This window comes from Episyrphus balteatus, chromosome 2 (genome assembly GCF_945859705.1).
Source record: "Episyrphus balteatus chromosome 2, idEpiBalt1.1, whole genome shotgun sequence".
Taxonomy (NCBI): Eukaryota; Metazoa; Arthropoda; class Insecta; order Diptera; family Syrphidae; genus Episyrphus; species Episyrphus balteatus.
Genome location: NC_079135.1, coordinates 58,636,134 through 58,708,222, shown reverse-complemented (window position 1 = coordinate 58,708,222; position 72,089 = coordinate 58,636,134). Strand labels below are relative to the sequence as shown.

Sequence of the window (72,089 nt, the reverse complement as noted above, 5' to 3'; positions counted from 1 at the left end):
AGTAAAAAAAAAAACTGTTATAAAAATATGGGTTGACAGATGAAAAACAGGCATAACTTTTTTCAGAGACATCAGATTTTTTGGAATCAGCATTAAAAAATACCTTGAAGTCATGTATCATATGTGTATATAATACCATTGTCTATTATTGCTAATTTTGAAAATCTCCATTTCGCGCTTTGGCCTTGAAATCGCGACTTGCGGACATGAGATTTTTCTAGACTTTTGAGGTAAGTTTTAGAATGCCATAACGAAGATATTGAGCATTCATTCCGAGGTTAAACCTTTATTTGACTGGATTATTTATGATATCTACACCCAAAGGAAAGCTATCGGAAATATCTCCGTCTAATATACCGATACCGAGTAAAAAATCTTTTCACATATCAGAAATGGCACCGAAAAATCTATAGTTGATGGTTGTCTCAACCAGCACCTAAAGAATATTGTTTCAAATATAGAAAATTTAAAGGTAATCAAAAGTATTGAAATATAAGAAAATTTGAATTAAAAACTAATTCCTTTGCACCTTAATTAAAACTTTATATCTATAGTTAAGAATTGAAATTAAACAATCGTCTTTATTTAAAATACAAGAAAATAAAATTTTAATCATACTGTATTAAAAACGTAAACGAAAATGTAAGCCATATTAAAAAAGAAACATTTTTTTTTGTGTCTGGATTTAGGGTTATCGCTACCTGGCAAAGTACCTACTTGTATACAACTTCAACTAATTTGTTTCAGAAGAATGCAACTGCTAACCTTTTTTTCTGATAGAAAATAAAAAATAAAAAAATCTACTACTACTATTTTGAAGATGTTTGCGTTTTTTCGAAGTAAAATGTATGAATTACTGATAAAATTTGATCGGCAATAAGATTTCACTTCACAAAGTTTGTGGAAAAAAAATTAAAGAAATAATACCTAATATGTATCATTATTATTATATTTATGATGAATAATCACTTTCAGAAATGTTTTGTTTCATTTAAAAGAAGTATGAAAGAAAATACTTAAAGTAATAAAAAATAAAAATAATTAAAAGAAAGAAATATCATTATAATAAATTGAAACTTAATTCAGGAAAACAACTTTAATTTATAATACAAAAAAAATTAAATTTCAATAAATTTTATATTAGACTAAAAAATGTAATACAATCAGGCCCATTTGCCCATTAGGTGGAACATACCACTTATTATTTGCTTAAGGGCTCAACCCATAGAATCCGTTGCGTCCGTTCCGTCGTAGTTTTAAACTGACAGCTCGATAAAATACACACGTCCTTATGGGAAGCGACCCATAACCGACGGATCGGACGGAGACGGACGGATTCGACGGAAGAAGTAGCCCAACTTTCTACTTTTTCATCCGTCGTATCCTTTGACATTGGTTGTCAACAATAGATCAGTTCGATTTTCTGTTTCTGAGTGCACACCGGGGTATTTCAGAACTAAGAACTGAGTTCTTTTCTTCTCCGATTTTATGAATTGTGAACTTTAATTGTATATTTGTAAAGAAAATTTAATAAAAGTAACATTTAATGATATATCTAATAAATTATATCAGTTAAATACTCAAATTCTGTTGTGGAGTTCAATATTACTATGCCAAAGTCATACCCGCAACTCATAATTTGTAATAAAAAATTGTTTTTAACTGAAGAGCAGGTACCTAGAGGAAATCTAGTCGTGCATTATATTTTATTAAAAAAAAGAACAACAATAACGGCCATATTAGTGATGGGTACCTCATACATGAGGCAATACAAATGTCCCATACAACACTCAGAAATGTCCCATCACCTCAAAGCAAAAAAATGTATTACCTCACACCTCATAGTGAAAACAACAAAAAATTATCTCTTTACTCTTAAGACAAGATGCACTTAAGAGTAAAGGAGAAATCGATCTTTCCCTCTCCCTTGTTCTCATGTGCATCTTGTGCGACTACATCTTCGTGTAGAACCAGGCGTACCATTGCTTTAAATTGAAAAATAAATGAATGTGTGAGGTTTTGTGTTATGTGACATTTGAGGTACGTACGTTATTTTGAGGAGAGAAAATTAGAAGTAATGAGGACGTATAGTAATGTGACATTTGAAGTAAGTATATTTATTTTTTTTTTTTTTTTTTGAGGAAAGAAAATGAGGAGGACATACGAATATGTACTAAAATGTAACAAATAATAAAAATATGTACCTATGCGGAATTGCAGATAATCATCCAACGAAAGAGTTGAAAATTGGAGGAGGTTTGTTATTGTTATAGTTTTTTTTTTAGGATGTTTGTTGTTGTTTGAAGGAGTTTTTATCTATGTATCAATTCACTCTCATATTTTATTGGTTATAATATTATTTCTTTTTTAATTAGCTTTTTATTAAAATGTCATGCTTAGCAGAATAGAAAAATTGATTTTTTTTATTTTTTTTGTCCTATGGGACATTTGAGGTAGGACAAAGTACCACCTCATTTCGAAAAATGAGTACCTCATACAAACTCATTTTAAATTCGTGTCCTACTCATCACTAGGCCATATTATTCACTAGTTTAAAAAATACATCTGGATGTAAACAATGTCAAATGTCAAAAATAAATCCAATTTCATAATATTCACTACTTAAATCCAATCTTAAATCCAATTTTTTAAATCCAATCTCGTTAAATCCAAACAAATTTAAACTGCTCTCTGGAGGTCCGTTTAACTTTATAAATCCAGATGTAAAATTCATTTTCACAGTGTTCAGTTGTTTTGTAAAGTATTTTGTGAAGGAAAAATAAAGATAAATGCAAATTATACAAAATTTATTGAATAATCACACAATTTTTTTTTAGTGAATAATATGAACAAAAAATTAAATCCAAATCAAATTCAGATTTAAAATTAACTTTAATCCAAACTAAATCCAGAGTGAATAATATGGCCGTAATAGTTAAAAATTTCTTGCATCAGAACGTCCTTAGTGCACAATGCACATTCAGCGATAACATATCGAACACACCTTGGAATTTGAAGTGAGCAATCCGTCATACGACGTATTCTATGGGTCATCCCTTTCTGTCCCATCCTTCAACTTCAACGGATGAATTGACGGAACGGACGCAACGGATTCTATGGGTTGGGGCCTTTAGTTTTTTCTAACAATAAACTAAGCAAAACATAATGTGCTATTCTTAGAATAAACTGTGTTCCACCTAATGGGCAAATGGGCCTGAATGTATTACATTTTTAAGTTGCTAAAAAATACTTATGTTCAACTTAGCAATTAACATTAACATTAACATTAACATTAACATTAACATTAACATTAACATTAACATTAACATTAACATTAACATTAACATTAACATTAACATTAACATTAACATTAACATTAACATTAACATTAACATTAACATTAACATTAACATTAACATTAACATTAACATTAACATTAACATTAACATTAACATTAACATTAACATTAACATTAACATTAACATTAACATTAACATTAACATTAACATTAACATTAACATTAACATTAACATTAACATTAACATTAACATTAACATTAACATTAACATTAACATTAACATTAACATTAACATTAACATTAACATTAACATTAACATTAACATTAACATTAACATTAACATTAACATTAACATTAACATTAACATTAACATTAACATTAACATTAACATTAACATTAACATTAACATTAACATTAACATTAACATTAACATTAACATTAACATTAACATTAACATTAACATTAACATTAACATTAACATTAACATTAACATTAACATTAACATTAACATTAACATTAACATTAACATTAACATTAACATTAACATTAACATTAACTTTCATGTGCGAAATCGCGCTCAAATTGAATTGTCAAATCAATTCAAACGTCAGTTAATTCTAATTGTTTTTGAACAATTTACCGGTAATATTTGCTATTTTGTCTATTTTTTTTTTGCAGAAAAAGTGAGTAATAGTGAAAGCGGCAGTAAAATGGTGTTTTTGTGTATCTATGTATTTGTGTGTCATTGCGTTTGTGTGTATTGTGTGTGGGAATTTTAACAAGAATATTGTCAAAACTGTTTTGAGAATTTGTGCGGTAAATTGTACCATCTGCAAATTGTTAACACGTATTAAAATAAGTTAACCGTGCTTTTACATCCTAAAATGAAGTTTGTCCCATACAAAAACGTCATTTAAAATTTTAAAAGCCTGTTTAATGTTTATGAAATCGGCATTAGATAGATAATTGTTTTTATGTTCATTATACACCCAAAATCATTTTTTAAGGGGTGTTATCTCTTTTTTTCCAAATTAAAATAGCTTAAGTAGAATATAAAACCCTTATGATCTACTATTTCGTCCTCCTAAATTATGTTAAACTTATGTCGTTTTCGACTGGTTTCACTCAAGAATTCACTCATTCTGAAATCGAATGGAACAGGTCAAGTCGCTTCCACTATCTGGACACCTCAATCTTGGCGGTGCGGTTAGTAGAACTCAAGATACAAGCTTTTTTCAATTCAAATAAACAAACAAAAATTAAAACACAAAAGTCTCTAAAACATAATCGCATAAATGGCTTATATCTTGAGTTCTATTGGTCACATCCTCAAGGTTGGGGTGTTCAGATTTAGGAAAAATGACAGAGCATCAGTTTTTTTATTTATAATTTGAAATGTTTAAAATTTAGCTCATTCATACTAACTGGAAAACTTACGTTATTTAACCCCCCGAAAACCCTATAAAGCACAAAATTAGAGTTTTCAGACCTTTGAATTCGATATTAAAACGAACATGACTACAAAACTGCATACTTACATTTGCTTTATACCTCTACTCCCTAATAGCAAAAAACTTGCTTTTTTCTCACTTTTGACTAGTACATAGAGAATTTCGGAGTTAGATTACTTCTACAATATGATGGTTACAATAACAAATAAGGGCTCATTTTATAGATAACTATAAGTACTATAATTCATTCTTCAAGAATTACCCCAAAAAATCAAAAATTCGTCAGATATATGAAAAAATGTTATTTTTCCCCAACCTTGCTACAAAAACACGCACTTTAACCAACCATAAAATTTTATTTAATCAACTCACGAAATTGTTTTGTATATCATTTTTTAGATAATTTTATTGTTAATAAGTCTTACCTTAGTCTGTTTTTGTTAAAATGAATAACAACGGAGTTATTAAATAAATACGATACCAATCTCTTTTCCAAGATGGCGGCTGTTCCCAACCTCCAATCATCCCAACAAATTAACTTTTATAATGAGGACAAACACCCGAACACATTCCATGAAAAAAGTTTTGTTCCGATTTAATTTACTAATTTCCCTGAGCTAGAGCGTTTATGTGTAGATTGAGAGCAAAATATTCTGTGGTCCGTGTGTCGATTAAGGACATGGCTATGCGCCTTAATTTTGCAAACAAGCAAATTTTCGTTAGATTTTTGACATTCACTTTTGTTTTCTTATGCGTGTTATGTTTAAATGAAATTGATTTCAATATTAAGAGGTCAATATAAATTTATTATAAATGCTTTCAAAATAAAATTACAAGTGCAAAAAATTTGTTTGGTTGGTCTGAGCACATTCAATTTTGAATCCCATAACCCCCTCACCTCCTGCACTCAAAAATAAAGCAACAGTCAAGTTATTGTTTTGTTGGCCTTTCTCCCTCGTGGGCACATAAGACTTTCAGACCTCAAACCATACATATATGGTAGGTATAATAACCTTGTTAATTATTAAAAAAAAAAATCAAAATAGATACCCAGCTCAATCCATTGTTCGTTTTGTTCAATAAATAACTAATCGAAAATCAATTCAATTACCTGATGGCATCCTCAAATGGGTTCTGCGTCTCGTTTTAAAGGGTTGTCTGTAAGAAGAGGCGTGCCGCGTGCCTATGAATTCTCTTTGCTTCAACAGACATTGGATTCATTTTTTCATCTGATTTGTTTCTGCCCTTTCATTCTCACCACAAAAATAATTATGATGCACGTTGTACTAAATTATGCTTCATTTTGCAAAAGTATCTGACACAACAGCTTAACTGGAGTGGTCAATTCCAGACCGATTGGCGAACTTGAATATTATGTGAAATATTCGCACTCGCTTATCGCTGCACAAGTGCACATCCAAATGCCACACAAATTAATAACCGCACGTTTTATGCATTTTGATTATCGTTTAACGTCGAACGCCCTCCTTCATCCGTTTGCCTTTCGATTTTTGTATCAATTGATATGGTGCAAGCATGTAGCAAGGGTGGGGGTGAGGGGCTGGCGGAGGGGGATTTTTTCAAGGCTGAAGCTGAAGCCCCTCCTGATATTATTTTCACTGTACGAATTTCAAGAATATTTTGTCATTTTCTAAGACTTTGTAGGTATAGAAATTTAGCAATATCGGTGGAAATTTTTTAAATGGCTAAATCATTTACCTACACAGAGAAAAATATGACCCGCTAAAAACTAACAGATTGCCATATTGTTTTACCGTCCATACATTTCATAAGGAAATCTTATTAAAATCAACGATTGATAAGGTTTTTTTAAGGAGATTTCTTATTATTTTTATAGAGAAAATCTTATTAAAATTTGACTGAAAAGTTGATTTTTTTTGCAACTTAGCACTAGAACAAAAATCGCGATCAATATTTTCATGGCAGGTTGGTTCAGGTGGTAAGGTGGGCGACTAATGATTTGAAGTCTCCAGTTCGATTCCCAGCCTGGTCATCGTTTTTTTTTATTTTTTTGCAGATTTTAAAACAATAAGGAAAACCCGATTGTTTTAATAAGGTTTCCTTCTTGGATGAAAACCATAGAGAAATCTTATTGTTTTTGTTCTATTTTATGTGGTCTATTTTTCTCTGTGTAGTCCCTGATTTTGGCACGGATTATATGAATTTATTTGGATTGTTAGAAGGTATGTATTTGTTTTAAAACTACTAGCTGATGTCAGATGGAGAGACTCCCATGGCTTTTGGGGGAGATAAAATTTTGGAAACAAATATTTTTCAACTTTTGGGCAAAGATGAAAAGATTTTCGGAAACACACCTGATTCCTTTTTGAAATAAAAATGTCAGAAATTGCAAAAATCACCAGAAAATAATTTGAAAAAATAAAAGCACAAATGTTGGAATTTAGTGCCAGACAGCTATGGAAAAAGAATCGGAAAATAAAATGAATGTAGAGCCAACAAAATTATACAGAGTGATTCAAAAGCAAATTAGCTAGAGCTTGTAGGTTGGGTCAGTACAAGACCAAAATCGTTTTTAAAGGGAGGGCTATTCTCCCCCTTTGTGCGGTTTGGGCTTACTTACTTACTTAGGGTAACCAGCGCCGTAAGGCGGCTACAATCCGCTGTGGATTTCGGCCTCAACCAACAAGCTTGGCCAGCCAGCTCTATCTTTAGCTCGCTGCTTCCAGTTTCGCACGCCAAGTTGATTGAGGTCCCCTTCCACTTGGTTGCGCCACCTCAGACGAGGTCTTTCTCTTCTGCGCCGGCCCTCTGGGTTGGTATCGAAAGCTTTCCGGGCCAGAGCATTGTTGTCCATGCGCTCCACGTGACCTTGCCATCTCAGGGCTGCATCTTCACTCTCTTGGCTAGGTTAACGTCCTTGTACAACTCTTAAAATTCGGTGTTGTATCTTCTTCTCCAATCACCATTAATTCATACGGGACAAAAAATCGCACGAAGAACTCTCGTAGAAGTCCATGCTTCTGCACCATATAGCAGGACTGGGATGATAAGGGTCTTATAAAGGGACACCTTAGTTGCTTGAGAGAGGCTTTGCTGGCCAATTGCCTTATCAAACTTATAGTAGCGGTTGGCAAGAGTAATTCTCCGTTTTATTTCAGAGCTGATGTTATTGTCTGTATTTATAGCGGAGCCTAGGTAGACGAAGTACTTTGTTGAGTGTATTTTTTTAACGACAACATATACTTGGATTTTGCCCTCATTGACCTTTAAACCCATTTTTGCCACTTCCGCTTCGATGCTTACAAAAGCGCCATTGACATCACGCTGAGTTCTTCCGATTACGTCAGTATCAGCGGCATATGCAAGCAGTTGGACGGACTTTTAAAAGATGGTGCCTCTGGTGTTGACGTTTGAGTTCTGTATTATTCTTTCAAGAACGATGTAGTGCGTCACCTTGTCTAAAACCTTTTTCGACGTCAAATGCTTCGGTTAGGTCTTTAGCGACTCTGACGCATTCTCCATCTCCATCCTGCACAGCCAGACGAGCTTGGCAGGGATGCCAAAACTAGACATAGCTCTATACAGTTCATATCTATAGATACACGGCCTTAAAACCGATGAACAGGTGGTAGTCTGGTCAAATTAGACTAAAATAAGGGGGTGAGGTTACATTAATTCTCAGCAAGCTGAAAATTGGTAGGATTGTTGGAAACACCATCATAAATTAAATCTAAAAAGTCCTCATCGAACCGAGGCTCGGAAAAAAATTTAAAGGGGGTCAAAGATCACAAAAACTGTTTTTTCACGATTTTCAGCAAAACGGTAAGTCTTATCCAAAAGTTTTCGATGCAAGAATTGTAGACCAGATTATTATATATAAAAAGTGTCATGACACTTTTTTTCCTAAGACCCACCGTTTCTTAGGTATAACGATTCAAAAAGTTGAAGTTGAGTTGTAATCGTCATAATCAGGGGGGTCATTCCGTATCTCGATTATCGTCAGACGTTAACGTTTGGACGATAGAGTTGCTTCACATAAAATAGAAAACGTCTATCGTTTGAACGATCACGTTTTCGCTATAAATTTTTTGCTTCACGGAAGACGAAAATCGTCTAAACGTACATGCCAAAACGTTCACGTTTGAACGATAGCTAAATAGCTCACGTTTTCCATACGTTTATACCCTTTTTTTATTTTTTCAAGGTTTTGACCAAAGGCAATATTAGATTCGAGTTTGTTTACTATTAAATACAAAAACATCAAATGATGGTTATTTTTTTACTAAAAAAAAATTAAATGACGAGTTTGTCCTAACAAACGTAATGTAGGTATGTATGAATTATTTTAACATGTGCATATAAAAATATAAAATAGTTGTTTTTGCAAGAAGAATGCAAGTAAGAAACAAAAAAAAAAATTAAAACAAATATTTATTTTACATTTTTCTTCAATTCATACTACAACTCACCAAAAAAAATGACAGGACACAAACAAAAAAAAACAAAACAACAATGCAACTTCTTCCTCTTATTCTTAATGACAGACAGAGTCAGTATGACATTTAAAGCAGTTTGAGAATTTCTGAAACCTGTCAAACTGAGCGAAGAAAAAAACGTAGACGAAACGTATTTCGCTGAGTTGCGTGAAGCAAATTGTGGAAGTTCACGTCCACGATAAACGTTTTGACGATAAACGTTTTGAAAATTACGGAATGACCCCCCAGGCCTATTCTGAAAAAAAACTCCTAACTGAAATGTTCCTGAAATTTCATTATTTTTTTAGCTTGAATTTCGTTCTTCAATGAATATGGGGAAAGCAAAAAAAATTTTCGCCATTTTTCCGATTGGGGTCCTTCTCCCGAAACCATTTCCCTGGGAATTTTTGTTTAGAATATGTCTGAATATATGTATACAGCGTGTGCAATAGAGAATGGACAACCCTAAAACGGCTGATAGCTACACTTATGACTGATAGATAGAAAAAAGTGCTATCGCAACCAGTTCATAAAATATTTGCTTTTTTTCGTTCAGTGTATTTTAAATTTTATCATCTTATGTTTTCGTTCACTACAACCACGAATGAATGAATTTTATTTATTTCTTTTTTTTATCATTTATCATTTCTACAATAATTGTATGAGTACATAAACGCTTTAAAAGCTGCATGGCTATTGCACATTTTCGTAAAAAAAATTTTGAAATCTGTTTTTTGATGCAAAATGTAAAAAAAGTATTTTTGAGTGTCTTGTTAATATCTCGAAAATTACAAGATATTTTGGAACCCGGTTTTCTGTTTTTGTTTAAAACAAATAAGAGCATCAAATTTTAAAAACTTAATTAGTACTTAATAACATAAAATTTTGAGAAAAATTAGTTTGAAATTTTTTTTCAAAATTTTGATTTTGAAAATTAATTTTTCAAAAACCGTACCAAACAATGGCTTTATTTAAAATTTTTGTAAGAGACTAGGTTTTTGGATTTACAAAAAGGTAAAGCACGTTATTGTAGGTGTAACCGTTGATTTTTAATAATTTTTTTCCAAATTAAGTCAATTTTTTTTAAACTGCCCCTCCCCGCTAAACGAAGGGGAATAGACCCTCCCCCCTCCCATACGATTTTTTTCTTGTCTCGACCCAACCTACACGCTCCAGCTTTTTGGCACATTGCTCCTTAATCACCCTGTATAATAATCTAGTCTACAATTCTTGCATTGAAAATTCTTATCCAAAAATTTTCAATGCAAGACTTACCGTTTTGCTGAAAATCGTGAAAAACAGTTTTTGTGACCTTTGACCCCCCGTAAAATTTTTTCCAGGCACGGATCAGTGAGGACTTTTTAGATTTAATTTATGATTGTGTTTCCAACAATCCTACCAATTTTCAGCTTGCTGGGAATTAATGTAACCTGGGATGTCTAAATTGGCCGGACTATGGTGGGTATCGATTTTTTGTTCCTGGTTTTTTTCCATGATGTGCCGTAATGTGAAAATTTGTTTGGCTTGTGAGTTTGGGCAATTGACTTAATTTTTGTGAACACATTTATCAACAACTGAAGGTAAACTAAAAACTTGACATAGCTAGGGAAAAAAAAACTAAAATTCAACGGTTACACTCATACAATGAAATGCTTAGGTATGTCGTTTTAGATTGGTTTCACTCAAGGGTTAACTCAACCTGAAATCCAATAAAACAGCTTGAATCTTCCACTCAATTCCGAAATATTATATCTGTAAGGTGAATAACACTGCCTAACACAGAAAAATTTTCCAGACCGTTGCTTATCATTTCTTACTAATTTTAGGGTGCTGATTCCGAAAACAACATTAGTTTTTTTCTAGCAGCTCTAGTTTTTAAATTAGTCATACATGAAAATGCATAGAAATTCATACAATTTTTTTTGTTATAGTTTTTGAGGTTATAACCTTCTTTTGCGGCGGTGCCGGTGAGCCATGAAAATATTTTTTGACAAGTATGTCAAAGGGATTATGACGCGGTCGCCCGCCATCTCCGAGACAATTGGGCAGCAGGGCTGTCTTTTAACCTTTAGAGTTGGTAGAATGTACCTTAGTATTTAAAAATGCAGTACGTTAAAAAAACACACAACACGTTGCAAGTTGCATGTTTCATGTCGCAAGTTGCATGGGTATGTGGCATGAAATATGGTGCAAGTGCATGGAAAGTAGCACGAGGCATGTGGCATTCAATATGCAACATGTGGAAGTGTATGTGTCATGTGGCAAGTTGCATGTGGTAAACTGCCACAAAAAAAAAAACAAAAATGTAAATATACGCTCATAAATAAAAAAAAAAACAACATAGACTAAAATTAAACCTGTATTAATATAAAGGCCATCAGTCGTAGATAAAATTTAATTGTTTTTCTCAAAAAATTAGCCCCGGAAACTGGTATGAAGATTCTTAATTTCCAATTATAAAGATTTTTTTAAACATAAAGCCTGGTACGCTGCTCGCGCTAAATTTTAGCTCCCATACAAATTATCGAAAATTTTTAGCCGAGATAAAATGGATCCCATACAAGTAATCGATAACTTGTATGGGAATTTTATCTCAGCTAAAATTTAGCGCGAGCAGCGTACCAGGCTTAAGGGTCAAAATCATGGAGGTGGTAAATTTCGATGAATGAATTCTTAAAAAATCAACTTTGTTTTATGATAAAAATTTCATGCTCAAATGTTCGATTTAGCCATTATTTGTCGTTTCACGAACGGGCAGAGCAAAAAACTATTTTCCAATTTACCGCAAAACCCCAAAAATTAGTACTAGAAAAACGTTCCTCGAAATGGTGGACTTTAGGGGTCTAGAAATAGTATCTATGTGAATGATATATTATTATACTAAGATAGTAGGTCTGAAATTTTTTTTCACTTCAGATTCTTTGATGTAGTAAGCTTAGTACAAACTTTTATCACAAATAATTATATACAGATATCTCATCTTCATAGAAAAAAGTGACATATGAAACTGAAAATCACCACTTTGAAGAGCTTTTAAAAAAGCTCTTTTCAATGAAAAATTTGAGAAATTTTAAAATGCTTTTAATTTCAGATGGGATAACGAAAATTTCACTTTGACAATTAAAATATTATTTTGACATTTTTTTAAGTTTAAGTAGATAGTAAAATTTCACTTTGACAATTAAAATATCAATGTTGACTGGATTTTACGTTTTAGTTTTTTATAATGAAACCTATTTCTTTCTTTTTCTTTTTTATTATTTTTTTTATTTTAAGCATTTTCTTTCTTTTTTCAAAACATTAATGAAAGTGAATATTCTTTACAAAATAGTGGTGATATTATTTTTTCTATTCTAGGTGAAATAATTGTTTGGTTATTTTCTCCCAAACTGTGTGAAGTAAAATCCTATTGCCGATTAAATTTTCTCAGTAAATCATACATTTTACTTCGAAAAAACACAAAGCGCTTTTAAATTAGTACACATTTAGAATTTTTAATTTAATATTTTTCAATAATTTGGAATGAGAAATTGATATGAAAAAATGATAATAAAATATCAAAAAACCAAATTTTGCATGAAGATTTTAGAATCCATCATTATTAAAAATCAAATCAATCCATTACAAAAAATATATATACCTACGAAATAATGGTATTTTTTGATGGAGGGTCAAATTTTAGGATATGCACTAAAGAAGATTTTTGTTCATCTTAGGAATAAGTGCTAATAGGCTAATTTTTTCATTTTAATCTTTGTTTGGATATTCTTTAACTACCCTCAAAAATCTAAAAAAATCTCATGTCCGCAAGTCCTAATTTTCTTGGTTTGAAGATAAGGTGCAGATTTTAAAAAATTAATAAGAAAAGTTTAAATTTGTATATGTATACCAACATAAGCGACATGAGTTAAAGGTATTGTTTAACACTTATTCCAACAAAACTCACAAACAAGTCAACCTGACCATCCCTGAAAAGTAAAGCACCTTATTCATGTTGATCTGACACAAATATTTGAAGTGTAGTTTTTCAATTTTTTAAAAAGCCTATTTTTGCTACCTAATTTTGAAAATCTCCATTTCGCGATTTGACCTTGAAATCGCGACAAGCGGACATGAGATTTTTCTAGACTTTTGAGATATGTTATAGAATGGCAAAAGGAAGATATTGAGCAAAAAAAATTTCTACTAACATTCATTCCGAGGTTAAACCCTTATTTGACTGGATTAATACAGTCAAATAAGGAGAAAAAAGGGGTAAATCTCGGAATGAATGTTAGTAGAAATTTAGGATATGCACTAAAGAAGATTCATGTTCATCTTAGGAATAAGTGCTAATAGGCTAATTTTTACATTTTAATCTTTGTTTGGATATTCTTTAACTACCCTCAAAAATCTAAAAAAATCTCATGTCCGCAAGTCCTAATTTTCTTGGTTTGAAGATAAGGTGCAGATTTTAAAAAATTGATAACTACACTTCAGATATTTGTGTCAGATCAACATGAATAAGGTGCATTACTTTTCAGGGATGGTCAAGTTGACTTGTTTGTGAGTTTTGTTGGAATAAGTGTTAAAAAATACCTTTAAATCATGTCGCTTATGTTGGTATACATATAAAAATTAAAACTTTTCTTATTAATTTTTTAAAATCTGCACCTTATTTTCAAACCAAGAAAATTAGGACTTGCGGACATGAGATTTTTTTAAGATTTTTGAGGGTAGCTAAAGAATATCCAGACAAAGATTAAAATGAAAAAAATAGCCTATTAGCACTTATTCCTAAGATGAACAAGTGCATATCCTAAAATTTGCCCCTCCATCAAAAAATACCATTATTTCGTAGGTATATATATTTTTTGTAATGGATTGTTTTGATTTTTAATAATGATGGATTCTAAAATCTTCATGCAAAATTTGGTTCATCTACCATAATTTGTAAGGGTTTTTCGGCAGTAAGTTTGCAACTGTTATAATAATATGAGTTTACAGATGAAAAACAGGTATAACTTTTTCCAGAGACGTCAGATTGTCTTGATTTTAGATTTTTTGGAATCAGCATTAAAAAATACCTTAAAATCATGTATCATATGTGTATATAATACCATAGCCTATTTTTGCTAATTTTGAAAATCTCCATTTCGCGATTTGACCTTGAAATCGCGACAAGCGGACATGAGATTTTTCTAGACTTTTGAGATATGTTATAGAATGGCAAAAGGAAGATATTGTGGAAAAAAAATTTCTACTAACATTAATTCCGAGGTTAAACCCTTATTTGACTGGATTATATTGAAAAAGTAGTTCAAAGCAGCTTTGAGTACTAAAAAGTAGATAAATATTTCCAAAGGAACGCAGCTTTTATTTTGAGCTTTGTTTACTTTTTTGTACTTTTTCGACTTTTTGGGTCTTACCAATAATCAAATTTAAAGCTCAGTTAAATATTTAACTGAGCGTTAAATATTTCTCCATACCAATAACCAATTTAATAGTCAGGTTAAGGGTTAACGCCGCGTTAATTTTATAGTTGGGAAACTGAACTATAAACGCGCGGTTAAATGTAAACGCACGGTTTGTACTGTCATTTGTCAGCAAAAAAAAAAACATTTGTCAAGTCAACAAGCTGTTGAGAAAAATTAATAATATTGGCGGCAATTTATTAAATAAGTAGGTAAATGGAAAAATTTATTTGTTTATAAATATTTATCTTTTTTATTAATAATATTCATTACTTCAATATTAACATTTTTTCTTCGTTATAATATTCATTACTTTCAGAAAAGGCTGAAAAAGAAAACTAACCCCCTGAATACAATGGTGTAGCTGTGGCTGTAGCTTGTAGCGCAAGTTGAATAATTCTCAACTTTTTGATCAGCTGCTGCCAACTTTTGTTGTTGTTTCCCTCAGTAAAATTTTGGCAGTACTACAAGCTACAGCTACAACTACACCATTGTATTGAGTCAGTCTATCGTTGTACTTCACGATAGATGAACATTTTTTTTATGCACTTTTGGCCTCCTTGCTTGGGCTCCATTTTTTAACTTTTACAACCAAAATAAAAATATATATTTTTGTTCATTATTACATTACGTGCAAAAAATGTCACTTCAATTATGTCATTTTGTCAACAAATGTAATAGATTTGGTAATAGAAGCACAATTATTTAAACGCGTGTTTATTTTGATTAATAGTATACACCCAGTTTAACGCGACGGTAAAATTAAACCCGACGATACTTAAACGTGTGTTTAGCGATTCATTACACTGGTTAACAAGGGTTCTGTTGCCGGAACAAAAATATACTTTTCTGAAGGTTTTTGGTGTGCTGAACTCGAATCCGAAGTTTCTATAAGAACTATTTCCCATCTTTCGATACCTGTTTAGATCTTTTCAATATCTTATGTATTGCCCGAGATATCTTAAACTGAAGTCAGTGGGTTTGGCTTCATATATCATAAAGAAGATAATGACGTTATAAAATTTATAAAAATACCAAACAACTTAGGATATCTCGGGAAGTAAAAAAGATATCGGAGAGATTTAAACAGATTTAAAAAGGTGGTAAATAGTTCTTATAAAAACCGTTACTAAATATGCTCAAACAATTTTCCTTATATAAAAGAATAAGGTCCGAAGTGCTGCATTTTCTAACGGTAATATCTCAAAAACGGGAGCTGCTAGAATTTTTTTGACTTCGGACTCAAGTTCAGCACACCGAAAACCTTCAGAAAAGTATATTTTTGTTCTGGCAACAAAAAAAAAGTTTAATTTTGTAGACCAGTGTTATTGGTAAGGCCCTTTGTGTTTTGATGTAGTTCAGGCTTTAGACTACATTATTTATTCAGATTCTAAGAGCGTTTCCGAAAATGACGTTCCCGGAAATTACGTTTTGACCTTAATTTATCTTTATTTTTCATAAAACGAAATATTTTTGAGATTATATTATAGTGGCCTCGAATTTTTATCATAATAGCACCAAAAAAATATAATTTTAATCTAAATATATCCCAAAACAGGCGTTCCTGGAAGGACGGTTAATTGATGTACGCTACTTAAAAATGAAACTAAAGCTAGCTTCTAACATACATTTTATATATTTATCCATAAAAATAGGTGTGGAATGATAAATCTATTTAATATCAACTTTTAAAAATAACACAATTTATTTTTTTGTAAGAGATGTACCAATTTATAAAGAGTATTGTGTATATGTAGTGTTGAGAAAAGAAAAACTCAAAAATAATTAATTTGAATGTGTTTTTAAGCCATTCGATTTTCAGTTTTTAAGTTATGGACATGTCGGGGAACGCTTTTTTTGGGAATATTAAATGCAATAAAAAAGAAAAGGAAACTTTTCTAACCGAAACAAATATAATCGTAGATGGTAGCCTACACCGAAAAAAAACCAATATCAATTTAACATTTTTTAAATATCAAATTAACATTTTTTAAATATCAGCCAAAAATGCTCTATAAAATGTGTTTTATGATATTTAAAATGTTAAAACAACATTTTTTTTATCAGGATGATATTTAAATGTCACATTTTGGAAATTTTTTTTGATATTTTATTATCATTTTTTCATATCAATTTCTCATTCCAAATTATTGAAAAATATTAAATAAATAAAATGCACGACTGGGTCGCACGAACTTGCTCTTGGAGTTAAAGTTGTTTAAATTTTTAAGACTTTTTATATGTATAGAAATTTGAAAAAAAAAAAATAAAATTCGTTTAAAAAAAAAATAAAATAAAATAAAATCTGAAATTGAATTGCCCTCCAAAATAAGTATGCAGTTTTGATTGATATATTAACGTGCATTTTTAGAAAAAAAAATTTCAAAATTGTTAGAGCCGTTTTTTAAAAAAAACAATTTTTTATAAATCATTTTTTGGAAAAAAAGTTTGAAAATAAAATTGGTATGCCATTTTGTAGAAATCACTAATCAACATCTAAAAACAAAATTTCAAAAAAATTCAATGTCCCATTTTCGAAAATTTGATTTTTCAAAAAAAAAATTTCAAAATTTTTTTAAAAATCCAAAAATTATTTTTTGGAAATTTAATTTTTGGTTTATATTTAAATTATAGAAATGCTTCTTCACAAAAAGTTTCGTTGAAATCGAATAAGAAGTTTCAAAGATATTCGAATTTGAAAAAAAAAAACAGTTCTATGGCAGGTACCGTTAATAATGATTTTCAAAAAAAAATTTTTCATTGAAATATAAACCTTAGCTTGAAACTAACATTTGAATTTTTTAAACAAAATCGTTGGAGCCGTTTTCGACATATTTCAATTTAACTAAAATCGGTATATGACAAGTACAGTTATTTTTGGTCCAAAAAAATTAATTCCAAAAACCCCTCTGGAGAGTCGCCAAATAACGCTACATACCAAGTTTGACATTAATCGGTCCATCCGTTTAGGCTGTAGGTCCTTATACAGACAGACAGACAGACTGACAGACAGACAGACAGACAGACAGACAGACAGATGGACTTCCGGGACCCACTTTTTTGGCATTGTGTACCATCGTAATGTCATGGAAAAATGTTATCTCAACTTTTTTTTTTGTACGAATGCATAACTTGATATATAGTACCTATATCGCAAGTAAAAATTCTAAATGTGTACTAATTTAAAGGCGCTTTGTGTTTTTTCGAAGTAAAATGTATGATTTACTGAGAAAATTTGATCGGCAATAGGATTTTACTTCACACAGTTTGGGAGAAAATAACGAAACAATTATATCACCTATAATAATAGAAAAAATAATATCACCACTATTTTGTAAAGAATATTCACTTTCAGTAATGTTTTGAAAAAAGAAAGAAAATACTTAAAATAATTAAAATAATAAAAAAGAAAAAGAAAGAAATAGGTTTCATTATAAAAAACTAAAACGTAAAATCTAGTCAACATTGATATTTTAATTGTCTAAGTGAAATTTTCACTATCCACTTAAACTTAAAAAAATGTCAAAATAATATTTTAATTGTAAGAGTGAAATTTTCACTATCCCATCTGAAATTAAAAAATGTCAAAATGATATGATAAAATATCAAAATTGATATTTTAATTGTTGGACGACTTTTGTCACTGAAAAATGTTAATTTGATAGCTGTTATTATCAAATTTTTTTTTCGGTGTACTATTTTAATTGGTTAATGAGAAAACAATTTTAATTAAATGTTATTTTGATTAAAAAAAATGCCCGGAAGTCAAATTTTCAACCTCCATGATTTTGACCCATAACTATTTTCAGGGAAGTCAGATTGTCTTGGATTCATAAGCTGAGATTGTTAAAAAATTACTCTGTTTGATTTATTTTAATACAAATATAAAACAGAATCAAATGAAATTCATTTACATAAATACTGAGTAAGAAGCATAACTTCAGTCGCGTGTATATGTGTACTAGGGTGGGTCAAAAAAATGGAAATTCGTTTTTTTTGATTTGGTACTTCGAAAACTCGATTGCTAGACACCTCTAGAATATACTTACCAAATATGAGCTCTTAATCTTAATGGGAAGGTCCTCCGCTTTTCAATTTTCCATTTTTACATCATTACATTTACATTTTTACAAAAATATAAAAACTTTTTTTATTTTTCAAAATTTTCTAATTCATTGAAAAGTCATTACACGGTGCGACACTGAAAATACACCCGAGAAATAACATAGTGTAGGCTGTTCGTATGGTCGAATAATGCATAAAAATATTTTTGTTATATTTTTGGAACCCTCCATTTTTTTTTATTTACAAAAAACCATTTTTACAGACCTTACGATGTAATCTATCAATATTTCAGTCATTTTTCTAACAACTCTCAATATGTTATATGTTTTTGGAAAGAGGATTGATTTCCAGACCTTTTGAATGATGTATATAAGTCTATTGTTTAAACAAATTAAGTGTAGGTTTTTATCCCACAAATCTTGAAAAAGTGATTTTTTTCCCAATTTTTTCAACTTTACCAAATTTTTTTTGCAAAATAAAACAAACAAAAAAATAAAGAAAATTTTTCAGATTTTAAATTGTTATAATTTTAGAGATTTTGCTTGGTAAAAAAAGTCATTTTTCAGACTTTTTCAAAAATCGGTTTTTACCCGTTTAATGTCAAAAAATTAAAAAACATACATTTTTTTTTCACAAATAAGCGTAGTATGTATATTTAAAATTTATATTCAATTCAAAGTTATATAATTAACTAGTTTTTTATTTATTTACTACAGTACTTTTTCTTAAATCGGGAACACGTTTTTTGAATATCGATGTGACTTGAAGAATGAATATACAACTAATTTTTTATATAACTATGAATTGAATTTGCATTTTAAATATATATGCTATGCTTATTTGTGAAAAAAAATGTATGTTTTTTAATTTTTTGACATTAAACGGGTAAAAACCGATTTTTGAAAAAGTCTGAAAAAATGACTTTTTTTACCAAGCTAAATCTCTAAAATTATAACAATTTAAAATCTGAAAAATTTTCACATGATAGCTACACTTATTAGATTTGAGTCTGTAAAGTTTTAAATTTTTTGAACGAATGGTTTGGCTGGAATTTAAAATTGATCGAACAAGGTCCAAGAAACCCCATGTTATTCCCATAAGAAACTTCAACCGCTTGGCGGCACGGGTTAGAATTAAGTTAGAGACTTGAAACTTGGAAAATTTTTTTTTTAGTTTATTTCCAACCATATAAGATCCTAGGAGCATAGAAATTCTTATTATTTGAAAATATGGAACACCATATTGTGCACCTTGCAATTCACATCATGAAAAGCCACATTTTCTATTTACGAAAAAATAGCATTGATTCCGCAGTTTTGGTCAAATTCAACAAAAAAATACGCCAATTTGTGCCTAAATGTATATTCTTTCAGAATATAACCTTACTTTATTTTTTTGTTTGTTTTATTTTGCAAAAAAAATTTGGTAAAGTTGAAAAAATTGGGAAAAAAATCACTTTTTCAAGATTTGTGGGATAAAAACCTACACTTAATTTGTTTAAACAATAGACTTATATACATCATTCAAAAGGTCTGGAAATCCTCTTTCCAAAAACATATAACATATTGAGAGTTGTTAGAAAAATGACTGAAATATTGATAGATTACATCGTAAGGTCTGTAAAAATGGTTTTTTGTAAATTAAAAAAAAATGGAGGGTTCCAAAAATACAACAAAAATATTTTTATGCATTATTCGACCATACGAACAGCCTACACTATGTTATTTCTCGGGTGTATTTTTTTTTTTATTTTGTAGCACAGTGTTATTATTAAATTAGTAAGATGGATTATTGTAGGGGCTTAAACTTTTTTGTATAACATTTAAGCCCTTATAATAATCCATCTTACTAATCTAATAATAATGACTTTTCAGTGAATTAGAAAATTTTGAAAAGTAAAAAAAGTTTTTATATTTTTGTTTAACTTTGACCTCGAATATCTTTCAAATGGTTAGATTAATAAAAAAAGTTAATAAGACCTTTTTTGTGGAACAATCTGTTTCCTACAAGAATATGTCATGCGCGTTTGATCAGGGCAGGTTTTAGGGGGGGGGGGGGGCAGCCTGGGCCGTCGCCCAGAGGCGCAAGCACTGAGGGGCGCCGCACATAGGAGTATTTGCAGTAAAAACCTGGTCATAAGTCGATTTTCTGAAAATCAAAATTGATACCAAAAAGTTTGGCAAAGTGGATGCAAAATAAACATGTGTCAATATGCTGCACTCATTTTTTTGTTTTTCGATCGTGTTTTGTTAAAAAATGAGTTCAAAGTTAACTGTTACATCCACCTCATTTTTATTTGAATGCGAAGTATTTTGGTAAGTGTTATTCTATATGCGATATCGAAGTGTTGTGATAGAAATCTAAAAAAAATTTAAATGGAGAATTCTTTTTCAGTTATTTATTAACGATATTAATAAAGTTTTGAAAATGTTAGATGGTTTTTTCTATTTTAATTCGGGCTTAGAACTAGTATCTAAAAACTTGATATTTTTGGTAAGTTATTATTTGAACTTTAATGATTTTGTTTAAGTATACCCCGGTATTCTGCGATGAATTGAAACTTATGAGTTAGTTTATATATTCTTTAACACAATGCAACAAAAATTGGGTGCTCTTAGGTGCTCTTTAGAGAATCGGGGGTCAATTAGTTTTTGACTTTCTGATAGAAAATACTCCTTACCTTATGCAAGGTTTTTTATTTTTAAATTAAATTTACTGATGTTATTAGTGTATTTTATTTTGGGTGATCTTAATTAAGGTTGGGGAAGAGAGAAAAGAAACTGAGAATTGGATATTAGGGATGAGGAAAAAAATTTGAGAAAAATAATGTCAACAGGCCATTAATCAATTTTTTAGTTTTTGGTAAAAAAATAAAAATAACAAAAACTAGGTTTACATTGTATTTTCTTGTAGGAATACTCATTTTAAACAGAAATAATAACAAAAACCACACAAAATAATTATGGCCAGGTTTTTGATGACAATACTCCTATGTGCGCCGCAGGCGCCCCGAACTTTTACGAAAGTTTTATAAATAACGAAGTCTATCCAATCGATGTTTTATTTATTTTTACTTTCACAAAGGCGCCCCAATTTTTTTCTATTTTACTTTTTCAACGGCGCTCGTATTGTTTGCTTTAAACTTTTTGAAGAATGAAGGCGCCCCCCAGTTTTGAGTTAATTTGTTTGGCTTCCGGAAGGACAATGGTGTCCAAAATCTTCGTTCATCTTCACCTAATACTTATAAAGGTATGTCGTTTTCGATTGGCCGTCCGGAAGCGTCCGGAATCATTCAGAAGCCTGCTACAAGTTTTTTATTCTCCTACTGAAAAAAAAAACAAAAAAAATTATTTGATTTTTCACCAATACAGATATTAAGATTCAGAATTGGGTGGAAGTGATTCAAACTTTTTTATTGGATTTCAGAATGAGTGAATCATTGAGTGATTCCAATCGAAAACGACATTAATGTACCTAGTTGAAAAAGTTTTTGAAAAAATATTGTTCAAATAAAACCAACTGTACCTACTCTTTAAATGTGTTTAAACAAAAAAGTCAGAAATAAAGGTAAACTTGTCAATTGAGCCTAAATGTATGTACTTTAATAAACTGCACATTGTCAATAAATGCATTAACAAGTATATGAGAGGTAAGACATAATCTGCTATTGCTTTTTTCGTGATTTTAAAAATTGTTTTAAAATGAATTTTTTTTGAGAGGCGCCACTTGCAATCTTGCCCAGGTGCGCCGGTAGTGCTTAAACCGGCACTGCGTTTGATCATTATAATTTTTCAATTTGCTAAAAAATTAAGAACAAAAAACGAATTTTTAAAGATTTGTGGACCTCAAATATCTACTTAACGGTTAGAAAATTCAAAAAAATGTATTTAAACCTTTTTTGTAGAGCGTTAAATTTTCTACAAGAATTTGTAAAAAAATTGGCTAAAAAGTCAATTAATAAAAAAATTATTTTTTTTTTGTAGAAGCTTGATGTAAAAATGGAAAATTGAAAAGCGGAGGACCTCCCCATTAAGATAAAGAGCTCATATTTGGTGAGTATATTCTAGAGGTGTCTAGCAATCGAGTTTTCGAGGTACCAAATCAAAAAAACGAATTTCGATTTTTTTGACCCATTCTAATGTGTTTTTATTTAAAAACATTTTTTTTTTGTATTTTTATTTTCATGACAAATAAATTTTTCCAGCTAAACTTTAAAAACGCTTATAATAATAAAATCTATAAAAAATAGTATGAAAATACCCCCACAATGTAACAAATAAAAATGTATCTAAAAAATAGAGCTCCTAGAAAGCAACCAGTGTGATTTTTATGTATAGTGAACCCAAATGCATTAGGTTGGACAACAAATTCTGGTTAGTCAGAATACTGTATTTCAAAATTCTGTACATCAAAATTCTGTATATTTTTTACAGTATTTTTACAGAACTTTGAAATACAGATTTATTTAAGAGAGTTTTTGTTATGAATTTCTAAAAGATCAACTTAATAAAGAGGCTAGCTTCTAATCTAGGTACCTTATTAGCAGCTACGGAAAAATGAGAGAGAAAACAAAACTCTTCACTTATTTAAAAAAACAATCTGAATTAAACCACCTTGCATTATATATTGATTTTGACAGTTTTTTTAAAATGTATTTTGTATGTATAAGAAAAGTTTAATTTGTGTTCCTAGAATTGATTTACTTTTTTACTTTAATAATTAGTTTGTATAAAATTACAACTTTATTGTCAATAATTATATTTAAAGCTAGTATTATGTGTTTTTTTATCAAAAATAATTTCTTGAAAAATACTGTATTGAATATACAGTATTTTGCCGTACAGAATATTAGAAAACAGAATTTTGCATGTCAGTATTTTGTTCATACAGTATTTTGACTTACAGAATTTTGTATTTACAGTGTAGTGACATACAGAATTATGGTCTTACAGTATTTTGACCCCACAGAATTTTGTCGTACAGAATTTTGAAGAGCAAAATTATGACCCGCTCAAATTTTTAGTCCTTAAATTACCTAGACAATCTTTTGCTATCATTTATTTTATGAAATTTAAGCATAAAAAAATTAATTTTAATTTTAAAAAACAATGCGGCAACATCGGCAATTTTTGACCTATAGACTTTAAAATATATTTAACTGCCGACACGTTTGAAAAAAAATATCATCAAAATCAGAGTTATTCGGCTGGGTTCCCTAATAATTTGCTTTAGTTACTCCACTATTAGCCTGAACTACATCAAAACACAAAGTAAATAAATTGCACGACTGGGGTCGCACGTACTTGCTCTTATGCTTAGAGTAACTATAATGTTAAAGCTTTTTATTCAAGAAATTTAAAATTTGATATTCTGAAGAAATTTCATAAGTAGTATAAAAAAATTAAATCTGTTTTTATAATTAATTAAACTCCGTTATAAATTATCTGAAAAAAAAAAAAAATATGCCATTTTATTTCTTGTATAAAAAGGTATTTTTATAAAAAAATTTTCGAAAATTGTAGGAGCCGTTTTTTCAAAAATTAATTTTTTATATATAAAATGTTTTTAACATTTTTCAAAAAAAAAGTTGGTATGCCATTTTGAAGAAATAATTAATTTACACATTAAAACTTAATTTCAAAATTTTTCATTGATCCGTTTTCAAAAAATTGATTTTTCAAAAAAAAATTTTGAAATATTTTTTAAAAAACCAAAAATGCGTTTTTTGAAAATTTTCTAAAATTTTAATATTATCTTTAGTTACACACTTTTGTATAAAAATTTTCATTTAAATCGGGTTAATGTTGTACGAGATATTCAGAAACGAAAAAAACCGTTCTATGACAGGTACCGTTAATAACGGTACAAAAAATATTTTTTTTATTTTAAAAGTTGGCTCTTATGTGTAATACTACACGCAAAAATTTTAATCAAAATCGTTAGAGCCGTTTTTGAAAAAAATTAACTCTTCTGTTTCCGTTATATGGCAGGTACCGTTAGTTTTGGTCATAAAAAAAAAATTTCAATTTCCCCTCTAGGGAATCACCAAAAACTGCTAACTACCAAGTTTGAAGAAAATCACTTCACTCGTTTAGGCTGCAGCTCCAGATAGAGACAGACAGACAGACAGACAGACAGACAGACAGACAGACAGACAGACAGACAGAATTGCCGGACCCACTTTTTTGGCATTCTCCATCATCGTAATGTCATGTAAAATTGTTATCTCGAGTTCGATTTTTTTTAACGAATCCTAAACTTGCCCTATAGTACCTATATCGCAAGTAAAAAAGTACGAAAAAGTAAACAAAGCTCGAAATATAAAAATCCCATGTATATTTACCTGACATCTATTGCAAAAAAAATAACTAAAAAAGCTCTCTTGTTTTTGAAGTTTTGAAATTTCAAATAAAAAAAAATTGAAAAAGTAAACAAATTACAGTCAACTCCATCTAAGTCGAATTGTTACAGGACACGAAAATTGGTTGGAGTTAGAAGAAAATTCTACTAAGAGGAATCTATTTAATCTTTTTGCTGCAGGCGGTTTCATTTAAAACGGTAAAAAAAATTGAGTTAGAGGTAAATTTGACCTAAAGGAAGTACGACTTATAGGGAATCGATTGTATTTGAAGTTGCAATTGTTTGTCAAAAGAGCTTTTTTTCGCAAAATGACAGGAACTATGTGATCGAAGAGCTACCTTACGGGAAGGATATAAAATATTGTTTGAGTGTATTTGTTTTTAAAACTTTGTGAAAATTGAAAGCTTGGTTTGTTCAAGCTTTTTGAATCTAATACTTTTTTAAAATGAAAGAGAGATACAAACAAGCTACTAGGAGGAAGAAGAAAAAACATCGTGTTTACCTACTTTTTTGTACTTTTTTGACTTTGTGTTTTGATAAGCAATCAGATAACAATATTGAATTTTTCAATCAAGAACAATCTATTCTACAGAATAACAAAAAAAAAAACGTCAAATTCAAAAATATTCAAAATAAACGTCATTTTTATTCATAATTGTTTTTGTTTTCTTGTGTTCCGTTGTATTGTATTGTTGTATTTTTTATCAAAGCAGCTTTGAAAGTTGACACAATTTTTTTGTTGGGATTATTCCTTAGAATTAATTGTATTCGTCTCTGAAAGAAGCAGATAGTTTTATTTGTCTATAATGTTTTTTTCTAGGAATAAGTACTAACTGACTGTTTAACTGACTATTGAAAAATTAATTATTTAAATATTAGTGATTTTGAGTGAATTCTGTTTTGAAAAAAAAGAAGAGAATTTCTCTTCTGAGAAGCGTTCTGTCAGTCAAATTCGTGCGAATAAAACTTTCGGAAGGCTTCTGAATGATGCCGGACGCTTCCGAAGTGCCAATCGAAAACGACATTAATTTTTTTTAAACCCAATAACATTTTTTTGTAATATTGTTTCTAAATAAAGCCTTGGAGCTTTTGAAATATTCTCAAAACTCAAAATTTTGCCAACAAATGAGAATGCAAAAAAAAAAAACAGTATCGATAAAAATGAGACCTATATGCAGTGGCGTACACACCTTTAGGGCAAGCGGTGCGGTGCCCCGGGATCTCCGACACGCCACAGGGTCCCGAATGGAGACAATTCAGGGGCCCCAAACAAATAAATAGCTTTTCTGACAAAAAAAAAAAATATACAGGGTGTCCGGTAGAAAATGGATAAGCCTAAAATGGCTGATAGGTGCACTTTTGACTGTTCTGAAACCGAATAGAAAAAGTTTCTATCGCAACCAGTTTAGAAAATATTAGCTTTTTTTCGTTCAGTGTACTTTAATTTTCATCATCTTACGTTTTCTTTAACCACAACCACGAATGAATGAATTTTATCAATTTCTTATTTTTATAATTTTCTACAATAATTGGCTCACTACATAAGAAGTTAAAAGTTTTTAAAACTGTTGCATCTTTTCTTTAAAAAAATTTTGAAATTAGTTTTTCGATGCAATATGTAAAAAAAAATATTTTATGAAAATTTTCAAACACCTGTGGTATAAAAAAAAACCATAGGAACGTAGGTGGCCAACTTTTTTAAAAATATGCGCGTCCAAAGGGGATTGCAGAATGGTAAAAGTTTTTATCAAATCTAGAGTTACTAGAAAGTTATTGGTACCAAAGTCCAAAAAAAGCCTATTATTTTAAAAAATTATTTTAACTGTAAAATCTTAAGTTTTTCACATTGCTGCCACAAATGCATGGATTCCATCAGTTTTTTTTAATCACTCATATTTTACGATAATTCTTCTTACACATAACTATTAAAAAAGTCTTATAACCGTTGAAAAATGGCTATACAAAAATAATTTAACTTTTTTTTTAATGCAAAGTAGAAAAAAAAATAGTGAGCCAATTATTGTAGAAAATTATAAAAATAAGAAATTGATATAATTCATTCATTCGTGGTTGTGGTTAAAGAAAACGTAAGATGATGAAAATTAAAGTACACTGAACGAAAAAAAGCTAATATTTTCTAAACTGGTTGCGATAGAAACTTTTTCTATTCGGTTTCAGAACAGTCAAAAGTGCACCTATCAGCCATTTTAGGCTTATCCATTTTCTACCGGACACCCTGTATATACTAGACTGATTCAAAAAAAATTTTTTTTTTTGTTCAAAGCATTGTTGAAAATATTGTTGGAAATGACGAAAAAAAAATACTGTAAAAGTTTCAGCCCTTAATGTTAACATTTAGTACCGCCGCATCGCAATTTTCTATTTCCCATACGATTTGTATGGGAAAGATTGTGTATTTGTGTTTAGAATTTTGAATCTTTTTAATGGTTCATCCAAAAGAATTGATTAAAATAACTTCATTTTAAAATTAATATTAAGTTTATAATTCTAGCTTTTGAAAAAAGTATCAATCAAAAATGTAAGTGTTGCCGTTGTTTTTTAATATTTTTTTTAAATTTTAAGTATTTTTTTTAGAAAATTGCCCCTCCCTCCAAAAAGGGGGGACATTGACCCTCCCTCCCATAGTAAACAATGATTGTATTTAACCCCTCTACAAAATCTCATTATCAGTTCTTGGTGCTTAAGTAATCGTACTTTCCCCTCAAATGTTTCTGTTTTACTTAAGTAAAACTAAAAATGCGAAAAAAAGATAAATTAAAATGGCCATACTTCGGTCAATTTTCAATGAAAAAATTTATTGAGTAGAGCATTTTGAAGGAAATTTAATCTTATTGTTTTCTTTGGAACAATGTTTATGTCTATCTCAACCCAAAAAAAATTCAACTAAAAAAGCAAAAAAACTCAAAAAATCGATTTTTTTGATATTTTTTTTATGATTGTTTCGACTATTTTGGTATGGAAATTTTTTTTTTCAATTTTTTTTTTTTTTTTTTTTTTTTTTTTTTGACGGGAGGAAATCTTCAAAAGACACTTGGCAGTATTCGACACCAAGTAGTGTGGGACTCTTAACCACTAAAACCACCTCTTTATCAGGACCAATCTTGAGAGATCGACATCAGATTTTTCTTTCTTAACTTTGTAAAATCACTTTGGGGGAAGTTTAAACTTTTAATACTTTCCCATGTTTTTTTAGACCATAAGCTCATGAGGCTTGGTTCTTCTTAATCTCCGAACATGGTTTCTTGTATTCAAGACGGACACCATTTCAGAATTGGCATGACATTGCAGTCTCTGATTATGGGATACAGCGTATTTTTTAACAACTTCTGTAACCGTTTCTATTTGTAAGTCACGATGTAGATCGCTATTTCTTATGTACCAGGGTGCATTAACTATTCCACGAAGGACTTTGTTTTGGAATTTTTGGATGATTTCGGTATTTGTTTTCTTTGTACAGCCCCATAATTGAATACCATAGGTCCAAACAGGCTTTAGTACTTGATTATACAGCATTATTTTGTTTTGGGTTGATAAATCAGAGTTGTTACCAAGTAACCAGTACATTTTTCTATATTTCAAGTTTAGTTCTTCTCTTTTCTTTTTGATGTGCTCTTTCCACTTTAGCTTTGCATCCAAAGTCATTCCAAGGTATTTGGCCGTATTGGCGTAAGGTACAGCTTGATTATTAATGAATATTGGAATATTGTTTATCTTTTTATTTGTAAAGTTTATATGTGAAGATTTTGTTTCATTGAGTTTGATACGCCATTTTTCGGTCCAATCTCTGACTGTGTCGACGGCATATTGCAGCTTTACTGCTCCCCTAGAGACACATTTGTCGGGTACCAAAATTGCGGTATCATCTGCAAAAGTAGCCATTATGGTGTGATTCCCAACTGGGATATCCCTTGTGTATAGTAAATACAGGGTAGGACCTAGGACACTTCCTTGTGGTACACCGGCTTCTATTTTCTTCAATTCCGAATATTCTTGATCGTACCTTACTCTAAACAATCGGTCTGAGATGTACGATTTTAATATTTCATAGTACTGTCTGGGAAGATCCCTTTGCAGTTTGTACTCAAGTCCCTCATGCCAAACCTTGTCAAAGGCTTGAGCAACATCTAAGAAAATAGCTGAACAGACTTGTTTTTCTTCTAATGCTTTTTCTATTACATCCGTTATTCTATGAACTTGGTCTATCGTGGAATGCTTATTTCTAAAGCCAAACTGATGATTTGGGATTAACCTTCTTTCTTCTATAATTTTGCTAAGTCTCTTCAGAAGCAGTTTTTCAAAAACTTTTGCCATAATTGGTATAAGCGATATTGGTCTGTAAGACGTCACTTCTGTAGGTGGCTTACCTTGCTTGGGTATGACAATAACTTCAGCAATTTTCCAATGGTGTGGGACATACCGTTGCTTAAGGCATGCATTTATTATATATTGGAGTTTTATGAAGGCTTTCAAAGGCATTTCTTTCATAACCTGAGCAGTAATAAGATCGTAACCTGGTGATTTTTTATTTGATAGTTGATGTAAACACATACTTTTTACTTCTTTTAATCTTACAATTGGTATTTCACTTTCATCTATCTTATCAACAAGCTGTAAGCTATTTTCAGCCGCGTTTGTTGGGTATGGCTTAAAAACATTCGCAAGATGCTCCGCGAAAAGGTTAGCTTTTTCTTTTGGGTTACCGATCCATTTCCCATCTTGAGATTTCAAGGGAGAGTTTAGTAACTGCGGTCTTTTCAGGCGCTTGGCTGCTTTCCATAGCGAAAAATCGGTTGAAGCATCAGTCGTTAAATTCTTTAGGAATGTACTGAGTGAATCATTTTTGAATTTATAAATTTGTTTTTTAAGATTGTTGCTTATACAGTTAAACGTTGTTTTATCATCTGGAAATCTAGTATTTTGCCATTTTCTTCGAGCTCTTCTTTTCTCTATTATCAACTCTCTTATCTCTAAAGGATATTTTATTTCACTTTGTCTTCCATTAGAAAATGTTGGAGTACTTTCTTCAGCGGCCTGTTGCACATCAGCAATAAATTGTTCCACTTCATGGTCAATTTGCTCGATTGTATCCATGGGAGATCTTAAATTTATAAAACTTAAAAGCCTTTCTCTAAAATCACTCCAGTTTGTTTTCTTATTTACAAGCTTTGGATTACTTTTTTCTATTACTTCCGATTCACTTAGTGATAGAATCACTGGAGTATGATCTGATGACAAGTCATAATTACCTTCGACACTAATGTGATTTCGTTTGATTCCTTTAGCTACGAAAAAGTCAATAAGGTCTGGTATTTTGTTAGTATCGGAAGGCCAGTAAGTAGGCGACCTGGAGGAATAGAATTCGCAATTGTATTTACGGCCTGCTTGGAAAAGTCTTTTGCCTTTAGTTGATATAAGTCTTGAACCCCAATGGGTGTGTTTCGCATTGAAGTCTCCACCAACAAGAAAGTTATGCCCAAGAAGATTTAATAGATCTGTATAGTCATCTTCTGTCGGGGAGCGCCTTGGTGGGCAGTATATAGCTGCTATCTTAAACTCTTTCTTTTTCATACCAATACTAATAGTTGTTACTTGCATATTTTCATTAGTAAGCTTGGTTTCTTCATAATGTTTTAAGCTTTCTTTTATAAGAATCGCCGATCCACCTCTTGCCTTGTCAGCTGGATGTGGAGCGTGGTAACATGAATAGTTTTCTATTACATTATCTAGACTTTGTCCATTGGAGAAGTGAGTTTCGGACACCAGGCAAATATCTATATGTTCTAGATCTAAAAAGATTTTTAATTCTGATAAGTGTTGTAAAAGACCGTTTGCATTCCATGTAGCGATTTTAAGTGTTCTGTCCATCATTGTTTTTTAAGAGCGACTTTTTCGCTTAACTGTTTGATATTCAAATCCTGTTTATCAATTCTTTGAAGAATGAGGTGTAGCATTTCTTTTATGGAAGTCTCTTCATTCTTCCGCACATTTTTTAGAATCTGAGAATAGGCTTTATTTTCATCGCTTTTACTTTGAACAGCTTTTTTAGGCGGTTCATTCTTAGTATTGTTTTCAGCAGTTAAATCGGTATTTACTACGTTTCTGGGTTTGTCTCTAGCAGATGTATTTTTGCTTCTGAACTCTTGGAATTTTTTGGCAACTGGGCAGCCTCTATAGCTTGCCGGGTGATTACCCTGGCAGTTCACACATTTTGCTTTCTGATCTTTGCTCATCGGACAATTTTTAGTTGCATGTTTTCCTTCGCACTTTACACAAGCAAACTCGCGGTTGCAGTATTTTTGGGTATGACCAAAAGCTTGGCAACGTTTGCACTGCGGAACAACTTTAGATTTTCGGAGCGGTTCAATTTTAACAGCTATGCCCAAGATTGATCTTACTTTATAAATCTCCTCGATACTTTGTTTACTGTCAAAAGTTAGCATGAATAAAGGTAGTAACCTCTTACTTGTCGTCGATTCTCCAGAGGAGTTTTTAATTGTCTCGTTCTTAAATAGATTGACTGCATCAAGGGCTTGAAAGCCTTTTTCTACAAGATCATCCACTACTTCCTCGGGAGAGCACGATGAATGAAGACCTCTGGCTACTACTTTTGTTGGACTTGTAGCTTTGTTCTCGTATGAGTGCCATTGAATTTTGTGTTTGCTCAGTTCTTCAGTGACAGATCTATACTCGTCGGCTTCTTCGACTATGACTTTCCAGTTGTCTTTGTTGTACGATGTGTATTTGCAAGCTTTTTTAGTACATTTTTCTATTATTTTCTTGAGATCTCCAAAAATTGGAAATCCTGAGATCATAATTGGTGGTGGTGTAATTTTTTTGCTGCCTTTAGCGTGAGATTTTGATTTAGCATCAGCTACCGCATTATTCACTTTTTTAGTTTCTGTAATCAACTCTTTATTATTTACAGCTTCAGAGCTTTTCTGATTTCTTAAACAAATCTCGGGACTACCTGTTGCTTTACGTTTCTTTGTGATACGCTTATTTTTCTTTTTCTCAGTTTCGAACAAGAGTTCTTCTTCATCAGTTTGATATTCAGGTTCCATATATCTTGGACTTAACTGAAGCGTGGACTCTGCATCTTTCTTGCTAATCAAGGAAACTTTCTCTTCGAGTTTTTTCACTTGCAGCTGAAGACTTTGAACTAGAACTTCAAGTTGTTTTCTTGCCGCTATTTCAATTTGCCATTCATCATAGTAGTTTTTTGATTGGTCTTTCTCTTTTTCTTCGATGGAACTCTGTTGATCTGTGATGTCGATCTCTTCATTGATCTTGGTTCCTTTTTCGCTGATGTTTTTAACATCTGTAGTATTGTTTGAGGTTGTCGATGATGTAACCCCTGAAGTTAATTTGTTTGGGGGAGTTCTTTGCATCTTTGAACTCCGTCTCTCAATATTTATAAGCAATAATTGGTCCTCCCCAGAATCCATAGGACCGACCTCTAAAGAGAGTGGATTTACCAGTTTAACTGGATTGCCACCTGGGGTATTTAATCTATTCGTTTTGTTCATTGCCATAATTTTTTTTTTTAACTGTGTTTTCGTACCATAAATAGGTCAGTTACTTCTATCCATAGTTTATATTCAGCCGCCCCACAGGGTACAGACGCTGACCAGTGTGCCGCACAATATGTGTCAGACGCTCTTGGATTTAATTGTGAGCTGGTGCATTCAGAGCGATATTTCTGTTCTTTTGCTCCTAGTTCCTGAAAAGATAACTCAGGTGACTCAGCTCGTGGATCGAAAGGATCCAACGCTCGTCGTTAGTTGGATATCCAGCGGGCACCGCGAGGAGGTGACGATGCGATTTTGCCACGCCAATTTTTCAAAAAACATTATTCCAATAGGAAATTTAATTCTCTACAAAAAGTTGTTTGTGGAATTTATCAAAATTTTGCTTGGTTTACAAGGTATATTGAAGAAACCAAAAAGGGGGCTTTTGCACCCTTATCTTCAGTTTCCACCCTCTCATTTAATAGCACTCCGCGGTTTTATCTTCTTTTATAATCCATTGAACGATTCCTACAATAAAAACCCGTGAACGTCTTAGTTCCTTATTACCCTGTTTTTTTTTTCGACATAGTCAATAGCCTATTAATTATATAAACATAAAGAATACATATCCATAAAGACAATTTAATGTATTGAAAGAATTTGCTTTGTATTTACAAAAATATTGGGTTCCGTTATTTTTGTAGTAGACGAACTCCAAAAAAAAGGTGTCTGGCGGTGAGCAAGATATCTCTGATCCAAGTCACTTAAAATTAAAAAAACCAAAAGATTAATTTTCAGGATAGACGAATACAGGTAATGAACGAAGGAATAGTCAAAATTTTGATTTTTGACAAAATGGCGGCTTCTCAAAGAAAAAAATCGTCGTTTTTCACGAAACAACGGTAACGTATATTTTTTTACAACTGAGTCGTTATAATTGAAAGTGGTAGGTATAAGTCACATTTCCAAAAAAAAAATGTTAATGTTTTTAATCAAAAATAACGTACATAATTTTAAAAAAGAGGAAAAGGAGGAACCAAAATATCAAAAAGAGGGATTTTTTGACAATTTTTAAAAAGTGGAGGGAAAGTGGATTGGGTGAACAAAAAAGAGGAAAAACGCGTCTTTAGAGGCGCAAAGGTAGCCCTGATATCCACAACTTTTCGAATCTTTTATCGGGATTAGCGGGACATTAAATTAACTAGCAGGAGAAAATATACTGGCGGGACACTTGCGGAACAAATACCGTTTTCCGGACAGTCTTGCGCATGGCGGGACGTCAGGCATCCCTATTATCCACTTTGTTGAATACATGTGTTCAAAAAAATCCATTCAAACGGTAGTTTTTCTAAAAACTTCCATAAACATACTATCGGCAGTTCGGCATTGAATTATTTGTAGGTTTACTGTGGTAATACTTCGATTAGCAACTATGGTTGGTACCTATAAATTCCACAATATTTAAAAATATCATATCGAATATCTACAAAACTGTCTACCACAGGATGGTTCAAACAATCAATCATTGACTTCGCAGGCTATGTGGCAATAAAATGTTCCTTTGCAGCAAAGCGCAATACATTTAGTATATATTTAAAGCACTCAGTAGGAATTGAGATGTCAAAAAATTAATTAATCAAAACAAGAACCCCATAATTTTGACTGTCTATACAAAAGTAATAATTATTGTAGTACATGACAATAACGTTTTGTGTGTCTATCAAATGATCAGACATTCCGACAGAATGCATTAACTTAATGTGGAATCTCTTGAAATAACACCTCTCATGACCCTAAAGGATAATAAAAGTATATTATTTACACCTGCATGACGGATTGTGAGTTCATTATTTATCTCGGTTCGCAGGGGCAAATAAAGAATGCTCAATTATAATATACTTCAAGGAGAGTGTAGGCTGCATGCATAAGCATTATGCATATCGGCAGTCGACACTAAACATTGAACATTTCCAGCAGGTATCTACAATCTACATATTACCTGTACATAGGTAAAGGAATAATTCTAACCATAAACGCATTTTAATTAATCTTCCCATATGCGGTATAAGTCGAGTCTGCTGCTCTCGACTTCATTTCTCATTTTCAGAAAAGTTTGATCTTACACACATTCTGGCGCACATGTGCTGATGGGATAAAGGATCACCCACCAAAAGCATCCGTAGTGAATATAATACATGTAAGTATTTGGTATATATCTTACTAGCTTATGGGTAAATGGAGTATTGTGGTTGTCTACTGAAGATGGTTAAATTTAAATGTCCGGCGTAACGCCTCTCTAACATCAAAAAGTTTCATAGCGCGTAATAGATTCATCTTCTTCATCGCAGTCGTAATCTTATATCGTACATAGCTCCGGAGCCTGAACTGCCAAAATGTTATTTTGTTCAGGAATATGTTTAACTGCTAAGAAGCTTTATACATCCAACAGTTTCTGAACGAATTGAGCAAAATTTCTCTTACACCCGACCGATTTCGCAATGATTTATTACACCTTACCAACAAATTGATTCGATGTGTCTTGGCTCGAACCAGTATGCCGCTCTTGATCCCTTCCCCGAAAATAAGTGAAGCTAAGCTACAACGCGTCCGTAGCCAGTTGCATGTCTATGTTTGGTGTGAATGAGGCAGCAACAGCCGTGCAAATTATTTAATTTAAATTCGACAGAACGCTTGTTCTTGCGGCGATTACGTGCAAACAGCCCCAGAGTGCCCGGTCGGCTTGTATACGTGGTCTACACTTGGGTCTGGTCCTCACTAATAATGATGTTAAGGTGATGACTGTGTTGTTTTCTTTTATTGCATTTGCACACCTAAATTGAAGTCTGAGTTGTTTGTGTGTTCTCCGAGGCGTTCTTTTAAAATACCTTGGTTTCTCAAAGGACTGACATCAAAGAGAGGTAAAAATTGCGCTTGACTCTAAAACGAGACAGTGCATGGTGAGGTAGAGAATAAGCAAGACAGAATTAATGTGAATGATGGGAACATTTGGCACAAGCTTATTGGTTTGGCTGAAGATGTGTAAAAACATTTGGCACGCCAGTCAATCAAAGACACACTTTACTACTTTGGCATAGCGTAACCGGAAGATCGTGAAATGATCGCGTACACGATCACGAAGTCATAACTTAAAATGAGTTTTTTTCTTTAGATCATTTGTTTATGTCTCTCTCGGAGGCTAACGATTGTGTTCGTTGTTATAATTAATAAACTGTGGTAAATTTTTAAATATTTTTTAAAGCTTTAAGCAGCAAAGTTTTGTGCCCTACAATCTTAAAACGCGAACCATTATGCTCACTAGCCCAGCTCTAATTTGAGGTGTTTATACATTTAACAATTAAATACCAATTAAACCGTTTCCGGCTCGCTGTAAGACGGTAAATTATAATGCTTTAGGTTGTTCTATTTTATCAATTCAATTTTCTGTCTCTACTTTAATCATTTTACCAGAGAAAAAAGTATAATAACTATAATATCTGTGATTATACTCACTAAGCGACCTACGAATTAAGAAATTAACGAACAAATGATTACGTTTCTACAACTTTTCCCAACAAAAACAGAGTTAACATAGTTGGTTCCCTACCATTTAGTAGGTGAATATTAAAAAAAAAAAAAATCATATAAGAAAAACATGATAAAACTAATTGGTCGTAACAAATTATAATTTCTGGTGTCTCATGTATTTCTTATTTTGGAAAATAAAATGTCAATATCAATACAATAATTTCAAGTTGGTGGCTACTGGCTACCTACAATTTTTCGAACAAAACAGCAAAACCTAATTTTTTTTTATAATAACCGCCTACTAAAGGGATTATGTTCACTGGTAATATGGTGAACACAGTACGAGCTTAGGAAAATAGGGAGAAGTTTGAAAGGAGATACCGATGAACATTAGTTTTGAAGTTCTTAGTTTTGAAATGGGATGGGAAAGGTAACGCGTCCCACATTCGTGTAGTGCTGCTAAAGAAAGAATCTCTGTATTTGACGGTACGTCCGAAGTTGAACTTTAGGGTAAACTGATGAGCATTCCTTGAAGCGTGAGTATTACGGTTGAATTGTTTCAGGGGAGGAATGCAACTAGTTATTTTATCGGAGCACTGCTTATAAAAATATGGATAGAACAATGTGAGACATGAGACATTACGACGGTGCTCGAGAGACGTAATTGTATCAATTTATTGATCTACCTATCACCTATCATTTTTATAGCTCTATTTTGTATTCTATCCGAGAAACTCAACGGGGTTATTGGAGCACCTGCCCAGATGTGGGAGTTATACTCAAGCTTTGGACGAATATACGCCTCATAAATAATTGCTAGATCAGACAGGGAGAAAAATTTCTTGCATCTTCGGGGGAAACCAAAACATTTCGCAGCGGATTTAGCGGTGTTCCACATTAAACATGAAATCAATTCTGACACTATTAGGGTGAATAAAATTTTTTATTCACCTGAATAGAGTCAAAAATTTTACACGGCGTTAACTATTTAACGCAATTCACACATGGTCTAAGGTAATTTATTTTTGTTTATATGTTTTTTTTTGTTACTTTAAACTAATTATTTTGTTTGTATTTCTTATTAATATATGTTTCATTTTATTTTGAATTTACAATGTTTTTTTCTTAGTGTACGTTTTTTTATTTGTAGTTAATATTATCTTACTAACTACTAACAACTGTAACACTTCACTAAGTGATGAGCCGGATAACACAGTTTTTGTTGAGATATGGTCGCAATGGATATGGACAGTGTTTGCTATAAGCGCTCTTCGGCTGTGATCTGATAGAGTAAAAAAAAACGACAACAGAAAGAGCTAAAGCGGTACTCTAAAAATGTGTGAAAAATAAAACATGAATTCCTAGCTACATCACCCCCGTTACATCTTATTTGAAGACAGAAATAGTGAGAATACTTTTAATAGTAGGAACAATGAAACAAATTAATACAGTAACGGCCATATTATTCACTCTGGATTTTGTTTGGGTTAAAGTTAATTTTAAATCCAGTCGCTCAAATCCGAATTTCATAAATCCAAGGAATTAATTTTTTGTGCTCAAAAAAAAAATTTGTATAATTTGCATTTATCTCTATTTTTCTTTCAACTTGACAAAACAACTGAACACTGTGATAGTGAATTTTACATCTGGATTTAAAAAGTTAAACAGACCTCCAGAGAGCAGTTAAAATTTGTTTGGATTTAACGAGATTGGATTTAAATAAATTGCACTACTGGGGTCGCACGTACTTGCTCTTATGCTTAAAGTAACTATAATGTTAAAGCTTTTCATTCAAGAAATTTAAAATTTGATATTTTGAAGAAATTTCATAAGTAGTATAAAAAAATTAAATCTGTTTTTATAATTAATTAAACTCCGTTTTAAATTATCTTAAAAAAAATAAAAAATATGCCATTTTATTTCTTGTATAAAAAGGTATTTTTAGAAAAAAATTTTCGAAAATTGTAGGAGCCGTTTTTTAAAAAAATAATTTTTTATATATAAAAATTTTTTAACATTTTTCAAAAAAAAAGTTGGTATGCCATTTTGAAGAAATAATTAATTTACACATAAAAACTAAATTTCAAAATTTTTCATTGATTCGTTTTCAAAAAATTGATTTTTCAAAAAAAAATTTTGAAATATTTAAAAACCAAAAATGCGTTTTTTGAAAATTTTCTAAAATTTTAATATTATCTTTACTTACACACTTTTGTATAAAAATTTTCATTTAAAACGGGTTAATTTTGTACGAGATATTCAGAAACGAAAAAAACCGTTCTATGACAGGTACCATTAATAACGGTACAAAAAATATTTTTTTTATTTAAAAAGTTGGTCCTTATGTGTAGTATTACACACAAAAATTTTAATCAAAATCGTTAGAGCCGTTTTTGAAAAAAATTTACTTTTCTATTTCCGTTATATGGCAGGTACCGTTAGTTTTGGTCATAAAAAAAAATTTCAATTTCCCCTCTAGGGAATCACCAAAAACTGCTAACTACCAAGTTTGAAGAAAATCACTTCACTCGTTTAGGCTGCAGCTCCAGATAGAGACAGACACACAGACAGACAGACAGACAGACAGACAGACAGAATTGCCGGACCCACTTTTTTGGCATTCTCCATCATCGTAATGTCATGTAAAATTGTTATCTCGAGTTCGATTTTTTTTACGAATCCTAAACTTGCCCTATAGTACCTATATCGCAAGTAAAAATTGGATTTAAGATTGGATTGAAGTAGTGAATAATTATTATAGATTTGGATTTATTTTTGACATTTGACATTTCCTTCAATCCAGTTGTATTTTTAAACTATTGCATAATATGGCCGTATGTAAGTGTTAATGTATTAGAATAGGGGAGCTCGAGGAAAAAAGTAACATTTTTTACTTTTGGGAGCTGGATGCTGTCATTGTTGGAATAACAAATATCAAAATATGCCTTCTAAAATTGGTTGGTTTTCTATCTAGAAAAGAATGCAGTTTAGTTTTGATAAATTGAAAAATTCACTTAGCTGTGATCAGGGCCGTCTTTAACTTGGCTGGGGCCCTAGGGCACACAAGAAAGTAAAATAAATGGTTGGCTTAAAGGCAACGCGGGCATTTAGTCAATTTAGGCGGACAAAACACGAAATTATAAACTGATCCAAACGTACAAAACATAAACAAAAAATACCAAGACTGGAAACTCGGCGGTCAACTGACGTTTGCCTACAAGCTGCAAGGTGTGGTGAATGTCGTGAACCTATCGTTGAGTTCGTGTCCGATGCGTGGTGAATGTCGTGAATCTATAAATGTGTGCGTGTTAACGTCATATACCAACGTGGTGGCTTTCACATATATACCTATGTGATACCTATGTTGATTCTTAATAGCTGCGTTCCTTTGGAAATATCTATCTACTTTTTAGTACTTAAAGCTACTTTGAACTACTTTTGCTATATTGAAAAAGTAGTTCAAAGCAGCTTTAAGTACTAAAAAGTAGATAAATATTTCCAAAGGAACGCAGCTAATATAAATTAATCGTAAAAATAATTTTCTTTTTATGTTGGTAAGGAGATAAGTTATCCCTACTACTTCACATTATTGTGTGATAAAATTTAATGTTTTCTAAAGGTTGAACTCTAATCTAATTGAATCTGTAAAAAAAAACAACTAAGTGCAACTTCGACACATTTGCCCCTCTTAAACATTTTAGGTTTTGAAAAATGCTTACTTTTTTTCATGCATGCATATTTTAAGTTTTTTTAGATTCAACTTATTGAATTACAGAACCTGATTCCTTATATTTTTTCCTAAATTTTAAGACCTTTATCTTGGCGATACTATTAATAAAAATTCATTTATAAGCGTTTTAACACACCATTTGGGTCCATTCTTGACACTTTTGATCAAAAAGTGGTTTTGGAAGAAAAATGTTTTCATCGAAATCAACAGTTAAAATACTTAATTCCAGTACTAAATACAAGCTTTTACCTTGTTGATAAAGATGAACCGGAAAAATAATTTTGTCCGCGTAAAACTGTATCCGTTGAAAGTTTCATTTGAAAAATTGGAAAAAAGAGCTCAAACGGATTGGTAGATTTGCCAAAAACTCGGTACGTGATTTCCGGGAGCCGTTTTTATTTTATTTATATGTCTCCTTTTTAACGGATATCTCCAATAAAATAAAAAAGTTTTCGAGATATTGCAATTTTCTCAAAAACGGCTAACGATATTGCATGTAATGCTGCAAATAAGGTCGCATTTTAAAAATAAGAAAAGTATTTTTGGACCCATTTTAATGGTATCTACTTGCCATAGAACCGATTTCTTATTATGATATATAAAGATTTTAAAAATTAAAAATGTTTGGGGGTGTCAACTATTGTACCCGTCAACACACACTACAAATTCGACAGTTTTGCAAACTTCAAATTAAATTATTATCTATGGAAAAAGATAATGGAAGAGAAAAAATAATAAATAACCTTTCAGTGGACAAAAAAAAAGACACTTTTCTTGTTTTTTTGAAAATATTATTGTGGTGTTTTGGGAAAAGTGAATCACAACAAAAACATTACTGTTAAAAAAAGAGCCAAGTTCTCCTATGTTGAAATTATGCTGGCACAAAAAGTACTAATATGTAAAAGTGTACCAAGTTCTAAAGTTTGGGTTCAAATTCGTATCAATAAAATTTTGATTGTTCTCTTGACAATTTTTCTTAATAGGCTATTGATTATGTCGAAAAAAACAGGGTAATAAGGAACTAAGACGTTCACGGGTTTTTATTACAGGAATCGTTCAATGGGTTATAAAAGAAGATAAAACCGCGGAGTGCTATTAAATGAGAGGGTGGAAACTGAAGATAGGGGTGCAAAAGCCCCCTTTTTGGTTTTTTCAATATACGGGGGGACATTGACCCTCCCTCCCATAGTAAACAATGATTGTATTTAACCCCTCTACAAAGTCTCATTATCAGTTCTTGGTGCTTAAGTAATCGTACTTTCCCCTCAAATGTTTCTGTTTTACTTAAGTAAAACTAAAAATGCGAAAAAAGATATATTAAAATGGCCATACTTCGGTCAATTTCAATGAAAAAATTTAGTGAGTACAGCATTTTGAAGGAAATTTAATCTTCTTTTTTTCTTTGGAGCAATGTTTATGTCTATCTCAACCCAAAAAAAATGTACAACTAAAAAAGCCAAAAAACTCAAAAAATCGATTTTTTTGATATTTTTTTTATGATTGTTTCGACTATTTTGGTATGGAAATTTTTTTTTTCAATTTTTAAAAAACATTATTCCAATTTGAAATTTAATTCTCTACTAAAAGTTGTATAGACAATATATCAAAATTTTGCTTGGTTTACGAGGTATATTGAAAAAACCAAAAAGGGGGCTTTAGCACCCCTATCTTCAAGTTCCACCCTCTCATTTAATAGCACTCCGCGGTTTTATCTTCTTTTATAACCCAATGAACGATTCCTGTAATAAAAACCCGTGAACGTCTTAGTTCCTTATTACCCTGTTTTTTTTCGACATAATCAATAGCCTATATCGCAATGAGGGTGATTATTATCTACTCAAATAATTTTTTTATAAAAATAAAATAAAATAAAATAAAAATAAAAAAGACAATTGGCGTAAAACGACTATCGCAATGAGGGTGATTATTATCTACTCAAATAATGTTTTTACCACTAGCCGTGTTTATTAGTACATAACTGTGTTCTTAGTTTATTTAACAACAATCGATTGCTAGTAATTAAAAAAGTATTAGTTTATTATACAGAGTGTGTCCTTAGCTCCATTTTATTTTAAAAGAGGGTTAAAAAAACCGGTTTAAAACAAAAAAAAAAAGTTGGGCGGGAAAAGTCGGTGAATTGTGTCTATTTATATTTGATTTAAGTCAAAAATTTGTTGATTTTGTTTTATTTTATTACAAATTTAATAAATAGAAAAAAAGTAACTTTGTGGGTAAAATCGCGCAGTGCTTTTGTGGGTAGAGCGCGCACTTCCCCTCATATTAATTTTTTTCTTTTTTTTTAACAGGACAGAGAATTTTGAAGCTTGAATCTTGAGAAACGAACGTTGCTATTCCAGAATTCCAAAAAAGAATTGCCGTTATCTTCTTATTTAGTTAGAAATATTTTTTTGTTTGTTTTGTTTTGTAATAAAAGTTTAAGTTTTTGTATTTGAACTTAATTTGGTTTTTCTTTAATATTTTCATTCATTTTAGTGAAAACTTGGAAGTTTTGAAAAAAAGTTTTGTTTAACTAAGTATAACATAAAGTTTTTAGAAATTAAGTTACCGTAAACTGCCAAGATTCCTATTATGTGCGCACTCTTACCCAAGACTTTGCGTGATCTTACCCTGACTTTGGGGCAAGAGTGCGCACTTTGACTTCAATTGGTTTTTGTTTTTAATCTTATGAAATATTTCAACTCAAAAACTTTTTTTTGTGTTTTCTTGTTCCCAAAATGTAGGTTTATCAAATGTTATCAAACTTTATGCTGATATGTTTTATAGAATCTTCACAATTTTGCCTTAAAGTGAAAAGTGCGCACACTTAGCCCAACTGACTCTAATTTATTCAACCTTCAACTACAAGCAATAACCGATATTAAATAAAATATTCGTGTTTGGTTCTTTTCTTAACAGTATAAAATGCTTTTTAATTTACGTAAACAATTACCAATAAAACACGGTAGTTAAACACGCCAATAAACTAGCCAGTTACAGAGTTACAATATAAATATAAGGGATCAAATCGTCGCATACGTTAACGAGTAACTCGTGATCGGAATCTGTTCATTTGGCATGATGTCATACGTACAGCAAACGGTTTGAAGCTTTCGAAAAAATTGTAAAGGCAAAAAATTATTAGTTTATCTTATGTCGTTTTCGATTGGACGTCCAGAAGCGTCCGGAAGCGTTTGGAAGTCTTCTGAAACCGTTTTATTGAATTAAAAATGACAGGAAGAACGCTTCTCAGAAGAAAAATTCTCTTCTCGATTCAAAATCAGAATCAAATCCAGAAGCACTAATACATGAATATTTAAAAGTCAAAATAATCACTCAATCACTAATTTTTTTGGTTTTTCATTCAAAATGTTATTTTTTTCTGTAATTCAACAAATAAACGCATTATATACTTACTTAAAATATTCTGCAAACCAACTGTCCCATTTATTAGCTGAATATTACCGTTTTTGAAAATTAATTTGCAATATTTCATTTGAAGGAAAAAAAAATTATTTATATTTGACATTCAAAATTTCACAGAATAACTAACACAAACACAAAAACAGAATTGAGTGGAAGTGATTCAAACTGTTTTATTGGATTTCAGAATGAGTGAATCCTTGAGTGATTCCAGTCGAAAACGACATTATTTTAATATTAATTAAACTGTTTGAAATCACGAAAACATACAGTAAGACATATCGCTGGTCGAGAATTATAAGGTTGTATGTTTTATGGAAACCCCTGCAGACATACAACAGTTCAAAACACCAGCACCAATCCCCATTGCAGACCATTGATTTGAAAAATTCATTAGCGAAAAATTTAATAAAACTATTAAATGTATTACAAAACATTTTTTAAAAATCTTTCCAAAAGTGTGACTCGAACCCACGCGATTAACGCTCCCATACCTGTTATCACAGACGCTATTCTTGTTTAACGTATCACTGTCTTTCGTACACTTGAGGTTTCGTGAACGGATGCGACGATAAACGATAGACATTAAAAGAGAATCAGACTATATAATTTCTTTTAAAGGACAACTTATATAAACTAGATATAAAACCACACTATTCAAATTCCAAAATATTCACAGCGTGTTCGTTCGATTCTGCTTATAGACTATACAAAAAATGGAAGCCTATTTACACCATTTTTTAGTTATTTTCATTTTGCTTTTCATCAAAATTAGTAAAAGTTAGAAATGTTTTTCAGTCTTAACTCTTTACTACAACAAATATGTATGAAGCAAATTTCAGTTTTAGAAGTACAATTCCTGCCACAAAATTTATTTAGGTAGCAGGAAAAACGAAAAATCATACATGTTGCTGAACATTTTTTTAAATGAGAAAAAAAACCACTCGAAAGGATTATATTTTCATTTCATTAGTGTTTCTCTTCCAAATTCCATTGAAATGGCATGAGCTCAGAGTTCAGACAACTTCTTTTTGACAGATTGAAAAAAAGACGCTATTATGAAATGCTGAAAAAGTCGTTTTTTATAAAATGTCGTCGCTTGGTTGCTCAGACCTATAAAAGGTCGCAAATAGCACTTAAGGTCTTCTAGCGGTAACGCTGGTGGAACTAAATAATTATAACAAAAAGAATGCCAAAAATTATACCGAATATAATTATTTATAATAATTTTTTTTCCGACTAATACCGGGTTTTACTGCAGGTACGAAGAAAATTAACATTTTAGCAATTTGATGTGAATAATGTGCCCAAATATTTTTGGCCAGGTTTTATAACAAAATACCGCACTGTGCGACGACGATGCGGCGCAGCGCAAGGTGCGATAAAAGAAACAATTTCATTTCGCAAAGAATGTATTTCATGGTTGGTTTTGAAGAGATCGGAGATCCTCAGATGATTCCTACGTGTTGAGAAGACACAGCGGCATCCCCAAACTTTTCTAACAAATTGGAATTGTGAAAGTCGGCTCAGCATGTGGCCACCTCAATCTACGTAAATAATGATAATGTTCTGAGGTACCGAACCGATACCCTATCAGGCCCGTAGCCAGAGTTGAATTTAAGGTAGGGCAACGGTCTTATCAGGTAGGGCATTGGTAATCGTTTAAAAAGTGTTAAATTGCTAAACTTTATTTTTCCACCTCTACAACTACAAATAGACAAATTTTGCACCATTGTATTTTTTTATACATATAGCAAAAGTAAAAAAGTGTACAAAAAATTGTTGTCTGTATATTTGGTTGTTTTAATGTAAGAAAACTTTACACTTTTGCAACGATACAAGACCATTTGCATCGAATCGGGAATACCCTATTGTTTTTGTTTGCCCTAAATCCAGATTTTGGGGGTATATATTGTAGAAAGAAAGTAGGCCTCTTTACTATGTTCGACAAAAGGTACTAAGTCGTGCCTAAAGTAATCTTTAAATGTAAGTTTTTGTCACACAGCGTAATCTTTGACAAATATGTAGTGAAAACTAATTTATTTCATTGTTTTTGTCTTAAAATCCCAATAGAGCAAGCACAATATACAACCAATTTAATTTTTTTTTTTGTAAAAAATCTGCACTTTTTTTTCGGTTCTATCTTCGAGTCTACTCAAATAATTTTTGAACATAGTAGACTCTTCCATTTTTGTTGGAATTGTTAGACCTTAAACATTTAACTTTTATTTTGTATTTGAGACTAAACTAAACTTTTCTAAAGGCTTTTTTGTGTGCTGAACTCGGCTCCGCAAAATTAGGCCCCAGGAAATAAGGCTCACCTCAATCTACGTATTTTTCCATAGTGAAATTATGCCCCACTGAAATATGGCCATAACAAAATGAAAAAATGCCTCAAAAATAAATGAAATAAGGCAATAACTTCTTTTGATCTTTTTTGAAAAAATGAAATAAATCTCCAAGTTTTCTTTTTCATCATTAGATAAATCGTGCGATTTTGTTAGCTATTCTGTTACTTACTAATGCTTTTCAATATAAAAATCTTACTGGGTCCTTGATAAGCGGAGTTTCACAAAAGTTTTTTGAAAGACAATTCAGTTTAGCATTTTCATGTAAATTATGAAAAATGAAATAAGGCCCCAAATTATTTTTAAAATAAAATGAAAGTAAGGTTGTTTCATAATGAAATTACCTATGCCCCAAAAAGAAAATGAAATAAGGCCCAAAAAATGTAACAACACCCCAAAATTTGAGAAATTTCGTTCTTGTTTTTTGTGTGTATTTTTGGGGCCTTCTAGTCCAGTAATTTTAGGTTTTATCTGCAGAAAAATTCCTACTGGGCTCGATTTTGTTACGACGTTGTAATGAAGATGTGAAAAATCGACATTGATATCGCTTCCGCGTTAGAAGTTATAGAGGTCAAAAGATCACGAAAATCAGTTTTTCGCATATATCTCGTGACCTGTTGCTCGAAGGTCAATAGGGGTCTATCGAAAATCTGTTTGTCATAAAATTATCTACAAATATAACGAAGGTCTATATCAAAATCGAGCCCAGTAGGAATTATCCGCAGATTGGGGTTGAAAATGCCTAAAATTACTGGGCTATTCTTTCCTGGGTCTACTGAACTCGAAGTCAAAATATTTAGGTACTTTTTTCGTTTTTGAAATATTAATGCTATGCTGAAAAATGCAAAAAAAAGCTGTTTTTTTTTACTGTTTTTGAAGTTATGCTCTAATGTTCCGGTTTCTTAAAAAAAAACTTTGCCTTCTATCAAAACTGTTTAAATCTTTCCGATATTTTCTTTATTGTCTGAGATATCTTCAGTTGTTTTGCATATTATAATATCATAAAGGAGAAATTTAACGTCTCTTTTATAAGTACGATATTTTTAAAAGAAGGGCATTTTCATATTTGAAATTTTTGAAAGTAGGACGTTTTCATAAGAAGGGCATGTTTTAAGGTATGGCATTTTTAAGGCAGGGAATTATTGAATGTACGGCATTTTTATAACAAGTGTATTTTTGAAGGTAGGGCATTTTTGAAGGTAATCCCTTTCTGACGGTAGGGCATTTTTTAATGTAGGGCATTTTCCAAGGTTGGACTATTTAAAGGTAGGGCATTTTAAATTTAAGGTAGCGCATTGCCCCTCAATGCCCCTCTTGGCTACGGGCCTGTACCCTATTCCTTCACAATTGAATCGTCCAATAAAGGATATAACAAAAATATATAATGAAAGGGCGGATTGCGGTTCGAAATGAGTGTGATCTACATCAGAGTCGGAGTTCTGGTTTTAATTGAGTTGTCTCTCGAATTGACACCTTAGGTACCTACACCTTAAAAAGAGAATATAAGATAGTGCAAAAAAGAAAAATTACGGACACATAATGATTGTACCGGATTTTTTTTAACTTTAAAGAATTAAGAAAGAAAGCACTTAAAATAATAGAAAAGAAAAAGAAAGAAATATCTATCATTATAAGAACCATTGAATAATTATGTATAGAAGTGACACCGATTGTTGTTAGCGCCAGTTTTTTTTTATTTTTTCGGCAATCAGATGTACTAAAAAATCCCCAGAGAGAATGGAGCTTGTCCTAGATAATAGTTTTCAAAAATTTGTTGATAAAAAAGGAAATTTCACTAATATGTTCATTGTACAAACATAAGGAAACAATTAATATCAAACACAAATAAATCGTATCGACACATGGACATCTTATAATAAAAAAAAAAAAATAAGGAATTGTTACTCAGACATACAAAATGAAACAAAATCAAACAAATATATTGAAACCTTAGCTGACATATAAACGTATCCAATCCATAGTAACTCGAAACTAAAAACAAGTAATTAAATAATAGGTGTGTTTTTTATTACCACCGGATTTAACTAGACAAAAAAAACGAGTGTCGGGGCTAAGCAATTTACATGTTAAATACAACAACACCTTAGCCCCTCGGTCTTAGTTGTTTAGCCCGGATGTTTCTCGGGGCTCAACTTTTCGAACTACTTTTGCTGTATTAAAAAAGTAGTTCAAATCAGCTTTAAGTACTAAACATGAGCAGTAGATAAATATTCTTAAAGGAACGCAGCTAAAGTAAAAGCGGAACTGACAGATATGTCTCCGTTTTTGACAAAATATTGATGAGGTTCGGAAGATATTCATGCCTATTACCGAAGACGCAGTGATCCACTCCTTGGGAAACTACTCGATCCGCAACCGAATCAAATTTCAATCACGAAAAGACACTAAACTGCTTACCGACATATGCCATTGTTGACATATGTCATTCTATCACTTCCGCACCGGCCGGTTCAGTTTCGATCCAGCCTATATACAGATTCCTTCGAAATCAGTCGTATTGAAGTAACCATTGCAGCACCTTTATATAAACGAAATCTGCAAAATGAGTACATCAAATTGTTGGAAATTAAATGATCTCTAAAAATTGTCATGAGTATTTTTTCAATAAAAGTTATAGAAAAAAAGTTGTGGCCCTTCAAAGTATTTTTTCTTGAAAATGCACATGTATTTTCAAGTATAACTTTCTTATTTTCAATTTTACAGAAAAAAGTACCTTGATCAAAATTGTAGAAAAGTAAATTATCTACAAAAACGATGCAGCAAATTTTTTTGTGGGACTAACGGTTCGCAAGATATTAGTAAAAAACAGTTTAAACCACTTTTTCCAAGATGGCGGTAAATTGGGGGGTTTCAACCCCGAAAACTAGATTGTATTGTTACGAAAAAGAAGAATTCTGTTTCTAAAAATAATTATAATCAAACAAATCTTGATTTCTGGACAGCAACCACGTTGTTTAGAAATGTCACCATGACAAGTTGTCAAATGAATTTAATGTAAGAAAGAGATGTAAGGACAGAGACGACTAGCGTTTAAAGGGGAAATTGTGTGTGGAGAGTTTCGAAACAAATAAAAGGAGGCTGCGACAGGGATGACTTTCTTCTTGATCTTCAACCTCTTCTAAGGCAGACAGCGTAAGAAAATCATCTCATCTAACCAACATAATTAACCTCTCGGGAACCAGAAATTCTTTTCAATAAAATTATCATCTTTCGAGATTATTTTCTTTTTATGATTTTTTTGTCAGACACATCTTTAAGGTTCTGCTCCTCTAGCCGCTAATTCCACTTTATTCTTTCTTGGCAACGTCGAGATTTTGTAACACTGGTGTCAGGTGTGGGGTCATATTGATCAGAGCTAAGGATAGTTCTTACCAAAATGGACGCAGAACAATTGAAAGCACAGTTTGACTCTATGATCCAACTTATGAAAGATAACACCCTTAAAGAGCGCTCTTTTTGGGATGGCAAGTTGTCAGAATGGAAAGAGGAACTGAACCGGCGACAAGAAGCAACAGATGAACGAGTCGTTGCATTGGAAAAAACGTTCAGTAGAACATTTGATCCAACTGAAGTGCAACATTCGTCACCCCATTCCGAAGATGGAGCAGCTGGTGCAGCAATCACGCAACAGCTACCAGCAAATCAAGTAGACGGGAGTAGACAAAAACAGAAGGAGCTACCAGAGCCTCGTATGGTTTTCCAACCAAGCGAAGTTTTCGAAAAACCCAATCGGACTGTGCATGAAATTGCGAATCAACCAAAACGAACCAAAGCAAGTCAGCTTTATGGTGGCTCTCAGCCACGCTTCTTGAATTTTAGTGTCTTGCAACCATTTGATGGCCAAAACTCTTGGGTTGATTATGAGCGGCAGTTCTGCATAACAGCTACTTTCTACGGTTGGGACGAGGAGGAAAAAGCATACGCATTAGCAATGCAGCTGCGAGGTGAAGCCCTGACAGTACTAAGCGCACTCCCAAGCGGAAAACCAGTTAGTTTCGAAGCGCTTACCAAACTCTTACGGCAACGTTTTAGTCTCGATACAAGTTTTTCTCTCCTCCAAAACCGTGTGCAAAAACCAAAAGAAACACTAGCCGAGTTTGCCGTCCAGCTGCAACGTCTCTCCGTAGCTGCATTCCCAGGTTGTGCCGAAAAAGTGGTAGGGGAAATTGTATTGAGCCAATTCGTTGATGGAATTCGTGACGAACAGGTCCAGAATTTCGTCGCTATTGGACGTCCTCAAAGTTTGCAGAATGCTCTGGATGTCACTACTCGCCTCGAGCGCCGTGGTCACAAACATGTTTTTATGACAATCCCCGATCGGAGTAAGAGAGACGACCAGAAACAAACAGCTAACGAAAACCCTAAAGATATCCGATTTTCTTATACGTATTCGGAAAACTAGATACCACTGGCAATGTAGAGCGGAAGCCAGTGGTGAAAGAAATCACCGCTCCCTCATTAAATAATTCATCTTTTGTTTCTCCCACAGAATCTCCACTAGAAACCGTGACCACGGAAAAAAATAAATCCAGCTTTGTTGGCGTCGTCGGCGAGGCCAGCATCAATTTATTCGCTTATATCGAGGGCAAGAAATGCTGCATGATCATTGACTCAGGTGCAAACATATCAGTAATTTCTGAAAACTATTTGCCGGAGAATGCAAAAATTGGTGGCTCTCCTCTTCGTATATCAGGTATATCCGGAGGTATGATCGTTTCAAAAGGTACAGTTGAACTGAAATTTGTAATTAACCACCAAGAGCAACAACACAACTTTGCTGTGGTGGCAACGAATGCGCCAAGCATTTTAGGACTAGATTTCTTGGTTAAAAATGAATGTTTCATAGACTTTGAAGAGATGTGTTTAGAAATTCGAGGCAGGAAACATCCGTTGCACCTTCCGTGTGGAGCTCCGAACGGTTTACTTCTCACAAGGGCATCACATCTTTTGCCAGCACGAACAGAAACGTTAATAACAGTTCAGCATCCAGAAATTGTGATTTGCCTGATGGTGTCTTGTTGGGCAGAGGGTTATTGCAACCAATTGGCGATGAAATTTTTATTCGATTGGTCAATACTTCTTCAAAAGACATCACCATTCCAAGAAATAAAATAGTCGGTAAGATGGAAAAAGCTGAGATTTGTGAGATCCCCCTAAACGAAGATGAGAACAGCTTAACTACAATAGATGACCTGGTGACATGCTCAAAACATCTTCTCACAGAGAAACAAGAACGGGAATTCAGAAATTTACTTCAAAAATATTCTTCTGTATTTTCAGTGGGACCAGAAGACTTCTGACGGACAAATTTGATACAGCATACCATCAGTACAGGAGACGCGAAACCAATTAAGCTACCGGCAAGGCGTTTGCCAATAGCTAAGCGAAAAGAAATGGACGAGCTCGTCAAAGACATGCTAGAAAGAGGTGTAATCGAACCTTCGAACAGCCCTTGGGCAGCCCCAGTAGTTTTGGTGCGCAAAAAAGATGGGTCCACCAGGTTTTGCGTGGACTACAGGAGCTCAAACGAAGTCACAAAGAAGGACTCATATCCGTTGCCCTTGAGGGAAGACCTGCTTACATCCGTTGGAGGATCATCTTGGTTTTCCACCATGGATCTGCAAAGCGGTTATTGGCAGGTGGAGATGAACGCCGAAGACAAGGAAAAAACAGCATTTACCAGCGGCACCGGCCTATGGCAATTCCTTGTCATGCCATTCGGGTTAAGCAACGCTGGTGCTACCTTCGAAAGGCTAATGGACCGCGTATTGAAGGGCTTTCCTGTGTATTTAGATGACATCATTTGCCATTCAAATGGATTTGAAGAACATCTAGCTAAGCTTGAAGACATTTTTATAAGATTAAAGGATGCTAACCTTAAGCTCAGTCCAAGTAAGTGCCATTTTTTTTTAAGAAAAGCGTTAAGTTTTTAGGTCATATAGTGTCCGAATCAGGGTTGAGAACGGATCCCGACAAAGTGGAAGCTGTTCTACAGTGGCCAATCCCAAAAACTAAAAGGCAAGTCGAAAGTTTTCTTGGTCTCTGTTCCTATTACAGAAAATTCATCGGAGGCTTCTCGACTGTCGCAAAGCCATTATTCGAGCTAACTGAAGATAGACGTCGTTTTGAATGGAGCCCTCCTTGTGACGAAGCTTTGAAGAAACTAAAAACAACTCTTACTTCTGCCCCCATATTAGGCTTTCCGATTGAAGCAGGAACTTTCGTCCTGGATACGGATGCTTCAAACGTCGGAGTAGGTGCAGTATTGAGCCAAAAACAGGGTGAGTCGGAAGTAGTTCTAGAATATTTCAGCAAGACGCTAAACCGAAATGAACGTAATTACTGCGTCACTCGGAGGGAGCTCCTGGCAGTAATTCTAGCTTCAAAAAGATTCCATCATTATTTATTCGGAAGGCGTTTCTTATTGCGGACGGACCATGCTTCACTTAGATGGCTATACAACTTCAAAACACCAGAAGGGCAGATGGCTAGATGGATCGAAATACTCCAGCAGTATGACTTCGGGATCCTCCACCGACCTGGAGCTAAACATGGCAATGCCGATAGCCTTTCCAGAAGACCCTGTGGCAGTTGTAAGGTGTGCTCTCGTGCAGAAGAAAAGGAAAAACTAAACGCCGAAGTTCTTGCTCTTCAGGCAGTGCCGTTGACGATGGAAGAAAGGCAGCGAAAAGATTCTACATTAGCGAAGGTAAGAACGTGGTTAGAAACAGGTAATCGTCCATCGAAGCAAAGCATTGTCGGAGAAAACTCAACCGTCAAAGCATACTTTGCACTTTATTCTTTCTTGGCAACGTCGAGATTTTGTAACACTGGTGTCAGGTGTGGGGATCTGCAAAGCGGCTATTGGCAGTTGGAGATGAACGCCGAAGACAAGGAAAAAACAGCATTTACCAGCGGCACCGGCCTATGGCAATTCCTTGTCATGCCATTCGGGTTAAGCAACGCTGGTGCTACCTTCGAAAGGCTAATGGACCGCGTATTGAAGGGCTTTCCTGTGTATTTAGATGACATCATTTGTCATTCAAATGGATTTGAAGAACATCTAGCTAAGCTTGAAGACATTTTTATAAGATTAAAGCTCAGTCCAAGTAAGTGCCATTTTTTTAAGAAAAGCGTTAAGTTCTTAGGTCATATAGTGTCCGAATTAGGGTTGAGAACGGATCCCGACAAAGTGGAAGCTGTTCTACAGTGGCCAATCCCAAAAACTAAAAGGCAAGTCAAAAGTTTTCTTGATCTCTGTTCCTATTACAGAAAATTCATTCATTATTCGAGCTAACTGAAGATAGACGTCGGTCGTTTTGAATGGAGCCCTCCTTGTGACGAAGCTTTGAAGAAACTAAAAACAACTCTTACTTCTGCCCCCATATTAGGCTTTCCGATTGAAGCAGGAACTTTCGTCCTGGATACGGATGCTTCAAACGTCGGAGTAGGTGCAGTATTGAGCCAAAAACAGGGTGAGTCGGAAGTAGTTCTAGAATATTTCAGCAAGACGCTAAACCGAAATGAACGTAATTACTGCGTCACTCGGAGGGAGCTCCTGGCAGTAATTCTAGCTTCAAAAAGATTCCATCATTATTTATTCGGAAGGCGTTTCCTATTGCGGACGGACCATGCTTCACTTAGATGGCTATACAACTTCAAAACACCAGAAGGGCAGATGGCTAGATGGATCGAAATACTCCAGCAGTATGACTTCGGGATCCTCCACCGACCTGGAGCTAAACATGGCAATGCAGATAGCCTTTCCAGAAGACCCTGTGGCTGTTGTAAGGTGTGCACTCGTGCAGAAGAAAAGGAAAAACTAAACGCCGAAGTTCTTGCTCTTCAGGCAGTGCCGTTGACGATGGAAGAAAGGCAGCGAAAAGATTCTACATTAGCGAAGGTAAGAACGTGGTAAGAAACAGGTAACCGTCCATCGAAGCAAAGCATTGTCGGAGAAAACTCAACCATCAAAGCATACTGGAGTTTGTTCAGGCAACTTAAACTTGTTAACGACGTCGTTTCGAAGGTCTTCAAAGGAGATTTGGGAAGAGACAGTTTCCTAGAAGTCGTTCCCAAAAGTTTTGTTCCAGACGTACTGGCGTCCCTACACAACAGTTCCTGCGGGGGCCATTTTGGACATAAAAAGACAATGGGTAAGGTTAAAAGCAGATATTTTTGGATAGGTCTCACCACAGATGTCAAAATCTGGTGTCTAAGCTGTCACCAATGCACCGCTCGAAAAGGCCCTTCCACCAGGACTCGTGGCAGACTTCAACCTAGCATCACAGGTGCTCCCTTCGAAAGGATTGCTGTGGATGTTCTGGGCCCTTTACCACGTACAACGAATGGAAACCGATTCATCATAGTAGTAATGGACTATTTTACGAAATGGCCCGAATGCTTCGCTGTGCCTTGCCAAACTGCAGAGGTAGTTATTACTAAATTAATCGATGAAGTCTTTTGCAGGTTCGGGTTACCTTATTTCATCCACTCTGACCAAGGTCGCAATTTTGAGGCGGAAATCTTTAAATGTGCGATGGAAGTCTTGGGTGTCGAAAAAACAAGAACTACACCTTTAAGACCCCAGTCAGATGGGATGGTTGAGAGGTTTAATCGGACGCTCCTCGATTACTTAGCCAAGTTCACCTGTCGACAACAAACTGAGTGGGACAAACATCTACAACCGGCACTTCTGGCTTATCGCACGGCAGATCACGAGTCGACAAACTTCTCTCCAGCCCTAGTAATGTTCGGTCGCGAACTCAAATTACCCATCGACTTATTACGAAGCACCCCACCGGAGGAAGCAGTAACAATTCCCGAGTATGTATCAGAAGTTCGAAGGAGATTTCAGAATGTCCATCAAGTTGTCCAAGCCAACCTACAATTAACAGCAGACTCAATGAAGTCCAGGTATGATTTAAAATCGAAACCTTTATCTTTTGCAGCTGAAGAAAAAGTGTGGTTCTATAACCCGAAACGACGAGTTGGTTTTTGCCCTAAGCTTCAATGCGACTGGGAGGGATCGGTGGAGGTTGTGAAGTGTCTTTCGGATCTAGTCTACCAAATACGAATTACTGGAACTCGCAAGCTGAAGGTGGTGCATTTGAATCGTCTGGCGCGGTATGTGGAACCTACTATGACTCAGTTGGAACTTTGAGTCTTGAAGAGGGGGCTATGTTACGAAAAAGAAGAATTCTGTTTCTAAAAATAATTATAATCAAACAAATCTTGATTTCTGGACAGCAACCACGTTTTTTAGAAATGTCACCATGACAAGTTGTCAAATGAATTTAATGTAAGAAAGAGATGTAAAGACAGAGACGACTAGAGTTTAAAGGGGAAATTGTGTGTGGAGAGTTTCGAAACAAATAAAAGGAGGCTGCGACAGGGATGACTTTCTTCTTGATCTTCAACCTCTTCTAAGGCAGACAGCGTAAGAAAATCATCTCATCTAACCAACATAATTAACCTCTCGGGAACCAGAAATTCTTTTCAATAAAATTATCATCTTTCGAGATTATTTTCTTTTTATGATTTTTTTGTCAGACACATCTTTAAGGTTCTGCTCCTCTAGCCGCTAATTCCACTTTATTCTTTCTTGGCAACGTCGAGATTTTGTAACAGTATAATCACATTAACCTCCTCTACACATCAAAACAAAAAAATCTTGTCCTACCCAAAATGCATGGTTCGGTCAAAATTTTGTAACATTTCAATGGGCTATGTTGGCAATTTTTTTAAATAACGGATGTATGTAATCTACGTTCACATTGACGGGTATGTCAAAAAAAGATTGTTAGACAAGTTAGTCGCAAAAGCATCGCAAATATCTGAATATCTTTAAGACTTTATTTTTATGACTGAAATCTGATTTCTTTTTCATATTAACAAATTTCTAAAAATATTTAGGGTCCTGCAACTTTTCATAGAACTAAGATAATCTGCGTATAAATTTATTAGAGAGGGTTTTAAATCTTCAAAAAGTGAGATATATGTATATATCTCTTTATTTCCTGAGCACATGGTTCTTATGTAATTTTTCCAAGCTTTGTTTCTCTTATTTCTAAGAATTTTTTTTTGGGAGTATTTCGCTTATATAATTGTTTAAAACACGGTAAAAGTGATCGTGCGAAGTGGGTAAGTTTTCAATACTAGATGTATTGAGAATGTCAGAAAGCTGCTGATAGTTAGCCCTACGAAAGTAAAAGGCAAACGAAGGTCTCTTGGGGATTACTATTTTCAAGTAAATGATCGCCCAAATCCAAAAAAAAATCAAGGGGAGGGTGGTAAACGTTGTATATGTTAGATATGAAAGTGGGAGCTTCTGCCACTACCGTATTAACAGCGTCAGATAAAAGTAGGGCCGGATTTACGGCTGTGGGGGCCCGGGGTGAAAAGAAAGTGGGGGCCCCGATCATCTAACTTATTTTTTACAAAATAAAATTAAGATTATTTTTGGACCAGTTTTAAATTTATTGGGAAAAGAAGAAAACTACCGTTAAATGGTATGACTTTGTGACTCTAAGGTGGCTTTTTCCCAGTCCGGTTTTTTTACCTTCAATTCCATTTTACCAATAATTTTACTTTAACATGGAATTTATTTAAATGCGGAAATGAGCTGGGATTTTTTAAAATGATCTCTGATTAAAACTCATATTTTCAGGTAAAAATTATTAGCTAAACAAATTTCTTCGGGAACTGAATTAATATAAAATGACGAAATTCACAGCACGTTATATTTTAAGCCTTTAAATCAGGGATTCCTTTACTTTTTATGAGATTATCTTTAGAAAGCCGCAAATTCACGGGGTTACTTTGGGGTAGTTCAATTGCTTTTTTATTTGACACAGTATCTCCCTCAAAATATTTATATCCATTTAATATTAAGGGGGACAAGGTTATAAAACTCTTCAAATGATAATTGATGTATGACCAGGAAGAAACTTGTTGCAAAAAAAAGCAGTAAAAAAATACTATTCTCTTCACTCCTATTTATGTAATTCTTTTTAGTTTAAATAAAATTATTTTTTTTGCACTTGAAAGCTTTGGATATTATATGCTTAACCTTATCCTTAGGAGAGATTAATTACAAATCTTATTTTGACTGGGAAATAGTAAGATTATAGTTTTTTTTTTCAGTTTTCAGAATAAACTGCCATAACAAGTTTTTTTCGGTGGTCAAATTTACTAAAGATTTTGTTTTTTGACTTTGAAGAACGAATTTTACATTTTTGCTCATACACGGAGAAAAGAGACCACATAAAATTAAGCGAATCCCACCTTAAATTAAGCGGATTTCTGCATGGTGTTTTGCTAAGATGTTAATTAAATTCAAGTGACAAATCACATTAATTTCTTGAATGCACTAATTAAAAAAAAAAAAGAATGGCAGCCACTGGCACATTACACACACACATTAAATTTAACTGAGTTTAAGTGGAATCGCCTCATTTTAAGCGGATTTCACCTTATTAGTGGTGAAATTTAATGTGCGCATTATCTTATTTTAAGGTACCCTTTTTTTCGTTTAGGTTTACATTAAACACATTTTTATGAACACAAATTTAAAATTTTGAACAACCCAGTTGATTTTTTTTTTTCGTTTTCTGGGGGCCCCTATTTTTTGGCGGTCCGGGCTGAAGCCCCAGCTGGCCTCCCCTAAATCCGGCACTGGAGTTTTTATATGGGAATTTTGAAAACTTATTTGAAAAAAAAAAACAAAAATCTGAAAAAAAAACAACATTTGAAAACCAATTGAGCTACAAAATAAATATTAAATTTGATTTCTTCTACTGAGTAACATTTTTAGAAAAAAAAATTTCAAAATCGTTGGAGTCGTTTTTGAAAAAAACTTATTTTTTTTTTTAATACTTTGAAAAAAAAAAACAAAAATAAAATTGGTATGCATAAAAAATTCAATGTCCCGTTTCCGAAAATTTGATATTTCAAAAAAAAGCTTTAATTTTTTTTTTCTAAAAACTATTTTTTTCAAAAGTTTATCTCTGATTTATATTTAAAGTATATAAATGCTTTTTAATAAATTTGTTGAAATTAAATTAGTAGCATAGACAATTATATGTATACAGCATCGCATTCCATAGAAAGAAAATGTCATCAAAAATTTTTTCAGCCGACAAGACCTTTTTAAATTGGAATCAAAAAGGAGAAGAGAATTTTTCAGCCGACAAAAAAGCTTTTTTTTTAATTTAAAAAGAGAACAATAGGGATGTAAGCGAATATGTTAAAGGCAAATGTGACAACTCCCACTTTGATGAACATGACAGATACAATTTCTTTAGTAAATAAAACACGCGTTTTTAATTAATTTTCGTATGAATTTATTAGATAAATTGTTGCTGACTGTTTAAAGTACTTACTCACCTACTTACTTACTACAGTCCCAGGCCCGTAGTCAGAATTGAATTTAAGGTAGGACAACGATCTTATCACGTAGGGCATTGGTAATCGTTAAAATTTTTTTTTCAGTTAGTTCTTAACCTATTCTCATGTAAAGTTGAATTTGAAAATAATTATAGTAAATTAAAAAAACAAATTAAAAATTACATGTTCTTTTAATAGTGTGTGGCTTGAATGCATAACAAAGTGGAAAAATGTAGTTAAAAACAGTGTTTTTGAAATTCTTGATCTTCTAAGGTCAAGGTTTTCGGTTTTATCTTCGAGTCTTCTCAAATAATTTTTGACCATAGTAGACTCTTGTTGAAGTCGTTCTGAACTCAGCAAGCTCAAGTGGGCGCACAAAGTGTTGGAGAGGACCAGCGAAGACTCTACGTCTAAGCGTGAAAGGTCACCTTCAGGATGAAAAGCCTCAACCCAAAAAAGCAAGGGTGCTGGATGGCGTACCACCGGCACTTTGAATTGGGGAAACCTTTAGTGATGTGGTTAGGGAAAAGGTTACTGTTGCGGTCATCGACAGAAGCAATTTAGATGGCAACAGCTGTGTTCCTTTGGCCTTAAGTATCTACTGCTACTGTATCTATTGGGTGGACGTCAGGGCTCACCTCGGGTTCAGATTTATCCCTGTTCAGGACCCCTTCCAAAAGTAAGCGACGGAGAATGGCACCAAAATAGGGTGAAACTCATCGTTTGCAAGGATCAGAGATCGTTACATCTCTATAAGCTTGCTGTGGGTGGTTTGGGTGAGATCTGGCCAGGTGCCAAGCTGGAGGTTGTGGCAAGGGAGGAAATCCCCTGCAGGCCGAGAGCTCGCATTCTGGTCCCGGCCTTACACACGTCACCAGAGATGGTTCTTCGACTGATTCAATTCAGTAATCCTCCTCTGCCCACTCACGATTGGAAAGTCCCAATCATCGAAAAAGAGCCGGTGGGACGCTATCGATCTGCTCTTGTAATAATCAACAAAGAGTCACTGGATCCTCTGGCTGCAACCGGGGGGGGGTCATCCAGTATGGTTTTGACAGCCTTGTGCTCAAAATTTATAAGAAAGATGAGGATATGGCAAGGCTTGAAGGCCATACGGCTGAGTCTGAGATGGATGAATTGGGCATATGCAAAGCACTTTCAGCGATGGAGGTTGATGCATCATGCAGCTTGTCTATTCCAGACCAGTCGCCATCTTCGGTAGAAGATCCCGTAAAGGGAACGAATCAGACCCCAGTGTCCGAAGAGGACGCGAACAAAAACAAAGTGTCCGAAAAGGACGCAAAAACAATATCTCCCGAAATGGAAGATGAAGTGATGATTGACAGTTTTTCCGATATGGAAACTGACAATGACGCGCTTGAGGCCCCTCTCAATGAAGATGAGTTACTAAACTCTACCTCATAAACGGAGGACCTTAATGCCACAGTGGTGGAGGTTGATCGTACGGGTTGTAGCCATGCTGCAGGTAGTACAGATTAACACTCCATAAAGGCTTCGGCCGCCCTTCTTCTCCGACTAAGCATTTCTGGAGAGGATATAGTCCTAATCCAGGAACCTTGGATTTTAAAATCCTTGGTGAAAGGCCTCCGGACGAAGAATTATTCTCTGTATTGGATTACGTCCGCTTATCTAGGCCATGATTGTCGGCCGCCTCCGGGAGAGACACTTGGGCGAATGATCGCAGCAGCAGCGAGCCAAAAAGTAGATCTCCTAATTGGAGGTGATGCAAATGCTTATCACACAGTGTGGGGGAGTACTGACGTAAATGAAAGAGGTGATTCACTTTTTGATTTTATTCTAAGTACTAGTCTCCTTATTTGTAAAATTGGTAATGAACCTACCTTTGTCACAAAGAACCGACAAGAGGTATTGGACATTACCCTTATATCACAAACAATTCACCACAAGATAAGAAATTGGACTGTATCTAATGATCACTCATTTTCAGATCATAGGAATATTCAATTCAGCCTCGAAGATGAATGTATAAAACCCACTGGTTTTCGTAATTACAGGAAAGCCGATTGGGTGAAATATAGGGAAACTTTCAATACCTGCTATAATAATCAGGACAATATTTTCCCTTCTAATACTGATGATCTTGACATAGAAGTCAACGATCTCACTAAAGCTCTCAACAACTCCATGGTGAACTCTTGTCCTCTTACCACAATAAGAGAAAAGAAAAACCGAACTGGTGGAACAAAGAGCTTGAACCGCTCAGGAAATACTGTAGAAAGGCTTTCAATAGGGCTAAACAAACAAGGAACCCATCAGACTGGGACCTGTATAAAGTTTCTCTAAAAAGTTACAAGAAACAACTACGGAAAAGTAAAAGATCCTCCTGGAGGAACTTCTGTAGTAAAATTGAAGACTCCTCTGAGGCATCTATAGACTAAGGAAAATCCTTTCAACTAATTCAACCATGACGAGCTCTCTAAAAGATTCAAATGGCGATTGGACTAGCTCCTATGAGGAATCACTAAACTGGCTACTAGACACGCACTTCCCTGGTAGCTCGAACTCTATAAGGCCCATTTGCTGAAACGGAACTTAAATATTTAAGTAAAACATAAAAGACTAAATTCGACATACCGGTTTGCACGAACTTAAAAGTAACCCCTAAATCTGACTAAGTTTAACATAATTTAGGATGAGGAAATAGTAGATCATAAGGGTAGTATGTTATACTTTAGCAATTTTAACTGGAAAAAAAGAAAAAAACACCCATTTTGGGTTAAAAGTGCACAATAATTATAAGTTTAAGAACGGTTAATTTACTTTTTACGTGTTAACCATTAGTTGATGGTACAATTTGCCGCACGAATTTGTACACAATTTTAAATATTTTGTTGTCAAAATTTCCACACACAATACAAACAAACACAATGACACACAAATACCTACACAAAAATAATCCTTCAAATGAATAATTTTTTTTATTAAATTAAACACCATTTATTTTAATGCTTTCACTATTATTCACTTTTTCTTCAATAAAAATAGACGGAATAACCAAATTTGTTAAATTATTTCCCGTTAATTGTTCAAAAATAATTTAAATTAACTGACGTTTGAGTCGATTTGACAATTTGATTTGAAACTCTCAGCAATTTCTCTCATGAAAGTAAATCATTGTTAGGTTGAACAAAAATATTTTTTAGCAACTTGGAATAAACTAAGGAAAACATAAGTGCTATGTTCGACCTAGCTAAGATTCAAATTTATGATTCGTATGAGCAAATGGGCCTAAGTGACATTGGTTTAATTTTATCAAATTAGTTAAGATCTTATTTCCAAGGATAGACTAATGCTTCGGTCCATACAAATCACCTGGGCCAGATGGTATCATACCCGCCGAACTACAACACGTCTCAGATATCATATTGCGAAAGCTAGAAATTATAATGATAAGCTGTATAAGGGTTGGGTTCGATATCCCGCTTTTTATATTCCCGTTTTTCAAAATCCCGCTTTTAAAATCCCGTTTTTCATAATCCCGCTTTTTATAATCCCGTTTCTTTTAATCCCGATTTTTATAATCCCGTTTTTTACTATCCCGATTTTGCAATCAAAACTAGTTGCTTTATTTTAAAAAAATCGCGCGATTTTTTAAAATAAAACAACTAGTTTTGATTGCAAAATCGGGATAGTGAAAAATTAAAACAAATTAAAAATGAGAGGTTTTTCAAAACGCATTTAGCTAATTATAACCTTTAACAAAAAAATATAACATATAAAAAAAATATGAAAAAGTAAACAATGTAATATTAAAAAGAAATCAATTAACAAACTAATATTTACTTTAAAGTTTCAGAAGAACAATCAAATCGTGATAGATAGATAGATTTATAATAATTTAAAATGATTACAACACCTTAAATTAAGTACACACTACACAATCAAAAGAAATTTCATTTAATTATATTTCAACTTATATTTGGATGCATTTCAACAGTTTTGATATTTTGTTAAATAAAATTTCTTTTTTATCCGTGAACTCATTTTAAGGTTTAAATTATTTTATGTTTTTACATTTTCTACGTGCTAAAACTAATTTTTTGTCTATTTTTTTTTTTTTTTTTTTTTTTTTTTTTTTTTTTTTTTGACGGGAGGAAATCTTCAAAAGACACTTGGCAGTATTCGACACCAAGTAGTGTGGGACTCTTCACCACTAAAACCACCTCTTTATCAGGACCAATCTTGAGAGATCGACATCAGATTTTTCTTTCTTAACTTTGTAAAATCACTTTGGGGGAAGTTTAAACTTTTAATACTTTCCCACGTTTTTTTTTCGACCATAAGCTCATGAGGCTTGGTTCTTCTTAATCTCCGAACATGGTTTCTGGTATTCAAGACGGACACCATTTCAGAATTGGTATGACTTTGCAGTCTCTGATTATGCGATACAGCGTATTTTTTAACAACTTCTGTAACCGTTTCTATTTGTAAGTCACGATGTAGATCGCTATTTCTTATGTACCAAGGTGCATTAACTATTCCACGAAGGACTTTGTTTTGGAATTTTTGGATGATTTCGGTATTTGTTTTCTTTGTACAGCCCCATAATTGGATACCAAAGGTCCAAACAGGCTTTAGTACTTGATTATACAGCATTATTTTGTTTTGGGTTGATAAATCAGAGTTGTTACCAAGTAACCAGTACATTTTTCTATATCTCAAGTTTAGTTCTTCTCTTTTCTTTTTGATGTGCTCTTTCCACTTTAGCTTTGCATCCAAAGTCATTCCAAGGTATTTGGCCGTATTGGCGTAAGGTACAGCTTGATTATTAATGAATATTGGAATATTGTTTATCTTTTTATTTGTAAAGTTTATATGTGAAGATTTTGTTTCATTGAGTTTGATACGCCATTTTTCGGTCCAATCTCTGACTGTGTCGACGGCATTTTGCAGTTTTACTGCTGCCTTAGAGACACATTTGTCGGGTACCAAAATTGCGGTATCATCTGCAAAAGTAGCCATTATGGTGTGATTACCAACTGGGATATCCCTTGTGTATAGTAAATACAGGGTAGGACCTAGGACACTTCCTTGTGGTACACTATTTCTATTTTCTATTTTCTTCAATTCCGAATTTTCTTGATCGTACCTTACTCTAAACAATCGGTCTGAGATGTACGATTTTAATATTTCATAGTACTGTCTGGGAAGATCCCTTTGCAGTTTGTACTCAAGTCCCTCATGCCAAACCTTGTCAAAGGCTTGAGCAACATCTAAGAAAATAGCTGAACATACTTGTTCTTCTTCTAATGCTTTTTCTATGAGGTACATCCGTTATTCATCGTGGAATGTTTATTTCTAAAGCCAAACTGATGATTTGGGATTAACCTTCTTTCTTCTATAATTTTGCTAAGTCTCTTCAGAAGCAGTTTTTCAAAAACTTTTGCCATGATTGATAAAAATCCAGAATCAGATTCTTGAATCTCAGATTCATTTTTTTGTCATTTTTTTGAATCTCAGGACGCAAATAGATCATGAAATCTGAGATTTGTCCACTATTTCCCCTCTTCACCCCCCCTTTCAGCTGTTAAATTCACAAATCTCATTCTGAGATTCGTCAATAGAAAACGACATTACCTTGCTTGGGTATGACAATAACTTCAGCAATTTTCCAATGGTGTGGGACATACCGTTGCTTAAGGCATGCATTTATTATATATTGGAGTTTTATGAAGGCTTTCAAAGGCTTTTCTTTCATAACCTGGGCAGTAATTAGATCGTTACCTGGTGATTTTTTATTTGATAGTTGATGTAAACACATACTTTTTATTTCTTTTAATCTTACAATTGGTATTTCACTTTCATCTATCTTATCAACAAACTGTAAGCTATTTTCAGCCGCGTTTGTTGGGTATGGCATTTTAGTAGACGGGATTTTGAAACTTTTTTTCGGGATTTTCGAAAAACGGGATTTTAAAAAGCGGGATTCCGATACGCTCCCGCTGTATAAGCTTCTCGTATATTCCAAAGGCCTGGAGAGAAGCTAAGGTGGTTTTTATACCAAAGGCGGGTAAATGCTCTCATGTCACTCCAAAAGACTTAAGACCTATGTGTCTATCATCCTTTTGCTTAAAACTCCAGAAAGAATGATAGATATCCATCTAAGACAGGAAATAGAACCATGTCTGATCTCTAAGGCACAACATGCCTACACTAAGGGGTAATCGGTGGAAACAGCTCTCCATTCTTTGGTCAGCACCATTGAATATTAACGACACTACAAAGAGTACACTCTTGTCGCTTTTTTAGACATAGAGGGTGCGTTCAATAATGTCAGGAACTCAGCAATCATGAATGCTCTAGACAATCTCAAAATAGAAGACCCGCTTAAGAACATGATAGAAATCATGCTTAGCAGCAGGATTATCAGTTCAAAAATGGGTAACTTCAAAACGCGTAGAGCAGCCAACAGAGGGATCCCTCAGGGAGGGGTCTTATCACCTCTTCTATGAAACTTGGTAGTCAACGAACTCCTGCTAGACCTAGAAGGAGAAGGTTTTAAGGTTATAGCCCATGCGGATGATGTGGCAATTGCCGTTTCGGGCAAATACCCACAGTCACTTGCAGAACTGCTACAAACAGCTTTAAACAAGCTAATTCACTGGGCTAGAGGATGTGGATTGGATATTAATCCCCACAAAACGGAACTTGTCCTCTTCACGAGGAAATACAAGATTCCAGACTTCAAACTCCCTACAATTAAAGATGTAACACTTACTCTATCCGATCAAGCTAAATATCTAGGACTCATTTTTGATAAAAAACTGACCTGGAAGCTCAATATTGAAGAAAGGGTTAAGAAAGCCAACGTGGCACTCATTTCATGCAAAAAAGCCATTGGCGGCAAATGGGGCTTTTCTCCTAACATTGCACACTGGCTATACATATCGGTCATAAGACCAATACTTACATACGGATTGGTGGACTGCACTGGACAAAGCGATAAACTTAACAAGCTTATCAAAGTCCAAAGGTCAGCTAGTATGTGCTTGTGCATAAGCGGTGCGCTAAGGTCAACCCCCTCTGACGCCCTCGACATACTACTAAATCTCACACCCCAAGACATTTTCAGCAAACAAGTAGCACCAAGCTCAGCTACTCGTCTAAAAGCGACCCTTCAGTGGACCAGTAATCATATTGGCCACACTAAAATTATAAACAACTTCGGATTCATTCCGGATCGTTTAGGCTATACCACACCTCAATTGGTGTTCGATAATAATTTCAAGAACTCTATTCCCTCCAGAACTGAATGGGAGGACCTTAGCACTCTGGACAATGACTCTTTACACTTCTGTACTGACGGTTCAAAAACCAACGAAGGTGTAGGAAGTGGTATATTCTCGGAAAAACTGAATCTCAGTCTTTTCTTCCGCCTACCAGACCAATGTAGCGTGTTCCAAGCAGAAATTCTGGCGATTAAGAGGTTCTCTCTTGGCACAGAGAAAACGTAATATCCAACACGGATATTCGGATCTTCTCGGACAGCCAAGCAGCTATCAAATCTCTTGCCTCTGTCACTACAAATTCAATCACGTTCCTCGACTGTCTGAGCAGTTTAACATTCACCTCGTATGGGTGCCGGGACATAGTGACATTCCAGGCAATTGCAGGGCAGACGAACTTGCCAAACAAGGAACAATCACTCCTCTACAACCAGAAAGGAACAATATAGGAACACCTATCGCTACATGCAAACTTATGCTGAAGCAGGACGCTTTAAAGAAAACCAAAATGGACTCAGAGTAATACTTGCCTAGCTACTAAACAAATATGGACTTGTATAGAGTTGAAACGTTCAAAGGGTTTGTTGAATTTAAACAGAATGCATATTAGCTCCACCATAGGTGTTCTTACAGGACACTGTCTAATAGGTAGAAACGCAAAAAGAATGGGCGTGTTCTCTAACGATTTCTGCAGAAGTTGCATGGATGAAGAAGAAGAGGAAACTGTTCAACATCTTTTGTGCACCTGCCCTGCTCTCTCTAGTAGAAGAAAACTCCATCTAGGAGAATTCTTCTATGAATACTATAGTGATCTAGTGAAAACGGACGTTAAAGTCTATCTTCATTCATAAGAAGCTCCGAGTGGTTCGGCTAGTGAGTTCCAACTTGCTAGTCTTTTGTGGTATCACAATGGATCCATAAGGGTCTAAGTGTGTCGGGCAACTTGCCTGACAACCACTGCAACCTAACCTTACCTAGACTCTTGTTGGAACTGTTAAACCTTAAAAATTAATTGAAAATTTGCATTTTTCTTATATTAAGTAAGAATGTGTTTAAGATACGTTTAAGATGCGTTTAAGATGCGTATTCGTTTAAATTGAACATATTTTACAAAGGTTAACAACATTAAACTTTTATTTTGTACCTGAGAGTAAACTAAACTTTTTTGCATTTATCATTTTTTAATCGTTGTTTTAAAAAAGATATCCTCTGTGCCCAGCTCTCTCCTAATAACGATGTCTAAAAACGATGCGTTCAACATATTTTTAGAATGAAATCAATTTTATTATTTTGTTTCAATAGTTTTATTATGATCTTACGTTAAAATCCGATGACAAGAGCTCAAAATTATGTTAAAATCTTAAAATATCTTCAAGAGAATAAAAAAAATTGTTAAAATCGGTACAGTCAAGTTCAACTCAAATCTGTTTCGGGAAGTTTTATATCGTATTAATTTTGGTATAAAAATTAATTCTGCCATATTTAGCAAAAATTTAGATAGTTTTCTGAAGAAAATTTTTAAACCGTACAAAAATAAAGCACTGTAATGTTGGCGTTGGTGAAAAAAAAGTAGATTTCGTAATTTTCAGTTTTCTCAAAAACTAAAAAAGATTTTGACTTCTAGTCTTCTGTGTTTGACTAAAATATATAAGAGAATTAAGAATTGAAAAAAAATTAGTACTTAATTAGGTAAATTTTTTGGAATAAAAACTGTTTGAACTTTTTTTAAATTTTTTTTCAAAATTTTGTGTTTAAAATTTTTTGTTTCAAAAACTATTCATCAAAAAAAAATATTTAAAAACCAGAAAATAGTATAACTTTTTACCTTTAAAAAAAGCTATCGTTTAGTTTTGTAAGTGTTGCCGTTGTTTTTAAATCATGTTTTTTTTATTTAAAGTCGATTTCTTAATTTTAAATTTTTTTCAGATTCAAGTGCCTGGCAGACCGTTTTTGCCACGGCTGACTAGACTTTTTTTTTGCAGTAACATACCTGGGGATGTCCTTAAACATATGCCATATGACTGAATACTAAGCAATGACCTACAATAGTTTGTAATTTTGTACACCTTTATGACAAATTTTGCACATGTTCGCCACACATACGGCCAGGCAGACCAGCGGTTTCTCATATAACTCGTTGAAGACTATCATGTGGTATAACTCTGAATACTAAGCAATTACCTACAAACTTCAGGTCGCTGGCTCTCGGTCTATAACTTCGTATAGATTTTCAAATCGCAGAAAAATGGTTGATTGATAAATGGAGAAACTTCAAAAATTCTTGTCATCATGCATGTCTTTGTTCATTTTAAGACGTATAGTTCATAGACTTTTAATAATTGCAAGTTATCTAAATTACTTTATAGTGGTAACACATTTCAATTTTTATGCATTTTAATTTTGCAGAATGAATTACTCTTTCAGAGCGAGAGTTCGTGATTGAACATTTTATTTTCATGAAATTTAGAAAAACTTTGTTATTTTTACACAACTTAAGAAAAATTATGTCTGCTTTCGTTCTCTTTACTTTTGCGAGCGTACGCGAATAATTGTTCAGGTCTTGTTTGGAACACATGATTCAATAAAAAATAATTTTCTTTAGCATTTTGATTTTATCACTAAAGAAACGAACAAACTTTGTGGTCAGATATATTTTAATTTAATGCATTTTTTTATTCTTTATTCACCGCAATAAATCATAAATAACAACACAGTAAAATTTATTTTTAAAACGTCATGGGAAGTTTTTCAATTAAAGTGGCAGATAAAAAGCTATGACCAATGGAACAAAATTAACTACAAAATGTAGTTTTCCGCTCGTGTACTGATGCGCTATCAAATACCAAAGTCAAAATTCGGCTCGAATTTTTACCACAGCTCCATACATAAATTTCTCAATTCCCCGTACTAAGATGCCTTCCTGAACTTGATTGACAACCATGAATCCCGCTCTTAGTCTATCACTCATCAGCATCACCCTGACGCTGCCATGGCTCAGTGCCCCTTGCCACAAAACAAACGTACGTCTCTAAAAAATTTTCAGGATATAGGTTTTAACATCAAAAGAGAATCCTGAACTAATTCACTTGAATTGTAAAAATACATGACACCACATGAAACATAAATTGGCCAAAAAAATCAACAACAAACGAAAATTAAATAATTATTCACACGGCAAGACATGAAAAAGCTTTTGATAACATTTAAATGGACTCTGTTTACGTTACCCATGTCTATATTGGATGGCCGAATCTCCAGTCTTGGATAATTGAAGTAAACTTAGTTCATAATGGATTAATTTTATTCAAAGGAGGCTTGTCCGACGGAACATTCATGCATCGATGTGATTCTGACCGTCGTTAATTTCCTTTTAAACCTTCTAAATCTGATCCTTCAATGATTTATGGTGTTTAATAATAGAGCGCTAAACATAAATCTGTTCTCGAAACGTCTACGCAGGAGAGGAGTCTTCGCGCGCGCATCGGATTGCTTATGAAAACATCTCTCACCTTGACTGCCAGGTAAAAGTGTGTAAATGATGCTGGTCAGAGTCAGATATATCGCATATATACCATCACCAGAAGCAGCAGCATGCAGCGTTGCACCTCAGGGGAGATGTTTCTTTTATGACTATACGTAAGGTTTTGACGATGTAGGGAGGCATTAAGTCATTTTCAGAATTTTAAAGAATCTCTCTACCCAAATATACGGCCCAGTTCCTGTCTTGACGTTTTGACTGACTTCTTCATCATCATCATCATAAGGTAAAACATTTCAAGGCGTATTTCCAGAGTGAGATGTTAACTTAGTCCTTAGTGCCTTAGTGCGTTTTCTGAAAGTGATATATATGTACATATATTTTCCGTGTGTATAACCAACGCAATTAATTTTCTCAAGTACGAGTATTAAAAAGACGTTCAAATAAAATTAAAGTGATAAAGTGGGCATTAATTTAAAGAACAATTTATATTCCTTTGCTGGTGAGCTCATAAGTATCGTCGTACCGGTATTGTACGTATAACGGTTGTTTTGTGCGAGCTTTTTGTTGGCCACTGTTGGTCCAGATGGCAACCTCCAATTCTTTTTTAAAAAATGTAGGAATACATTAGTTCAGCCTCTTCTCTTTTTGTTCCAGCTGTGCACCAAATCAGGGAAGTTTCCTTGTAGGTACATATATGTAAAAAAATCATTTCTTACTCTAATAATTTTTAAAAGAGGTAATAGGACATTGATATGATAAGAAACTATAGACCTTTTTCAAAACTATCTTGCATTCCAAGGATCTTTGAACAAGTCGTTTGTGAGAGTATCGCTTTTTTTTCAGTAAAAATCTTATATGTGAGCACGGGTTTGTATAAGAAAAAGGTCACCTCTCTCCTGTTACAAACCGGCTCATATTTTTGCATAGTTTGAGTTTAAGTTTAATAAATATATACTAAGACAAAGGGTGATATGCATAAGAACGTAGTACTTACTCAAAGTAAAAGATGAAAGTAAATACTATAAATTCTAGTAAAAGGTAAAATTCAAAGTAGGTACATATATACTTAATTTCGTATGCATAAAAAAGTACCTGCTAGCAGGCAAATACTTTTAGTATATGCTGAATTCATCCAAGTAAATACTAGAATTCATCCAAAAATGATAGTAAATAAGATTTTTTTTTTCAGCTTGGCCAACGAAATTCTTACCTATGCCCGAACACTTGAAAAAATTAAAATCATTCGTCACTAGCATTTAATTGTCCAGGTTATTTTACTTGCTAAAAAAGAGTTTTTGGACTTAGGAGACCTACACAAATTTTCGTTTCGCTTTATCAGAGTACTAGGCCTTACAAATAAATTGTTCTGAAAGTTTTGCCGTGAAATTCAATACACATTTTTACTGTTTCTTAAATTTGCGTTTGTGGACTTCTGTTCGTCGTGCTATTTTGTGAGTAAAAAGTATCATCAGCATAAACAATCGAAATCGACATGACGGCTCAAACGATTTTGTAAAAAATAAAATGCACGACTGGGGTCGCACGTACTTGCTCTTATGCTTTAAGTTACTCTTATATTAAAGCTTTTATTCAAGAAAATTAAGAAAATTTTAAATTTGATATTTTCAAGAAATAAAAAAAAAAAATCTGTTTTTATAATCAATTAAATACCGTTTTAAATGATCTTCCACAAAAAAATTAAGTATGCCAGTTTACTTCTTGTATAAAAAGGAATTTTTAGAAAAAAACTTTCGAAAATCGTTAGAACCGTTTTTTTTTTAAATAATTTTGTATATATAAAAATTTTCTAACATTTTTCAAAAAAAAAAGTTAGTATGCCATTTTGAAGAAATAATTTATTTACACATAAAAACGAAATTTCAAAATTTTTCATGAACCGATTTTCAAAAAAAAAAAAAAAAATTGAAATATTTTTTAAAAATTAAAAAATGAGTTTTTTGAAAATATTAACTCTACTTAAACGCTTTTGTATAAAAATTTTCGCTGAAATCGGATTGGTCTTGAACGAGATATTCATAAATCAAAAAAACCGTTCTACCGGGTACAGGTACCGTTAATAACGGTACAAAAAATATATTTTTTATTTAAAAAGTTGGCTCTTATGTGTAATACTACACTCAAAAATTTTAATCAAAATCGTTAGAGCCGTTTTTGAAAAAAAATTAGTTTTCTATTTCCGTTATATGACAGGTACCGTTAGTTTTGGTCCTACAATAAAAATTTAAATTTGTCCTCTATGAAATCACCCAAAACTGTTAACTACAAAGTTTGAACAGACAGAAAGACAGACAGACAGACAGACAGACAGACAGACAGACAGACAGACAGACAGACAGACAGACAGACAGACAGACAGACAGACAGACAGACAGACAGACAGACAGACAGACAGACAGACAGACAGACAGACAGACAGACAGACAGACAGACAGACAGACAGACAGACAGACAGACAGACAGACAGACAGACAGACAGACAGACAGACAGACAGACAGACAGACAGACAGACAGACAGACAGACAGACAGACAGACAGACAGACAGACAGACAGACAGACAGACAGACAGACAGACAGACAGACAGACAGACAGACAGACAGACAGACAGACAGACAGACAGACAGACAGACAGACAGACAGACAGACAGACAGACAGACAGACAGACAGACAGACAGACAGACAGACAGACAGACAGACAGACAGACAGACAGACAGACAGACAGACAGACAGACAGACAGACAGACAGACAGACAGACAGACAGACAGACAGACAGACAGACAGACAGACAGACAGACAGACAGACAGACAGACAGACAGACAGACAGACAGACAGACAGACAGACAGACAGACAGACAGACAGACAGACAGACAGACAGACAGACAGACAGACAGACAGACAGACAGACAGACAGACAGACAGACAGACAGACAGACAGACAGACAGACAGACAGACAGACAGACAGACAGACAGACAGACAGACAGACAGGCAGACAGACAGACAGACAGACAGACAGACAGACAGACAGACAGACAGACTAAAGAGTTATGGAAATAGAAAATATTTTTCGGTAGGTAGGGGAAGGCGGGGCATAATGGGCCCCTTAAGGTAAAAACAACAAAAAACATACCAAAAACATTTTAATTATGTTCAAAACAATTTAATTCATTAAATGAACATTAATTACATAAATTAAGGAGATATAAAATAAATAAACTTAAAAATTCTTCAATTTGTATTAAATTTTAAAAAATGGTTTAAAAACCCATTT

The 72,089-nt window shown here is 33.3% G+C and overlaps 1 long non-coding RNA gene across 1 annotated transcript; it reads left to right on the top strand.

Annotated features, from left to right (window-relative positions):
• Window positions 1-33,343: 33,343 nt before the first annotated feature.
• LOC129908844 (uncharacterized) lies at window positions 33,344-42,260 on the top strand. Its single transcript, XR_008771350.1, has 3 exons — window positions 33,344-34,622; window positions 34,683-34,810; window positions 42,175-42,260. It is a non-coding gene; the product is annotated as an uncharacterized LOC129908844 (long non-coding RNA).
• The last annotated feature ends 29,829 nt before the right edge of the window (window positions 42,261-72,089 follow it).